At 42.5% G+C, this 72,089-nt stretch overlaps 2 protein-coding genes across 2 annotated transcripts; one reads left to right on the top strand and one right to left on the bottom strand.

Annotated features, from left to right (window-relative positions):
- Window positions 1–24,547: 24,547 nt before the first annotated feature.
- On the bottom strand, window positions 24,548–33,354 carry LOC121577241. The gene is made up of 5 exons (XM_041891002.1): window positions 32,810–33,354; window positions 31,821–31,917; window positions 25,205–25,358; window positions 24,933–25,048; window positions 24,548–24,704 (listed from the first exon to the last, which is right to left on the bottom strand). Coding segments are annotated over exons 1-5 (684 nt in total). The 5' UTR covers window positions 33,125–33,354; the 3' UTR covers window positions 24,548–24,702.
- Window positions 33,355–37,714: 4,360 nt separating this feature from the next.
- Window positions 37,715–66,003, top strand: LOC121576493 (interferon-induced protein 44-like). The gene is made up of 8 exons (XM_041889667.2): window positions 37,715–37,960; window positions 62,510–63,020; window positions 63,108–63,156; window positions 63,348–63,543; window positions 63,785–63,937; window positions 64,013–64,184; window positions 64,286–64,386; window positions 64,485–66,003. Exons 2-8 carry the CDS (start codon window positions 62,543–62,545, stop codon window positions 64,674–64,676), a joined length of 1,341 nt encoding a protein of 446 aa, XP_041745601.2. The 5' UTR covers window positions 37,715–37,960; window positions 62,510–62,542; the 3' UTR covers window positions 64,677–66,003.
- The last annotated feature ends 6,086 nt before the right edge of the window (window positions 66,004–72,089 follow it).

The following is a 72,089-nucleotide window of genomic DNA, read 5'->3' as shown; positions in this document are numbered from 1 at the left end:
TGTTGTGTCGTCGGCAAACTTAATGATGGTGTTGGAGTCGTGCCTGGCCATGCAGTCATGGGTGAACAGGGAGTACAGGAGGGGACTAAGCACGCACCCCTGAGGGGCCCCCATGTTGAGGATCAGCGTGGCAGATGTGTTGTTGCCTACCCTTACCACCTGGGGGCGGCCTGTCAGGAAGTCCAGGATCCAGTTGCAGAGGGAGGTGTTTAGTCCCAGGGTCCTTAGCTTAGTGATGAGCTTTGAGGGCACTATGCTGTTGAACGCTGAGCTGCATTAAAAGAATAGCATTCTCATGTAGGTGTTCCTTTTGTCCAGGAGGGAAATGGCAGTGTGGAGATTGCATCATCTGTGGATCTGTTGGGGTGGTATGCAAATTGGAGTGGGTCTAGGGTTTCTGGGATAATGGTGTTGATGTGAGCCATGACCAGCCTTTCAAAGCACTTCATGGCTACTGACGTGAGTGCAACGGTCTGTAGACATTTAGGCAGGTTATCTTAGTGTTATTGGGCACAGGGACTATGGTGGTCTGCTTGAAACATGTTGATATTACAGACTCAGTCAGGGACAGGTTGAAAATGTCAGTGAAGACACTTGCCAGTTGGTCAGCGCATGATCGGAGTACATGTCCTGGTAATCCGTCTGGCCCTGCGGCCTTGTGAATGTTGACCTGTTTAAAGGTCTTACTCACATCGGCTACGGAGAGCGTGATCACACAGTCGTCCGGAACAGCTGATGCTCTCATGGATGCTTCAGTGTTGCTTGCCTCGAAGCGAGCATAGAAGTGATTTAGCTCGTCTGGTAGGCTCTTGTCACTGGGCAGCTCGCAGCAGTGCTTCCCTTTGTAGTCTGTAATAGTTTGCAAGCCCTGCCACATCCGATGAGCGTCGGAGCCGGTGTAGTACGATTCAATCTTAGTCCTGTATTGACGCTTTGACTGTTTGATGGTTCGTCGGAGGGCATAGCGGGATTTCTTATAAGCGTCCGGGTTAGAGACCCGCTCCTTAAAAGCGGCAGCTCTACCCTTTAACTCAGTGCGGATGTTGCCTGTAATCCATGGCTTCTGGTTGGGGTATGTACGTACAGTCACTGTGGGGACGGTGTCATCAATGCACTTATTGATGAAGCCAGTGACTGTGTACTCCTCAATGCCATCGGAAGAATCCCGGAACATATTCCAGTCTGTGCTAGCAAAACAGTCCTGTAGCTTAGCATCTGCGTCATCTGACCACTTCTTTATTGACCGAGTCACTGGTGCTTCCTGCTTTAGTTTTTGCTTGCAAGCAGGAATCAGGAGGATAGAATTACGGTCAGATTTGCCAAATGGAGGGCGTGGGAGAGCATGTGTGGAGTAAAGGTGGTCTAGAGTTTTTTTTCCCTCTGGTTGCACATTTAACATGCTGGTAGAAATTAAGTAAAATGGATTTAAGTTTCCCGGCCTCTAGGAGCGCCGCCTCTGGATGAGCGTTTTCCTGTTTGCTTACGGCCTTATACAGCTCATTGAGTGCGGTCTTAGTGCCAGCATTGGTTTGTGGTGGTAAAGACAGCTACCAAAAATATAGATGAAAACTCTCTTCGTAACTAGTGTGGTCTACAGCTTATCATGAGATACTCTACCTCAAAATATCACGTTGTTAAAAAGATGCCTATATTTTTTGATGCATGCCAGCAAAGCCACTACACCACAATTAAGAGTTACCAGCAGGTGTCTTGATAATAGAAAAATGCAGTGAGTCAGTGGATCCTGCACCACATACAATTGCTTTGGAGTTGTTAAAATATTTATTTTGATATTTCTATATGATCAATCCATAAATAATCTAGACCTACAGTACGAGACAAAAGTTTGGACACACCTACTCATTCAAGGGTTTTTCTTTATTTTTACTATTTTCTACGTTGTAGAATAATAGTGAAGACATCAAAACTATGAAATAACACCTATGGAACCAAAAAGTGTTAAATGATGAAACTGGCTCTCATGAGGACCGCCACAGGAAAGGAAGACCCAGAGTTACCTCTGCTGCAGAGGATAAGTTCATTAGAGTTTCCGGCCTCAGAAAATGCAGCCCAAATAAATGCTTCACAGAGTTCAAGTAACAGACACATCTCAATATCAACTGTTCAGAGGAGACAGTGTGAATCAGGCCTTCATGGTCGATTTTGCTGCAAAGAAACCACTACTAAAGGACACCAAAAATAAGAAGAGATTTGCTTGGGCCAAGAGACACAAGCAATGGACATTAGACCGGTGGAAATTTGTGCTTTGGTCTGGGGTCCAAATGTGAGATTTATGGTTCCAACCGCCGTGTCTTTGTGAGACGTGGTGTGGGTGAACGGATAATCTCCGCATGCGTCTCCTGAGTGGCGCAGTGGTCTAAGGCACTGCATCGCAGTGCTAACTGTGCCACTAGAGATCCTGGTTCGAATCCAGGCTCTGTCGCAGCCGGCCGCAACCGGGAGACTCATGGGCGGCGCACAATTGGCCCAGCGTCGTCCAGGGTAGGGGAGGGAATGGCCGGCAGGGATGTAGCTCAGTTGATAGTGCATGGCGTTTGCAACGCCAGGGTTGTGGGTTCGATTCCCACGGGGGGCCAGTATAAAAAATAAATAATGTATTCACTAACTGTAAGTCGCTCTGGATAAGAGCGTCTGCTAAATGACTAAAATGTAAATGTAAATTTATTTCCCACCGTAAAGCATGGAGGAGGATGTGTTATGGTGTGGGGGTGCTTTGCTGGTGACACTGTCTGTGATTTATTTAAAATTCAAGGCACACTTAACCAGCATGGCTACCACAGCATTCTGCAGCGATACGCCATCCCATCTGTTTTGGGCTTAGTGGGACTATCATTTGTTTTTCAGCAGGACAATGACCCAACACACCTCCAGGATGTATAAGGGCTATTTTACCAAGAAGGAGAGTGATGGAGGGCTGCATCAGATGACCTGGCCTCCACAATCCCCCGACCTCAACCAAATTGAGATGGTTTGGGATGAGTCGGGCGGCAGAGTGAAGGAAAAGCAGCCAACAAGTGCTCAGCATATATGGGAACTCCTTCAAGACTGTTGGAAAAGCATTCCAGGTGAAGCTGGTTGAAAGAATGCCAAGAGTGTGCAAAGCTGTCATCAAGGCAAAGGGTGGCTATTTGAAGAATCTCAAATATAAAATATATTTTGATTTGTTTAACACTTTTTTGGTTACTACATGATTCCACATGTGCTATTTCATAGTTTTGATGTCTTCACTATTATTATACAATGTTGAAAATAGTAAAAATAAAGAACAACCCTTGAATGAGTAGGTGTTCTAAAACTTTTGACCGGTAGTGTAGCTGATGTGGCTGACTTCCTTAAACAAATGTGGTTTGTACTGACAATTGAGATGTACAAACTACGGCATAAGGGGACGACGAGCGGATAAGAGGCAATCCGTAATTTCCATTAAGACATTATTGAGCGAGTTAGGACGGATGTAGTCAATATAATTATTTGTTCGGCACTTTTCAAATGTACAGCGACAGATTTCAGAACTTTGGCTGTTCTTACAATATTTTCCCTGTCAGAACCGTAGGATAAATAAAGGGGGCATATATAGTGCATTCTGAAAGTATTCAGACCCCTTGACTTTTTCCACATTTTGTTACTTTACAGCCTTATTCTAAAATGGATGTAAAAAATAATATTTTCCTCATCAATCTACACATAATACCCCAGAATGACAAAGCAAAAACAGGTTTTTAGAAATTGCTGCTAATTTATAAAAAATAAAAATATATAATATAATATTTACATAAGTATTCAGATCCTTTACTCAGTACTTTGTTGAAGCACCTTTGGCAGAATTACAGCCTCGAGTCTTCTTGGGTATGATGCTACAAGCTTGGCACACATGTATTAGGGGAGTTTCTCCCATTCTTCTCTGCAGATCCTCTCAAGCTCTGTCAGGTTGAATGGGGAGCGTCGCTGCACAGCTATTTTCAGGTCTCTCCAGAGATGTTCGATCGGGTTCAAGTCCGAGCTCTGGCTGGGCCACTCAAGGACATTCAGAGACTTGTCACGAAGTCACTCCTGCATTGTCTTGGCTGTGTGCTTAGGGTCGTTGTCCAGTTGGAAGGTGAACCTTCGCCCCAGTCTGAGGTCCTGAGCGCTCTGGAGTAGGTTTTCATCAAGGACCTCTCTGTACTTTGCTCCATTCACCTTTCCCTCAACCCTGACTAGTCTCCCAGTCCCTGCCACTGAAAAACATCCCCACAGCATGATGCTGCCACCACCATGCTTCACCGTAGGGATGGTGCCAGGTTTCCTCCAGACGTGACACTTGGCATTCAGTCCGAAGAGTTCAATCTTGGTTTCATCAGATCAGAGAATCTTGTTTCTCATGGTCTGAGAGTCCTTTTGGTGCCTTTTGGTAAACTCCAAGTGGGCTGTCATGTGCCTTTTACTGAGGAGTGGCTTCCGTCTGGCCACTCTACCATAAAGGCCTGATTGGTGGAGTGCTGCAGAGAAGTTTGTCCTTCTGGAAAGTTCTCCCATCTCCACAGAGGAACCCTGGAGCTATTTTAGAGGGACCATCGGGTTCTTGGTCACCTCCCTGACCAAGCCCCTTCTCCCCAGATTGCTCTGTTTGGCCCGGGCGGCCAGCTCTAGGAAGAGTCTTGGTGGTTCCAAACTTCTTCCATTTAAGAATGATGGAAGCCAATGTGTTCTTGGGGACCTTCAATGCTGCAGAAATGTTTTGGTACCCTTTCCCAGATCTGTGCCTCGACACAATCCTGTCGAGCGCTTGCAGTTAGCCACTGATTCCTTCCAAACCACTCATTGTTGAATTTGCGATTTCCAATTTGTTGTGTAATGTTTATGTCCAATGGCCGATGAGCACCAATACATTTTATATATCATTTCTCTTCATTTAACAAGTACTGAAAAGGATTTGCCTGTAGATTGTCGACTTGATTGATGATGATGACTGCTTGTCTAGCTTGCTAGCTAAGATTTTGAAAGTATGATGTTGATACGATCAGTCCAATCAAAGCTACGATAGATATAACGTGATTTGACGTTTTTATCTGTGGCCAATGACCTTGAGCCTTCTTGGATAGGCACTTCTAATGTAACTCTATGGCAACACCCAAGGGGCTTGAATTTTCTAGCTCTCCCCATAGACTTTGCGGTGGCATAATGCCTCCATGAGTGACAGAACACTGAGCCAATCACGGCATAACTAGTGAACATGAACAACCCCTATGCTCCCTCCACAGCTTCATAGAGGATCTAGATAAATTTTACAACGAAATTATGATAAATATACTATTTTACGTATTGGATCACAAAAAAATAAAAATGTACATTACCATGTAGTTTACCAATAAAATGGTCTGATGGTGATGTGGATATACTCGGTATACATATCCCAAAAGAAATAAATGATCTCACTCCAATACATTTTCATAGAATGTTGTCAAAAATAGATAAGATCTTGCTACCATGGAAAGGTAAATACCTTACCTATTTGTTTATGGTCTTGCCTCCACCTAGCGAACAGTATTTAAATTCTATGAGAAAAAAATATTCCATTTTATTTGGAATGTTAAGCAAGACAAAATTAAATGGGCCTATTTATATAATTAATATGAATTCGTAGGACAGAAATGATTAAATATTAAAGCATTAGATCTATCACTAAAAGCTTCAGTCATACAAAAGTTATACTTAAATCCGAACTGGTTCTCTAGCAAATTAGTAAGATTGTCTCACCCCATGTTCAAGAATGGCCTTTTTCCATTTATTCAGATTACAACCTCTCACTTTCAGTTATTTGAAAAGGAAATCATCTCCCAAATATCACTATTTCTAAAACAAACATAGAAAGTTGGCTGTAATTTCAATTTAATCCTCCAGAAACTACAGAACAAATAATGCAACAAATATTGTGGTTAAACTCAAATATACTAATTTATAAAAATCCATTATTTTTGGAGAGAGTTTTTAAAAAGGTATAATCTTCGTAAATTATATCATAGGTAGGACTGGTGGAGTAATGTTGCACATACAGCTAACAAAAACATATGGAAATGTCTGCTCTACCCAAAATTACAACCAAATAATTGCAGCATTACTGCAAAAATGGAAGAGGAATGTGGAAGGGGGAAAAAGTAAGGAACTTGTCTGTCGGCCCTGCATTAAAGACCATAATTGGTTAAAGAAAATTGTGATAAATAAAAAAGTATGCCAGTTTCATTTAAGGACCAAAGGATTGACAGCCGTCCCAAATAGATTGCAAAATAGTTGGGAAGAGATTTTTGATGTACCGATTCCATGGCAAATGGTTTATGAACTGATACGCAAAATGACGCCGGATTCAAAACTTTGAATTATTCAAATTAAATTATTATACTAAATTCTTGCTACCAATAGAATGTTATTTATATGGGGAATACAATCTTCCCAGCTCTGCAGATTTTGCTGCGAAGAGACAGAATCATTAGATCATTTGTTTTGGTTCTGTCCATTTGTAGCTTGTTTTTGGTCACAGGTCCAAGAATGGCTGAAGGATTGAAATATTTACCTGGAGCTAACCCTGCACATAGCACTACTGGGTTATCTGAAAAGTCATTGTCAATCGATCAATAATATAATAATACTTTTAGTAAATATTTTTATTTTCAATTTACAATCTGTAGAAACAATGAGAATAGAAGGGTTCAGAACTTTTGTGAAACATCACAGTACAGTTGAAAAATATATGGCAAATAGAAATCCAATATGGATGGTGTTAAGAGATACAGTGGGGGAAAAAAGTATTTAGTCAGCCACCAATTGTGCAAGTTCTCCCACTTAAAAAGATGAGAGAGGCCTGTAATTTTCATCATAGGTACACATCAACTATGACAGACAAAATGAGAAAAAAAAATCCAGAAAATCACATTGTAGGATTTTTTATACATTTATTTGCAAATTATGGTGGAAAATAAGTATTTGGTCACCTACAAACAAGCAAGATTTCTGGCTCTCACAGACCTGTAACTTCTTCTTTAAGAGTCTCCTCTGTCCTCCACTCGTTTCCTGTATTAATGGCACCTGTTTGAACTTGTTATCAGTATAAAAGACACCTGTCCACAACCTCAAACAGTCACACTCCAAACTCCACCATGGCCAAGACCAAAGAGCTGTCAAAGGACACCAGAAACAAAATTGTAGACCTGCACCAGGCTGGTAAGACTGAATCTGCAATAGGTAAGCAGCTTGGTTTGAAGAAATCAACGGTGGGAGCAATTATTAGGAAATCTAAGACATACAAGACCACTGATAATCTCCCTCGATCTGGGGCTCCACGCAAGATCTCACCCCGTGGGGTCAAAATGATCACAAGAACGGTGAACAAAAATCCAAGAACCACACGGGGGGACCTAGTGAATGACCTGCAGAGAGCTGGGACCAAAGTAACAAAGCCTACCATCAGTAACACACTACGCCGCCAGGGACTCAAATCCTGCAGTGCCAGACGTGTCCCCCCTGCTTAAGCCAGTACATGTCCAGGCCCGTCTGAAGTTTGCTAGAGTGCATTTGGATGATCCAGAAGAGGATTGGGAGAATGTCATATGGTCAGATGAAACCAAAATAGAACTTTTTGGTAAAAACTCAACTCGTCGTGTTTGGAGGACAAAGAATGCTGAGTTGCATTCAAAGAACACCATACCTACTGTGAAGCATGGGGTGGAAACATCATGCTTTGGGGCTGTTTTTCTGCAAAGGGACCAGGACGACTGATCCGTGTAAAGGAAAGAATGAATGGGGCCATGTATCGTGAGATTTTTAGTGAAAACCTCCTTCCATCAGCAAGGGCATTGAAGATGAAACGTGGCTGGGTCTTTCAGCATGACAATGATCCCAAACACACTGCCCGGGCAACGAAGGAGTGGCTTCGTAAGAAGCATTTCAAGGTCCTGGAGTGGCCTAGCCAGTCTCCAGATCTCAACCCCATAGAAAATCTTTGGAGGGAGTTGAAAGTCTGTGTTGCCCAGCGACAGCCCCAAAACATCACTGCTCTAGAGGAGATCTGCATGGAGGAATGGGCCAAAATACCAGCAACAGTGTGTGAAAACCTTGTGAAGACTTACAGAAAACGTTTGACCTGTGTCATTGCCAACAAAGGGTATATAACAAAGTATTGAGAAACTTTTGTTATTGACTAAATACTTATTTTCCACCATAATTTGCAAATAAATTCATTAAAAATCCTACAATGTGATTTTCCTCATTTTGTCTGTCATAGTTGACGTGTACCTATGATGAAAATTACAGGCCTCTCTCATCTTTTTAAGTGGGAGAACTTGCACAATTGGTGGCTGACTAAATACTTTTTTTCCCCACTGTATGTATATACTTTTTTGAGTCACGCCACTAATAAGAGACAGAAGTTCCACTTAGAGAAATGCACGTAGCCTCGTGAGTAGCCAACATGTGATACTGAAATATGTTATTCATTCACATAGAGAGGAGTAACTATGTATGTTGTATAAGCATGACTATGCATTTGTGTCTGTATAAAAGGAGAGCTCCGGGTCAGGGCAAGCAGTTGCTCCATGGAGCAAGCTCGGCTTTATTACGTAATAATAAAGTATAATTTTTGGATTCACAAGCTCCAGTTTCTTACTTATTTTCCACCATAATTTGCAAATAAATTCAAAAAAAATCCTACAATGTGATTTTCTGGAGAAAAAAATTCTCATTTTGTCTGTCATAGTTGACGTGTACCTATGATGAAAATTACAGGCCTCTCTCATCTTTTTAAGTGGGAGAACTTGCACAATTGGTGGCTGACTAAATACTTTTTTTCCCCACTGTAGATGGGAGGGGTTGAATGGAGCTGAAGGTTGGGACTAATAACAACAAGATAACTAATGTAAAACATACTGTGTCCATAATAAGTATATAGGTTATAGGTTGAGAGCTTTTGTGAAAGAGCACAGTTTGAAAGATATGGCAGATAGAAGCAAACAGGATGGACATCATGAAAATGATCGGAGAGGTTGAGGGCAGAGGAAGTTCAGGAGTAAAAACAAACAAAATAGAACTATTGTAAATATTGACTGTGTCCATAAAATGTACAGTGAGGGAAAAAAGTATTTGATCCCCTGCTGATTTTGTACATTTGCCCACTGACAAAGAAATTATCAGTCTATAATTTTAATGGTAGGTTTATTTGAACAGTGAGAGACAGAATAACAACAAAATAATCCAGAAAAACGCATGTAAAAAATGTTATAAATTGATTTGCATTTTAATGAGGGAAATAAGTATTTGACCCCCTCTCAATCAGAAAGATTTCTGGCTCCCAGGTGTCTTTTATACAGGTAACGAGCTGAGATTAGGAGCACACTCTTAAAGGGAGTGCTCCTAATCTCAGCTTGTTACCTGTATAAAAGACACCTGTCCACAGAAGCAATCAATCAATCAGATTCCAAACTCTCCACCATGGCCAAGACCAAAGAGCTCTCCAAGGATGTCAGGGACAAGATTGTAGACCTACTCAAGGCTGGAATGGGCTACAAGACCATCGCCAAGCAGCTTGGTGAGAAGGTGACAACAGTTGGTGCGATTATTCGCAAATGGAAGAAACACAAAATAACTGTCAATCTCCCTCGGCCTGGGGCTCCATGAAAGATCTCACCTAGTGGAGTTGCAATGATCATGAGAACGGTGAGGAATCAGCCCAGAACTACACGGGAGGACCTTGTCAATGATCTCAAGGCAGCTGGGACCATAATCACCAAGAAAACAATTGGTAACACACTACGCCATGAAGGACTGAAATCCTGCAGCGCCCGCAAGGTCCCCCTGCTCAAGAAAGTACATATACAGGGCTGTCTGAAGTTTGCCAATGAACATCTGAATGATTCAGAGGAGAACTGGGTGAGTGTTGTGGTCAGATGAGACCAAAATGGAGCTCTTTGGCATCAACTCAACTCGCGGTGTTTGGAGGAGGAGGAATGCTGCCTATGACCCCAAGAACACCATCCCCACAGTCAAACATGGAGGTGGAAACATTATGCTTTGGGGGTGTTTGTTAAGGGGACAGGACAACTTCACCACATCAAAGGGATGATGGACGGGGCCATGTACCGTCAAATCTTGGTTGAGAACCTCCTTCCCTCAGCCAGGGCATTGAAAATGGGTCGTGGATGGGTATTCCAGCATGACAATGACCCAAAACACACGGCCAAGGCAACAAAGGAGTGGCTCAAGAAGAAGCACATTAAGGTCCTGGAGTGGCCCAGCCAGTCTCCAGACCTTAATCCCATAGAAAATCTGTAGAGGGAGCTGAATGTTCGAGTTGCCAAATGTCAGCCTCGAAACCTTAATGATTTGGAGAAGATCTGCAAAGAGGAGTGGGACAAAATCCCTCCTGAGATGTGTGCAAACCTGGTGGCCAACTACAAGAAACGTCTGACCTCTGTGATTGCCAACAAGGGTTTTGCCACCAAGTACTAAGTCATGTTTTGCAGAGGGGTCAAATACTTATTTCCCTCATTAAAATGCAAGTCAATTTATAACATTTTTGACATGCGTTTTTCTGGATCTTTTTGTTGTTATTCTGTCTCTCACTGTTCAAATAAACCTACCATTAAAATTATAAACTGATAATTTCTTTGTCAGTGGGCAAACGTACAAAATCAGCAGGGGATCAAATACTTTCTGCTGGTCTCTCCTGAGGGGAACAAATCCAGTACCAAGCGCAGTGAACTCCGGTATTTCAATTCTCTCATTGGGTCCCTCCTTTTGGAAGCATGATCACCTGCGAGAGGGTGAAAGACACTATTGTTGTTATCGGTCTTTACGGGTTGGAATAAGAGTGATGTGGGAGATTTAATACTGACATTCTATGCAAACACACATGATCATGTTATAGCCAACGACAAGTGGAGGCTGCTGAGGGGAGAACAGCTCATAATAATGGCTGGAACGGAGCAAATGGAATGGCATCAAACCATGTTTTGATGTATTTGATACCATTCCACCTATTCTGCTCCAGCCATTACCACAAGCCCGTCCTCCCCAATTAAGATGCCACCAACCTCCTTTGCAACGATCACATAGTAGCAAACAAGGCAACATTGTAGTAAACATGTGTAATCTCATTTGAACATGTGGGCTTACTGTCTGTGTTAGCATCTGTACTCCTATATCATCACATGATGTCCAAACGATCTGCCCTTTACACTGGTCTTTTTTATTTTGCAAAATCAAGAGCTCTGGCTTTGCACCAGTATTACCAAGTATGGCAGTTAGTTGACTAACATATTGAGTATGCAATTGTGGATTCCTGAAAATAACGTAAACGGCAGAACGTGAGCCAGGTTTACAATGACAACACCTGTATCTCAACGGGACAAATTGAAGTTGAACAGAATGTTGACTAGAGAAAAGCCAACACACAAAGACCTAGGCAGCTACAAAGAAAGAATCATCCCTGCTGCAGATGGCTTGTAGGTGATATGGGAGGTGGAGTTGGTCGGAAAGTATCAAAGTGTCAAACCATCCATATCTGAAAAGGAAATTAACCTCATTGTACACGAACAGAGCCACTACAAACACCTCTACCCATGTGACATGAGATAAGCACGGTAAGGAGGAAGAATTGACTGGCATTGGTTAATAAAGATGTGTTGATGGAGAACTGCTGTGGGACTTACTCAGATGTCCAGAAAGGCTCTCGATGTATTCTTGGATCAGTGTTTGTTTCCTTCTGCTACACCAACCCTCTGCAAAACAAAATACACAGCCCAGCTAGCTTATATAACGTTCTGAGAACCATATGTTTATTTTTATTTTTTGGGGGGGGGGAATGGATCAGCTTAAATTTGCAGATAGATTGTATCTTCTATCAATGTAATTGTCTGCATCACTTCCAATCCCCCATGTTTATTTTTATTTTTTATATATATACTCCCCTTTATTACTTTTCAACCCCACCATCCTTTCCCTACTTGGAGTAAATTAGTGAACAACAATGCCCAGGCCTCTACTTCCGGTCTATACTTACTATCTACACCTTATGGACAGAGTTAATTTTACAATAATTCTATTATATATATATTTATTTATTTTTTTGCTCCTGAACTTCTTCTACTCTCAACCTCTCCGATCATTTTCATGGTGTCCATCCGGTTTGCTTCTATATGGCATATCTTTCTAACTGTGCTCCTTCCCAAAAGCTCCCAACATACAACCTATATACTTATTATGGACACAGTATGCTTACATTATTAGCTATCTTTGTTATTATTTGTTGTTATTTGTTATTAGTCCCATCCTTCAACTCTATTCAATACCTCCCATCTATCTCTTAACACCATCCATATGGGATTTCTATTTGCCATATATATTTCAACCGTACTGTGATGTTTTACAAAAATTCTGAACCTTTCTATTCTCATTGCTTCTACAGATTGTGAATTAAAAATAAACATTTTTGCTAAAAGTATTATTATATTATTGATTGATTGACTATGACTTTTCAGATCACCCAGTAATGCTATCTGCAAGGTTAGTTCCAGGTAAATATTGCAATCCTTTAGCCATTCCTGGACCTGTGTCCAAAAACAAGCTACAAATGGACAGAACCAAAACAAATGATCTAATGATTCTGTCTCTTCACTGCAAAACCTGCAGAGCTGGGAAGATTGTATCCCCCCATATAAATAACATTCTATTGGTAGCAAGAATTTTATATAATAATTTAAATTGAAAGATTCAAATTTTTGAATCCGGTGTCGCTTTTGCGTGTCAGTTCATAAACACTATGCCATGGGATCGGTACGTCAAAGATCTCTTCCCAACTATTTTGCAATCTATATGGGACGGCTGTCAATCCTTTGGTCCTTAAGTGAAACTGATATACTTTTTTATTTATCACAGTTTTCCTTAACCAATTATGTTCTTTAATGCAAGGCCGACAGACAAGTTCCTTACTTTCTCCCCCTTCCACTTTCCTCTTCCACTTTTGCGGTAATGCTGCAATTATTTGGTTGTAATTTTGGGTAGAGCAGACATTTCCATATGTTTTTGTTAGCTGCATGTGTGACATAACTCCACCAGTCCTACCGATGATATCATTTACGAAGATTATACCTTTTTTAAACATTCTGTCAAAAAATAAAGTTTTTTTGTCAATTAGTATATTTGAATTTAACCACAATATTTGTTGCATTATTTGTTCTGTCGTTTCTGGAGGATTAAATTGAAATTGCAACCAACTTTCTATGGCTTGTTTTAGAAATAGTGACATTTAGGAGATTATTTACTTTTCAAATAACTGAAAGTGAGAGGTTGTAATCAGAATAAAGGGAAAAAGGCCTTTCTTGAACATTGGGTGAGACAATCTTACTAATTTGCTTGAGAACCAGTTCGGATTTAAGTATAACTTTTGTATGACTGAAGCTTTTAGTGATAGGTCTAATGCTTTAATATTTAATAATTTCTGTCCTCCGAATTCATATTCATTATATAAATATGCTCTTTTAATTTTGTCTGGCTTGCCGTTCCAAATAAAATTGAATATTTTTTTCTCATATAATTTAAAAAACTGTTCGCTAGGCGTAGGCAAGACCATAAGCAAATAGGTAAACTGGGATAATACTAAAGAGTTAATCAGGGTGATTTTTCCACAAATTGACAGGTATTTTTCTTTCCATGATAGTAAGATCTTATCTATTTTTGCTAACTTTCTATTAAAATGTATTGAAGTGAGATCATTTATTTCCTTTGGGATATGTATTCCGAGTATATCCACATCACCATCAGACCATTTTATTGGTAAACTACATGGTAATGTAAAAATTTAATTTTTTAGTGATCCAATATGTAATATAGTACATTTGTCATAATTTGGTTGTAATCTAGAGAGGTTAGAAAATGTATCTAGATCCTCTATGAGGCTGTGGAGGGATTCAGAACCATATGTTTCTTAGAGCTTGGTGAGAGTGTGGTTGTCATATGGTTATTTTGCAAACAACCTTCCCACAACATTCTGAGAATCTTAGGTGGGAATTTCAGTACTTCAGCATAACGTCTCCTTCCGGTTTCCTCATGGTTCTATTTAAAGTTATGTTGTCAAATTGTTCAGAGAATTTCAAGAATCAACGTTCTTCTGTGGGAATTTCAGTACTTCATTATGATATTTTCTGCAGGTTTCCTCATGGTTCTATTTAAAGTCGTGTTCTCAGAGCATTAAGAAAACTTTCCATAAGAACCACAAGTAAACATTAGTAACGTTCAAAGCAACATAAACAACAACAATAAAATATTCTAAGTGTTTGCATGATAAATGCCTAAGCCAGTGTTTCCCAACTCCAGTCCTCAAGTACCCCCACATTTTTGTTGTAGCTTTTTTCAACTTGTCAACTAATCATCAAGCCCTCAATGAGTTGAATCAGGTGAGTTTGTCCAGGGCAACAACCAAAATGTGCACTGTTGGGGGTACTCGAGGAGTTGGGAAACACTGGCTTAAGCAAATTAATTTCCACGTGTCCTATCTGTGCTTTGAGTTCAAAGCAGTTAAAACAAACTAAGTGCTATTAAAAGTCTTATTGAAACCTGTTCTCAGAACGTTATTTAATTACCTTAAAATAAAGTATAATTTCTGTTCTCAGAATGTTAGTAAAACCTACCAGGAACACTTTCAGGGAACCATACAAAGTAAAACGTTCTCAGAACCTCCCTGCAACCTAGAAATGTACGGTCCCAGAACAGGCGAAACGTTCACTTTCGTTCTCAGGACGTTTAAAAAACGTTCAGTTTTACCGGTCAGGAAACGTATGGCTTTGTTCCCAGAACCAATGGGAAACCAAAAACGTATGTTCCCACAACTTCCAAGGAACCAAATGTGCTAGCTGGGAGTCCTCCTCCAATGGCTATTGATGAATGTATCCCGGTCAGAGCAAGAGAAGAGTACAGTTTGGCAATAAAAAGAGGACCTACCTGTGACCTTCTCCCAACATTTACACTTCCATATCCTTCCTCCTTTTGGAATTGCTAGTGCTGAGCGATTAGTGCTTTTTGAGGTCAGTTCGGTTTCGGTTCGATTATAAAAAATTATCACGATATTCAGTTTCAATGTTTTTTTAAACATGAAATGCACTATGCATTATGGGGGTTGAATGCTGTATAAAACAATACATAAAAGTCCCATGATGGTAGTGACTGCCCATGACTCCTTATCACTAATTAACCATCAGTTTATTCACATTACTTTACTAAAATATTTTAGTTGTTTTGTATGTTACATTTGTTTTATTTGATGACTTTATTATTTTATTCCAACCATGTCATCATCTCATTTCTATAGAGCTGCAGCCTATGCTGTTTGACAAAATCACAATTTTAGTAGTTCTTCAAAGTATATAAGGTATACTTTTATGACAGCTGAATACCAATACCTTGCAAAGCAACTGCTCTCTATGTATCCCCTCTTGATCACGCATTCTTCTGTCTCTTATATAGCAGGCATAAAATAAACACAGACCGGACAAGTAGCCGCACAATGGATTACGGTTATTGTAGTTCATTATCATGTTTTCTGTGCTAAACTATGTAGAACATTGGCTTGTTGGAAACTACAATTCCCTACTACATCGCACAGTTTGGGCATGATCTGATTAATCTCTAAAGAAACTGCAGCTCATTGAGCTCACAGAAAAAACCTGATGAAATGGAATTCAAATAATTGAACTGTTGTTGGTCAATTAGTTGTTTAAAAAATAAAAATAACCGACATTTCGGTTAATAGCTTAGCACTAGGAATTGCACACCTGTCTCATAAACCTTGCACAAGTGAAACAAAGTGCAGTATGTGAGAAGGATGCAAAATACTGCACCACTTCCCTCCAAAACACTGTAGCAAGAGATGGTTAGCTTTTCTAAAAACATGTGCACAGATTCCACGTGTTTACAAATCCGTCCGATACTGAAAGGGATGTGTGTACATTAGTGTATATGTGCCCTTAATAAAAGGATGTTAGCAGAGTGCGAATTGTTCCGTGACATTCGGGAAAGCCCCTATTGGGTGCACCAATATTTTTTATGGGCCTAATAGTAAAGACATGTCATTTAACGGTAGCAATGTATTACATTTTAATGTGGCATGAACACAACCAGTCATGATATTTTCATCTGATTGTCAAACAAATCACTTCAAAAAGTAGGCTACCTGTGGCACTTTCATCCACTCCAAAATAATTCCAGCATCCAAACTATTTGATTAATTGAATGAAACATCTGTTACCAACATTCGGCGATTGTCATTAGGTGTACTACAGTGGGTGTATTCATGGGTGCCAAGGGAAAACATGCTTCCCCCAAAATGTGAAAAATAAACTATGAAAAAATGTTTAATAATTTTCCACCAATTCGCAAGTGGCTGAATCTATCTCACCGGAAAAAGCATCCGAGCGAGCGAAACAGCGCCCCTCTGTCTCAGATCTGCAGCCAATGTGTCAGATGCTGCCTTGCCAAAAAGAGTATGTCATGTTAAATTAACTTTAACATTACTTTATTGGTTTACTGTTACTTCGTATCAAAATATAACCACTTTCGCATTTGCAGAGCGGGACAGCTAACATTAGTCTTCATTGGCTCTAGCTAGCAGTCAAAACTTTGGCCATGTTCAGTTTCCAAATGTTCTTGAATGTTGCAGATAGAAATAGCATGAATAGAGCAGACGTGATTCCTTATTCTACATGCCAGAGAGGGATGTTTGTTCTACATGGCTAGCACATTTCTATCTGAACGTTCCAAAATGTTACTTCCTTCTGAACGTGCCATTGGTTTGAAAAATCTGTTCACACAGGCAGCCCAATTCTGATATTTTTTCCACTAATTGGTCTTTAGATAAATCACATCAAAAAAAGATCAGAACTGGGCTGCCTGTCTAAACGCAGCCTAAGTTAGTTAGCCCATCTTACCAACAATGAATGTCACCCGACGTACCACGAAAACTAAATTTCGCAGTATACTCACTCAGTTGATTGAAGGTGTAACATTGATTTGTTTATCCAGTCACCACAGCAGCTAGGCTACAATTTGGTTGAAATTAGAAGAGTAGCTAGCTAGTTGCTACAGGACTTTTTGGGGTATCTGTACTTTACTTTACTATTTATATTTTTGCCAACTTTTACTTCACTACATTCCTAAAGAAAATAATGTACTTTTTACTCCATACATTTTCCCTGACACTCAAAAGTACTCGTTACATTTTGACAGGAAATTGTCCAATTCACACTCTTATCAAGAGAACGTCTCTGGTCAACCCTACTGCCTCTGACCTGGCGGACTAACTTAACACAAATGATTTGTTTGTAAATTGTGTGTGAGTGTTGGAGTGTGCTCCTGGATATCCGTAAATAAAAAATGAAAAAATTTGCCGTCTGGTTTGCTTAATATAAGGAATTTGAAATTGTTTATTATTTTACTTTTAATACTTAAGTATATTTTAGCAATTCCATTTACTTTTTATACTTAAGTATATTTAAAACCAAATACTTTTTGACTTTTACTCAAGTCGTATTTTACTGGGTGACTTTTACTTTTACATGAGTCATTTTCTATTAAGGTATCTTTACTTTTATGAATATGACAATTGAGTACTTTTTCCACCACTGGATATTTTACAAAGCTGGATCAATGAGTTAGCCAGTTAACTTTGATAAACAAACAGAATTAAGTATCAATTTTCTGAACGCTAAACTTAGATACAGTATGTGTTTTTTTGTTGTTGAGTCAATTAGACCATACCCATTTTAAGCGTATCTTTCTAAAAAATCAAAAGTGATTTCAGAATATTTAGGCAAGTTAGCTGGCTGACTCATTTATCCTGCTTTGTCATATACCCCTCTGGGATAGCTTGGAAAGATTAATTTATTATAGGCTGCGCATGACCACAGATTTGCATTGGGGAAGAAGCAGGCTACTGGTGGGTGGCTATGTTGATTCAAAGTTTTACTAAGCCACCACAATCACAGTCTGTGAGACTAATATAATATTTCCAGAATACACCTGTAGCGAGAGGGGTTTCGCTTTTCTAAAACTTCAACAAATTGTGCTCTGCAAGTCGACCTTGTATTAGCATACACCTGTCAATGCATCTGTCCAGAGTCCAGGGGCAGACTGGGACCAGAAATTAGCCCTGGCATTTCTACCACACTGGTCCATTTTCTTTCATGAGGCCCCATTATTAGCCAAATGGGCTAAAAATGGACCGGCCCATCCAGCATTTGCCCAAAATGCCAGATGGCCAGTCCGCCCGTGCCAGAGTCCAGGCAGTACAGTAGGCTTCTGGCTGCTTCCAGACCCCTTTGTGTGAAGGCCAGTAGGGGGCACTCGTTGGTCTGATGAAGGAGATTCCAAACCCTAGACCAGTAATCTCTTTGGCCCAAGGCCAGGGCAATGATGGGAACAGTGTCCTGCAAAGGCTGCTGTTGTTCAGAGGAGGTGATTATCCAAGGTCTTCTCTGTGGTCAGTCACTAGATCCTAGACTAGAGCACTTGTGGCAAGTGTAGGTTCATCCGGTGTCCTGGCCAAATTCCCACCCTTGGCTCTTCACATGATCATGGCCCTATAATCCCCAGTTCACTACAAACCCCTCTCCCATCCACTACATTCCCCAGGCCGTTGTTGCAAATATGAATGTTCTCAGCAACAAATACCGGTATGTTCTTAAAACCGACAAACGAATGGCCAGCGCCAAAGGAATTGGACACACTTTATTACATAAATTCCAACTAATGTTGCATTGTGAAGCTTATAAAAGTATATGGTGCTGTTTGCATAGATTTGCCGTAAAGGATAGTGAGCAACACTTACACAAAAATAAATACAGAGAATTTTAACCAAACCGAAAGTGTGCCTTGTTGAAATATCCCAAAACATGGACATTAAAAACCTAAGTATTCAATTCAATTCAATTATAGCCTAGCTAATGGTACTGTTAAATAATAAAATTAGGCCATATACAGTGGGGAGAACAAGTATTTGATACACTGCCGATTTTGCAGGTTTTCCTACTTACAAAGCATGTAGAGGTCTGTAATTTTTATCATAGGTACACTTCAACTGTGAGAGACGGAATCTAAAACAAAAATCCAGAAAATCACATTGTATGATTCTTAAGTAATTAATTTGCATTTTATTGCATGACATAAGTATTTGATCACCTACCAACCAGTAAGAATTCCGGCTCTCACAGACCTGTTCGTTTTTCTTTAAGAAGCCCTCCTGTTCTCCACTCATTACCTGTATTAACTGCACCTGTTTGAACTCGTTACCTGTATAAAAGACACCTGTCCACACACTCAATCAAACAGACTCCAACCTCTCCACAATGGCCAAGACCAGAGAGCTGTGTAAGGACATCAGGGATTGTCACGATCGTCTGAGGAAACGGACCAATACGCAGCGCGTGGAGTGAACATGATGACTTTATTAAATAAAAGCAACCACGAAAACAACAAACAAAAGACGATAGTGAAGTCCTACAGTGACTATGACTGAACCTGGAACAAAAACCCACAAAACCAAGGAGAAACCACACAGTATAAATATGGCTCCCAATCAGAGATAACGAGCCGACAGCTGACACTCGTTACCTCCGATTGGGAGTCATATGACTAATCAAGCACAATCACCAAACATAGAAATCAACAACCTAGACACCCCAACATAGAAATACACCCAAACAAATGAAAATGAACAACCCTGGCTCAAATATCAAAGTCCATGGAGCCAGAGTGTCACAGTACCCCCTAAAGGTGCGAACTCCGGGCGCACCAACATAAGGAATAGGGGAGGGTCTGGGTGGGCGTCTGTCCACGGTGGCGGCTCTGGCCCCCGGTCGTGATCCCCACCCCACCACAGTCACAACCTGCTTCAGTAGCCTCCTCCCAATGACCACCCTCCAACTAACCCCACCTGGACTAAGGGGCAACACCGGACTAAGGGGCAGCACCGGACTAAGGGGCAGCACCGGGATAAGGGGGCAGCACCGGATAAGGGGCAGCACCGGGATAAGGGGCAGCACCGGACTAAGGGGGCAGCACCGGGCTAAGGGACAGTACCTGACTAAGGGGCAGCACCGGACTGAGGGGCAGCTCCGGACTGAATGGCGGATCCTGGCTGGCTGGCTCTGGCGGATCCTGGCTGGCTGGCGGATCCGGGCTGGACGGCTCTGGCGGATCCTGGCTGGACGGCTCTGGCGGATCCTGGCTGGACGGCTCTGGCGGATCCTGGCTGGACGGCTCATGGCTGGCTGACGGATCTGGCTGCTCATGGCTGGCTGACGGATCTGGCTGCTCATGGCTGGCTGACGGATCTGGCTGTTCATGGCTGGCTGACGGATCTGGCTGCTCATGGCTGGCGGAAGGCTCTGGCTGATCCTGTCTGGCGGACGGCTCTGGCTGATCCTGTCTGGCGGAAGGCTCTGGCTGATCCTGTCTGGCGGAAGGCTCTGGCTGATCCTGTCTGGCGGAAGGCTCTGGCTGATCCTGTCTGGCGGAAGGCTCTGGCTGATCCTGTCTGGCGGAAGGCTCTGGCTGATCCTGTCTGGCGGAGAGCTCTAGCGGCTCCGGTCTGGCGGACGGCTCTGAAGGCTCATGGCAGACAGGGCGGCTTTGCAGGCTCAGTACAGACGGGCAGTTCAGACGGCGTTGGGCAGACGGACAGTTCAGACGGCGTTGGGCAGACGGGCAGTTCAGGCGCCGTTGGGCAGACGGGCAGTTCAGACGGCGTTGGGCAGACGGACAGTTCAGGCGCCGTTGGGCAGACGGGCAGTTCAGGCGCCGTTGGGCAGACGGGGCAGTTCAGACGGCGTTGGGCAGACGGACAGTTCAGGCCCCGTTGGGCAGACGGCAGACTCTGGCCGTCTGAGGCGCACCGTAGGCCTGGTGCGTGGTGCCGGAACTGGAGGTACCGGGCTGAGGACACGCATCTCAGGGCTAGTGCGGGAGAAGCAACAGGGCATGCTTGGCCCTGGGGACGCACCGTAGGCCTGATGCGTGGTGCCGGAACTGGAGGTACCGGGCTGAGGACACGCATCTCAGGGCTAGTGCGGGAAGCAGGAACAGGACGCACAGGACTCGGGGAACACACAGGAGGCTTAGTGCGTGGTGTAGGCACTGGTGGTACTGGACTGGAGACAGGAGGTGGTGCCGGAAATATCGGACCGTGCAGGCGTACTGGCTCCCTTGAGCACTGAGCCTGACCAACCTTACCTGGTTGTATGCTCCCCGTCGCCTGACCAGTACAGGGAGGTGGAATAACCCGCACCGGGCTATGTAGGCGAACCGGGGACACCATGCGTAAGGCTGGTGCCATGTAAGCCGGCCCGAGGAGACGCACTGGTGACCGGATGCGTGGGGCCGGCCTCATGACATCTGGCTCAATGCTCAGTCTAGCCCGGCCGATACGTGGAGCCGGAATGTACCGAACCGGGCTATGCCTGCGTACAGGAGACACCATGCGCTCTACTGCGTAACACGGTGTCTGCCCGTACTCTCGCTCTCCACGGTCAGTCCAGGGAGTAGGCGCAGGTCTCCTACCTGACTTCGCCACACTCCCTTCTAGCCCCCCCCCAAGAAATTTTTGGGTAGTACTCTCGGGCTTCCAGCCTTGCCTCCGTGCTGCCTCCTCATATCGCCGCCTCTCGGCTTTAGCTGCCTCCCGCTCTTCACGAGGACGGCGATATTCTCCCGGTTGATCACAAGGCCCCTCACCATCCAGAATCTCCTCCCATGTCCATGAATCCTTTATGGGAGTCCATAAATCCTGTGTAGGTAGGTCCTGTTGCCGCTTGACACGCTGCTTGGTCTTTTTGTGGTGGGTTTTTCTGTCACGATCGTCTGAGGAAACGGACCAATACGCAGCGCGTGGAGTGAACATGATGACTTTATTAAATAAAAGCAACCACGAAAACAACAAACAAAAGACGATAGTGAAGTCCTACAGTGACTATGACTGAACCTGGAACAAAAACCCACAAAACCAAGGAGAAACCACACAGTATAAATATGGCTCCCAATCAGAGATAACGAGCCGACAGCTGACACTCGTTACCTCCGATTGGGAGTCATATGACTAATCAAGCACAATCACCAAACATAGAAATCAACAACCTAGACACCCCAACATAGAAATACACCCAAACAAATGAAAATGAACAACCCTGGCTCAAATATCAAAGTCCATGGAGCCAGAGTGTCACAGGGATAAAATTGTAGACCTGCACAAGGCTGGGATGGGCTACAGGACAATAGGCAAGCAGCTTGGTGAGAAGGCAACAACTGTTGGCGCAATTATTAGAAAATGGAAGAAGTTCAAGATGACGGTCAATCACCCTCGGTCTGGGGCTCCATGCAAGATCTCACCTCGTGGAGCATCAATGATCATGAGGAAGGTGAGGGATCAGCCCAGAACTACACGTCAGGACCTGGTCATTGACCTGAAGAGAGCTGGGACCACAGCCTCAAAGAAAACCATTAGTAACACACTACGGCGTCATGGATTAAAATCCTGCAGCGCACCCCCCTGCTCAAGCCAGCGCATGTCCAGGCCCGTCTGAAGTTTGCCAATGACCATCTGGATGATCCAGAGGAGGAATGGGAGAAGGTCATGTGGTCTGATGAGACAAAAATATAGCTTTTTGGTCTAAACTCCACTTGCCGTGTTTGGAGGAAGAAGAAGGATGAGTACAACCCCAAGAACACCATCTCAACCGTGAAGCATGGAGGTGGAAACATCATTCTTTTGGGATGCTTTTCTGCAAAGGGGACAGGACGACTGCACCGTATTGAGGGGAGGATGGATGGGGCCATGTATCGCGAGATCTTGGCCAACAACCTCCTTCCCTCAGTAAGAGCATTGAAGATGGGTCGTGGCTGGGTCTTCCAGCATGACAACGACCCGAAACACACAGCCAGGGCAACTAAGGAGTGGCTCCGTAAGAAGCATCTCAAGGTCCTGGAGTGGCCTAGCCAGTCTCCAGACCTGAACCCAATAGAACATCTTTGGAGGGAGCTGAAAGTCCGTATTGCCCAGCGACAGCCCCGAAACCTGAAGGATCTGGAGAAGGTCAGTGGGCCAAAATCCCTGCTGCAGTGTGTGCAAACCTGGTCAAGACCTACATGAAACGTATGATCTCTGTAATTGCAAACAAAGGTTTCTGTACCAAATATTAAGTTCTGCTTTTCTGATGTATCAAATACTTATGTCATGCAATAAAATGCAAATTAATTACTTAAAAATCATACAATGTGATTTTCTGGATTTTTATTTTAGATTCCGTCTCTCACAGTTGAAGTGTACCTATGATAGAAATTACAGACCTCTACATGCTTTGTAAGTAGGAAAACCTGCAAAATTGGCAGTGTATCAAATACTTGTTCTCCCCACTGTATATTAATGCAATGTGAAAGAACTGGTAGCAAATGCTGCTAAAAAACATTCAAAAGCACACAAAAAAACTGATAACACTTCTTTGTCCATGTCTATGCATTCCCATTTTTGTTTAACATTTCTTAAAATATCCATTTTTAAATACTAAAGAAACTATCATCCTTGACTGTTTCCCTAATTTGTTTCCAAACAGTGAATTTTTTTACAGCAGTGACATCCATTAGTGCTGAGCGAACAGTGCTTTTCTAGGTCGGTTCAGTTTCGGTTCGATTATTCAAAAATTATCACGGTTTTCGATTTTGGTTTCAATATATATATATGTATATATATATATATATATATATATTTTTTTTTTACGTTAAATGCATTAGGAAATAATGACATAAAAATTATTTTTGAGCTTCTTAATAGAAATGCCGAAGCCAAAAATAATGAACATTCAATTGCCAAAACATTCCATTGTCTCTGTCAGGTCCACATTGGGTAGACGTCAATAGAAAAATAGAAAATTACTATGAAATAATACAATGTTTCAGCTGTGTATATTACTTAGTTTTTATTTGATGTCTTTATTCTTTTTCATTCCTTAAAGTCATCATCTCGTCTCTGCTCAGGCAGTAGCAGCCAAACAGCCAGACAACGTTATCTCTGTACTCCCCATACTGTTCTGTCTTTAGTCATCCTATTTAGCTAGGCTAGCTGCAGAGCTGTCTGATGTTATCTTTTTATTAGTTATTCAAAGAAGATAAGGCATAGTTTCACCAACTGCCTCTATCCCTCTCTCTGGTCTTTGTGTTGTGTACATTCCTCTCTCATGTGTTCTATGCAGTCTGTATATATCAAACCTAACATAGCAGGAGTAAAAGTGTTTCCATCTCTGCCTGAGACGGAAAAACAGCAGCAATGGATTATGGCCATTGTAGTTAATTACCATGTTTCTGCACTGAACTAGGTTGAATATTTGCTAAGTGAAAACTCCTTTCAGCCCAGCATAGTTCTTGCGTTGATTTATCTTGTGAATCATTTGATTTCTCTCTAGAAAAATGGCGTGTTGGGCTCACAAAAAACAAAAAACAAAATAGAATTCAAGTAATTGAACCGAGGTCAGTCAATTATTTGTTTAATAACTAGTTTTTTATGACGGTTAATCGCTCAGCACTAATATCCATATAATATCAAGTCCAGGTCCATCTTATTGTCCTGGAGAACAGTGTTCCACTTTAATCGTCTTCAATGACCTCACTGGCTCAGCATCATGTTCCTGGAAACCATGTGGAAGGAAAATATTTTATCACATTGATATATAGATTATAGACAGTTACAGACAGTGTCTATGAGTATCAAATCAAACAAACTAAGATTTATGATATGTTTGTTATGATCTTTGGTTCATTTTCCACACTGCTGTCACAGCCACTGCTTATATACAGTAAGCGTCCATGGCATTGAATAATGATGTTTAGTTAGTGCCCTGTGCTATTACACTCACATGTTATCAAATGCAGACCTACGAAGAGGACAATGGCCAGGGCAAGAATGCTACTCTGGGGTGCGGCAACTCCGCCATTCAAAGGCTCGTCGTGATGGTTCTCTTTGCACCTCTGCCTGCAAATATAACCATGGTGCAAAATCGATATCAACACTCATAAAAGTTAAACCAGCCAGGTTTGTTTAGCTGATTCTTAACAGTAGTCAATCTGAAGGTGTATACCAGCTCGGTGTAACTCTGTACCAGGTCAGTGTGACTGTATTGATACTTACAGCTGCTTCTGTAAATACAGCTTGCTGGACTCGCAGGCCTTGGCCTGGCTCTCAGCTGCTATCCGCTGTCTCTCAGCAGCTGAGTGCAAAACCTCGCAGGCCTCCCACTTATGAGATGCCTGTGTCAAGTTCTCCTGAAGGAATTTGATGTGCTCTGATATCATAATAAGAAAACAAAACATTGAGTGACATAAATAAAATGTTGAATCCATGTTCACCATAATCAGTTTTTAAGTGCAATGACAGTGACATTTGATGCTAAGGCATACTATTGGTAGTTAGGGTTGTTTGGGATGTTTTCGACGTCGTCTATGACAGACCAAAATAGTACATCCCTAGTTCACATTATGCCTTATTAACTTATAAGATAGTGTCTGGCCCTGGGATCTCTCAGAATGAGTAATGTACTGTAAAGGACTCCATGGGTGCGTTTACACGGGCAGCCCAATTCTGATATTTTTTCCACTTACGTATTTTGTCTTTTCACCAATCACATCAGATCTTTTCACATCAGATCTTTTTCAGAGCTGATCTGATTGGTCAAAAGACCAATTAGTGAAAAAAAAGATCAGCATTGGGCTGCCTGTGTAAACGTAGCCAAAGACGTCACTCAACTATTTTGGGAATTGGCTGACAGCAAAGGGGTTTCGCTCACATTAGCTCTGTTTTTCCAATTGTTGGTCATGTTAAGGCAAGGCAGTTTTTTGGACAGGGCTCTCCCAGGCCACTCAAATCTTCCAGCTCATTAAGTGTTGATGGCGGGATGCCTGATATTTATCGGAACAGACATCTCCTCTTTTACACAATATGTCATATTCATATAGCCTCCACTCAGGAACTTATCATTTCCTTCACTTGTTCCAAGTCAGGAAATCTCCTGTGAAAAAAATATTTTCATTGTAATCTGTCCCCCTTCTGCTGCATATTAATCCAACCTGGTCTCAGAGCCCCACCTGTTTTGAGCCCCACATTTTTAGCTAAAAATAATAATAATAATAATAATAATAATAATAATACTTTTGAAAGTTATTTTGGCATTAATTCGTGTCACATATCAGTTTGCAAACAATGTAATTGAAAATCAATAAAAAATAATTGAGTTAATAAAGCTGCCTTTCTTGAGTAAGGCAGCTCCAAAATGCAGGTGTTTCAGCCTAGCTCAGTGCTTTCTGTGGTGGTGGCGTAGCCAGCGGAAAATACGGAGCGTAGGGGTTGGTAATGTTCTCAAGTTGCGGCGTGATTGGCTCAGTGTTCTGTCACTCATGTGGACACTGTCACTGCCAAATCTAAGGGTAGAGCTGGCAAATTCAAGCCCCTTGGGTGCTGCCATAGAGTTCCATTAGTAGTGCCCATCCAAGAAGGCTCAAGGTCATTGGTCACAGATAAAATGACATCAAATCATGTTCTATCTACAGTAGCTTTGATTGGACTGATCATGTCAAAGTCATACTTCCAAAATCTTAGCTAGCAGTCATCATCATGAATCAAGTCGACAATCTACTGGCAAATCCTTTTTAATCCTTGTCTTATGAAGAGAAATAATGAAGAGAAATTATAGATAAAACGTATCGGTGCTCATCGGCCATTGGACATAAACATTACACAACAAGTTGGAAATCGCAAATTCAATAATGAGTGGTTGGGAAGGAATCAGTGGCTAACTGCAAGCATTGCAAAGCAATCACTAGCCTGCTATTCAGTGGAGTTGGGTCCCAATTCTCTTTTCCAAGCTTAAAATGATAAACGTTCAACATCGGCCATGCTGTCAATCCAGCATGATTTCTGCCGCGCTCAAAACAACTGTTAACTCGGAACTGAGAAATCTGACTTCAATTTTAATTTTAATTTTAATTTAACCTTTATTTAACCAGGTAAGCCAGTTGAGAACAAGTTCTCATTTACAACTGCGACCTGGCCAAGATGAAGCAAAGCAGTGCGATAAAAACAACAACACAGAGTTACATATGGGGTAAAACAAAACATAAAGTCAAAAATACAACAGAAAATATATATACAGTGTGTTCAAATGTAGCAAGTTATGGCGGTAAGGCAATAAATAGGCCAATGAGTTCAAGACAACTGGGAACTCGGGAAAAAATGAGCTCCGACTGGGAAAATACATTTTGAACAGTCATCCAACTCGGAATTGCAATTCGGGAACTCGGGCCTCTTTCTAGAGCTACGACCTGAAGATCACTGATGTCATCATGATTTGATCTTGTTTTTATCCGAGTTCCCAGTTGTCTTGAAAGCACCATAAGTCCAGAGAATGCCAGACTTTGATGACAAAATTTGATGACAAGATTTGCCCATTAAGGACTGCCGCGCCACCTTCCTATTCAAGTGAGCACAGCACAACAAGGTGAGTCCAAAAATGTATTGTACGCTGCTGCATGAATGATGTAATATGCCAGGGGGATATGTAGACTGTAGCTAAGAAAGTAATACTAAGTGTATGTTGTGTAGTAAGCTGTTAGTAGCCCATGTGCCTCACCATATTAATTTTCACCTCTTAATTTCGCCTACTGTTCGGACTTGGTGGTGCACATGTAGCCTATAACCTGTTTTAGAGAAATGTAATCATTGAATATTGTAAGAGCTTTCGTTGTCTGCTTATATGCCCCCTTTATTTATCCTATGGTTCTGACTTGGTGTACAGGGAGAACACTGTAAGAACGACCCATGTTCTGAATTCTGTTACTGTACATTTCAAAAGTGCTGAACAAATAGTTATATTGACTATGTCCGTCCTAGCTCGCTCATTAATATCTTAATCGAAATTACGGATTGCCTCTTATCCGCTTGTCGCCCCCTTATGCCATAGTTTGTACATCTCAATTGTCAGTAGAAACCACATTTGTTTCAGCAAGTCAGCCATATCAGCTATGTTTTTTTTTAAGGCAGTAAATGAGGCTGAATGAACTGTTTCGCTGCCGGACAAGGCTCCGCTGATAGCCAGGTGTAGCAGTGGTAAGGTGTTAGGACTGCTGTTGGGACTCTGCTTTTGGGACAGCTTTATGTAGGGCACAGTTTGTCACCATTATAGTGCAATTAATGTATTGTTTAGTGTGTTGTGTTGGTAGTGGCTTTGCTGGCATGCATCCCCCATTTTTTTTGTTTTGTTTGCCCCACCAAGATTTACATGCTAAAATCGCCAATGCGTATGGTATGTATTCATTTGTGGATGTCCATCACCCATTTCGTATGATATGTTACACATTTCAATTCATATTCCATGTTACGAATTTTTAAAACGTACAAATGTTAGCTAGCTGGCTAACGTTAGCTAGGCTAGGGTTAAGTTTATGAGTTAGGTTAAAGGGTTAAGGTTAGGGTTAGGGGAAAGGTTAGCTAAAAGGGTTAAGGTTGGGGTTAGGGGAAGGGTTAGCTAAAATGGTTAAGGTTAGGGTTAGGGGAAGGGTTAGGGTAGGTGCAAAGTAGCAAAAAAGTAGTAAGTGGTAAAAAAAGTTGCTAAGTTTGCCTTAAGTAACCATCTGTCTTATGTAACCATACCAAACGTAACATATCATACTAATTTTAGTGTCCCAGATTTGCATTTACTATGTTACGTCTAGTCTATGAGACCAGGCTGATTAATCTATTCACTCTGAATTAAGTGACAGAGGTCGCTGACTGGCTTGTCAAGTTATACCCTACATATATCTGAGTTTTAATGCCAGACTTAACAACAGTTTCTTACATTTGTGTTGTGATTAATTATTAGAGAACAGATCATTTGGGAGGCCTAAAGTAAAGTCACTAAGTAACTGAATTAACTTGGTAACTTGTTAAGCTAAGTACAAAGCTTGTGAGTAGCGATTCATTATTAGAGACAAGGTCATTTGGGAGTCCACTATTTCATTTGGAAGTAGCCTGTGTGACAGCTTTTAAGGAATGGTAAACAGATGGGATGGCTATTGAAGAAATTCACTCTACTAGAACTTTCACTTAAATCATAATTAGTAATCCTTTTCAACAGTTGTAAGCACATCCTTTTAAGGAGCAATAACCAACTGTGACACTCTGGCTCTAGGACTTGTGTATGTGAGCTAGAGTGTATGTTGTTTTGTTGGGACTTGGGTGTATTTCTATGTTGGTTAGTCTAGGTTGTTTGTTTCTAGGTTTGGTCATTGACTCCCAATCGGAGGTAACGAGTGTCAGCTGTCGGCTCGTTATCTCTGATTGGGAGCCATATTTATACTGTTGTGTTTCACTGTTTGTTTGTGGGTTTTTGTTCCAGGTTCAGTATTTTGTCTGTTGGACTTCACTATCGTCTTTTGTTGTTTTTCCGTGGTTGCTTTAATTAATAAAGTCATCATGTTAACTCAACGCGCTGCGTATTGGTCCGCTTCCTCAGACGATCGTGACAGAAAAACCCACCATCAAAGGACCAAGCAGCGTGTCCAGGAGCAAAGAGACTGGACATGGGTGGAGGCGCCGGGTAAGGAGATCGAGAGGCTGGCGATGGCCCAGGTGGGCAAATCGTGGTCCTGGGAGGACATGCTCGGGGGCAAGGGACCTTGGGGGAAGATCAAGGCCCTGGCGAGAGAGGAGCATCGGCGGCAGCAGGTTTTTCGTCGGAAGGACGAGAGGCAACCCCAAGAAATTTTTTGGGGGGGGCACATGGCTTGGGCGGCTGGGCAGCAGGAGGCTGCCACAGGGAGAAAAGGAGAAAAGGCTAACGGAGTACGGGAGCCATTGGCGAGTAGAGGGAGGGAAGTGTTTGTGGCACGGCGTGAAGGACTGATGTGTGTTGCCAGTCCGGTCCGGCCCGTTCCTGATCCTCGGTTGAGGCCAGTGGTGTGTGTTCCCGGTACGGACCGGCCTGTTCCTACTCCAAGCACCAGGTCCACGGTGTGCTACGCCAGACCGGAGCCGCTAGAGCCTTCCGCCAGACAGGAGCCGCTAGAGCCTTCCGCCAGACAGAATCATACACCAGCGATGGAATCAGCAGGAGCCGACGCAGCCCGTACAAGACTGGAAGCCCAGGTTCGGGTCCAGCAAGAGCAGCTCCTGCAGATGGGAACCGTCCTGCGGGAGGTGATGACCACTCTCCGAGGCTGGGGTCCGCCTCCACCGCCAGCTGCTCAGCCTGCACCGTCAGCCAGCCATGAGCAGCCAGATCCGTCAGCCAGCCATGAGCAGCCAGATCCGTCAGCCAGCCACGAGCAGCCAGATCCGTCAGCCAGCCATGAGCAGCCAGATCCGTCAGCCAGCCATGAGCAGCCGGGATCCGCCAGAGCCGCCCAGCCAGGATCCGCCAGAGCCGTTCAGCCAGGATCCGCCAGAGCCGTTCAGCCAGGATCTGCCAGAGCCGTCCAGCCAGGATCCGCCAGAGCCGTCCAGCCAGGATCCGCCAGAGCCGTCCAGCCAGGATCCGCCAGAGCCGTCCAGCCAGGATCCGCCAGAGCCGTTCAGCCAGGATCCGTCAGAGCCGTCCAGCCAGGATCCGCCAGAGCCGTCCAGCCAGGATCCGCCAGAGCCGTTCAGCCAGGATCCGCCAGAGCCGTCCAGGCCGGATCCGCCAGAGCCGTCCAGCCCGGATCCGCCAGCCAGCCAGGATCCGCCAGAGCCAGCCAGCCCGGATCCGCCAGAGCCGTCCAGCCCGGATCCGCCAGCCAGCCAGGATCCGCCAGAGCCAGCCAGCCAGGATCCGCCATTCAGTCCGGAGCTGCCCCTTAGTCCGGTACTGCCCCTTAGCCCGGTGCTGCTCCTTAGCCCGGTGCTGCCCCTTAGCCCGGTGCTGCCCCTTAGTCCGGTGCTGCCCCTTAGTCCGGTGCTGCCCCTTAGTCCGGTGCTGCCCCTTAGTCCGGTGCTGCCCCTTAGCCCGGTGCTGCCCCTTAGCCCGGTGCTGCCCCTTAGTCCGGTGCTGCCCCTGAGTCCGGTGATGCCTCTTAGTCCAGGGCTGCCCCTTAATCCTGTGGGGGTTTAGTTGGGGGGTGGTCATGTGGAGGAGGTTACACAAGCGGGTAGTGACTATGGTGGGGTGGGGACCACGACCAGTGCCTGAGCCGCCACCATAGACAGACGCCCACCCAGACCCTCCCCTAGACTGTGGGCTGGTGCGCCCGGAGTTCGCACCTTTAGGGGGGGGTACTGTGACACTCTGGCTCTAGGACTTGTGTATGTGAGCTAGAGTGTATGTTGTTTTGTTGGGACTTGGGTGTATTTCTATGTTGGTTAGTCTAGGTTGTTTGTTTCTAGGTTTGGTCATTGACTCCCAATCGGAGGTAACGAGTGTCAGCTGTCGGCTCGTTATCTCTGATTGGGAGCCATATTTATACTGTTGTGTTTCACTGTTTGTTTGTGGGTTTTTGTTCCAGGTTCAGTATTTTGTCTGTTGGACTTCACTATCGTCTTTTGTTGTTTTTCCGTGGTTGCTTTAATTAATAAAGTCATCATGTTAACTCAACGCGCTGCGTATTGGTCCGCTTCCTCAGACGATCGTGACACCAACCAATCATGTGTTATTATTTACCCTAACTTGGGGGTGGTTTCTAAGGTTACAGGGGAAAATGCTGCTAAGAATATTGTGGGTGAGAAAGTGCTCCTTTCATGGTAGCCAATACCAGAGGCAAAAATCCCATACCTCCCACTGTGACAGCAATTTTCCTACCTTGGTGTAGCGTGATTTCTGAAGTGAGATTTTCCTCGATTTCTTTATGCATCTCAATCTCTTTCTCCAGGACTGTAATGTTTCCACGCAAAATAACCTGCAAAAAGACAATGTTGGTCATTGAGTAACTCCTCAGGACTTTAAGTTACCAGAAGTGGTTGATACAACCTCTGTGAACATTGGCACAGTCATCTCAAGGAGTCCCTCCTATCGCATATTTGAAGCAGGCTTGTGCCAGCACCAGATTTGGCTATAATAACAGCCTCTGAAAACATTCCTTTCATCCAGCGTTTTATGTAAAACAATACATGTACTCTAATATCTACTAAGAAAAGTCTAAATCAATGGTGGAAGATTGAGACCTTTGTGCTTAAAGGACATGGACTGCAGTCAACATGGCACCCTATTGCCTACATATTTCTGGTCAAAAGTAGAGCATAAGGTGCAATGTCAGACACAGGCATGGTGTGCCCTATCACTGCTTTCCCTCATCTTCCAGGAAGGGTTTAACTTGACCTCCCACCCACTCATTGGGAAGGACTAGCAGCGTTTCATAATTTGATTGCTGCATTTGCAGAGCATTTGCATAACTGTCCACATTAAATGGATACTGTGTGTCCATTGTGCCTTTGGTAGTTATGTAAAGCCATAATGTGGCTTTTCACAAGCAATCATTTGTCATGATAATACCGTAACATGTTTTCACTGAAACTATTATAAACAGTCCAACTGATATGATATCAAAAAAATTATAAACATGAAATCACGGCCATGACTGTTAGATTAGGTTTGGATATCATATAAATAACAAAATCATCAGATCAATCTAAAATGACAAAATGTAGTAATGGCATCAGGTACAACAGAAAGGTTGGAGGAAGGGGAGAGGCAGAGGATAGCTGTTACAATCTGAGGGAGAGAGTCAGTTAACCTCAGGGCTGAGGGAACCAGGGAGGGGAGTGAGGGAGGGGAACCAAGCAAACACTCACGCTTTCCTGCTGACAGTCAACCAGGGACATGTTGGTCTTGCCCAGGTGCTTCAGGAACCTCTCCATCTCCATGAGCTGCTGGGTCTGGTTGGCGCGGCCCTCCTCCACCATCTCCTCCAGGGCCTGCTTGTTCTTGGCGTACACCACCCTGGCCCCCTCGTGCTTCTCCGTCAGTTTCTGCAGATCAGCCCGACACTGACTGGCGCTCTTCATGTTCGGAGAGGTGGCCCACACCACGATGATGATGAGGGAGATGATCGACCACAGGGCCAGGCAGGCGATCACAATTTTGCAGATGATTTGGGACCTGGTCATGGTGGACACAAAGGTGGTGGTGGTGGTGGTGGTGGTGATTGTAAAATGAAAAAGAAGAACAAAATCCTTTTTTAGGGCAGGTGAGTAGGTGATCCGGAGTGTGTCCTGTCCTGCAGGCAGTGTCTGTGTAATAGGCAGGAGGTTCCTCGCAGAGTGAATTGAATTCCCCTAAAACTGCCTCAGCTGGGCTGGGCAGGAAATTGGTGTGGCCCTGCCAGTGGTGAGGAAGAGTAAACCTGTTTCACTCTCCAGCCTCTCCCCCTCTGCCGCCCACACCTCCCTCCCACCCGTCACCATCAGAGAGAGAAGATATGAGGTGTTCCCATACACACACACACACACTGCGTTCCTCCACAAGGAACACTGAGGGGAAAATGAAAGTCAAGACTCCAGTGCCTGTGTGTGATGCTGTGTTTTTCCCTGAAAGGGTGTGTGTTTCTGTTTCCATTTCTCAGTCGCGGGGAGCAACCTGGCAGCACTCCCAACTCCACATAGCGCTGGCCTTGAACGTAGCTTCGCGGGGATTGTTCAGTCACACAGCCTGCTTGGTTCTTCAGCTATGTCTTATTTGAAATCCTTTCACAAGAGCCAGAGTGCAGCGGCTGAGGCTGAGGCAGCGACTCAGTGTTTCCTGAGCTCATGCCATCAGGGCCCTAAGAGAAACCATGGCACACAGACAGAAACACCCCAAACCACCCAGGAAACCCTGTTGATAGGTAGTCTCTCTGTCCCCTTCATTAACAGATAATGACACAGAACTGAAATATGCTCCTGTTTGAGAATGTAATCAGCATACCCGAACTAGAGGATGACGTAGTTGGATGCCTTTTCCTCTGATAAAACATCCATCCAAGTTCCAGATGAAACATTCAACAGTAGTCTGAGAAGGAGCAACTCTCTTAATTCAGGCTGCCTGGAAAGGACAACTTCCTCACTCTTTGTCCTCAATAGCATCTTTGCCAAAACATACAAAAGATTGTGAGGAAAAATAAGAGGATGTGGAAAAGAGGCTCTATTTTAACAAACCTAACGCAATGGTACATCTAAGCACTGGAGGTGGCGCTATAGGTTTGGGGATGTGTCAGAAATATTTTTGCTATTTTCACAACCACAATTATCGGCACAGTTGCTGCCGTTGGCGCGAAAGGGCAGGGTTTTCATGAATAAACAAGTTGTGGATGTGTCGAGGCTTGGCCCCTCACTGGCCAATCAGAACATGCTCCATGGCTAAATATGTGGTTGCTTCAAGTTGTTTATTTACGGTCTTTTATGTATTGCCTTGGAATCAACTCCAATTCCAATGTTAGTGTGTTATAGTTTGTTAAACAGCTAACAGAAACAAAATAACTCAATGTAGACCTATCCCATTTTTGCTAAATATGTTAACTTGAACCTGTTTGCAGTCCACATTGTGCTAAGTAATTGCATAGCTTCAATGTGGAAATATATACATAGCATTCACACTGATATAGGAGTTAGGCCTATTGTAAATTGCATTTTGGCTGAGCATGGACATGCCAAACATTGTCAATTAGCAAGATATCAATAATTTATTTTAAGGCCTAAAAGGAGAGCGAATAATTAGGATCAAATTCTAAACAAAACGAAACAAGAACTTGTTTAAATACACTTACAGGCACCATAATTGCTCCCTGTGGGCATATATTATTAAAAGAACACAGAATATGGAAAATATTATGCACATCCAAGCTTTTCACAGTAACTGGGAAAAGATCCAATATAAAGAGAAAGGGAGAATGTCCACTCCCCATTATAGTCCTCCCAAATAAAATATTTTATAAACAGTGCATTTGGAAAGTATTCAGACCCCTTCATCTTATCCACATAGCTACTGTCACGTTCGTTCATAGACCGGTCGGACCAAGGCGCAGCGTGATATGCGTACATGTTTATTTCAACTGAATAAACACATGACAAAACAATAAACAAACAAAACGTGAAGTCCTAAGGTTTAACACACAACAAACCTTTCACGGAACAAGATCCCACAACCCACTAGTGCCAATAGGCTGCCTAAGTATGGTCCCCAATCAGAGACAACGAGCGACAGCTGCCTCTGATTGGGAACCACACTGGCCAACATAGATCTAGACATACTAGATCTAAACATAGAAAATGCAACATAGAAAATCACAACAAGGAATATACACACCCTGACTCAACATATAAGCGTCCTCTGAGTCAGGGCGTGACAGCTACGTTACAGCCTTATTCTAAAATATGTTAAATAGTTTTTCCCCCCTAATCGATCTACACAATTTTTGCAAATGTATAACAAATAAAAAACTAAAAAATCACATTTACATAAGTATTCAGACCCTTTACTCAGTACTTTGTTGAAGCACCTTTGGCAGCGATTACAGCCTTGAGTCTTCTTGGGTATGACGCTACAAGCTTGGCACACCTGTATTCCCAAAGGGGGGCCAGTATGAAAAAAATAAAAAATAAAGAATGCACTCACTAACTGTAAGTTGCTCTGGATAAGAGCGTCTGCTAAATGACTAAAATGTAAAATGTAAATATATTTGGGGATTTTCTCCCATTCTTCTCTGCAGATCATCTCAAGCTCTGTCAGGTTGGATGGGGAGCGTCGCTGCACAGCTATCTTCAGATCTCTCCAGAGATGTTGATCGGGTTCAAGTCCGGGCTCTGGCTGGGCCACTCAAGGACATTCAGAGACTTGTCCCAAAGCCACTACTGTGTTGTCTTGGCTGTGTGCTTAGGGTCGTTGTCCTGTTGGAAGGTGAACCTTCTCCCCAGTCTGAGGTCCTGAACGCTCTGGAGCAGGTTTCCATCAAGGATCTCTCTGTACTTTACTCCGTTTATCTTTCCCTCGATCCTGACTAGTCTCCCAGTCCCTGCCGCTGAAAAACATCCCCACAGCATGGTGCTGCCACCACCATGCTTCACCGTAGGGATGGTATTGGCCAGATGATGAGCGGTGCCTGGTTTCCTCCAGACGTGACGGTTGTCATTCAGGCCAAAGTGTTCAATCTTGGTTTCATCAGACCAGAGAATCTTGTTTCTCATGGTCTGAGAGTCCTTTAGGTGCCTTTTGGCAAACTCCAAGCGGGCTGTCATGTGCCTTTTACTGAGGAGTGACTTCCGTCTGGCCACTCTACCATAAAAGCCTGATTGGTGGAGTGCTGCAGAGATGGTTGTACTTCTGGAAGGTTCTCCCATCGCCACAGAGGAACTCTGGAGCTCTGTCAGAGTGACCATCGGGTTCTGGTCACCTCCCTGACCAAGGCCCTTCTCCCCCGATTGCTCAGTTTGGCCAGGCGGCCAGCTCTAGGAAGAGTCTTGGTGGTTCCAAACTTCTTCCATTTAAGAATGATGGAGGCCACTGTGTTCTTGGGGACCTTCAATGCTGCAGAAATGTTTTGGTACCTTCCCCAGATCTGTGCCTCGACACAATCCTGTCTCGGAGCTCTATGGACAATTCCGTAGAGCTACGAGACCTCATGGCTTGGTTTTTGCTCTGACATGCACTATCAACTGTGGGACCTTATATATACAGTTGTGTGCCTTTCCAAATCATGTCCAATCAATTGAATTTACCATAGGAGGAAACATCTCAAGGATGATCCATGGAAACAGGATGCACCTGAGCTCAATTTCGAGTCTCATAGAAAAGGGTCTGATTACTTATGTAAATTAGGTATTTCTTTTTTATTTTCTTTATATACATTTGCAAAAAAATCTAAAAACCTGTTTTCACTTCGTCATTATGGGGTATTGTGTGTAGATTGATTAAGATTTTTAAATATTTTTTATCCATGTTAGAATAAGGATGTAAAGTAACAAAATGTGGAAAAAGTCAAGGGGTCTGAATACTTTCCAATGCACTGTATACCTACACACATACATACATATACTCCGACATCGCTCATCCTAATATTTCTATATTTCTTAATTCCATTCTTTTACTTTTAGATGTGTGTATTGTTAAATATTACTGCACTGTTGGAGCTAGGAACACAAGCATTTCGCTACACCCGCAATAACATCTGCTAAATATGTGTATAATTTTATTACCCAAACTCGCGCTGTTTTTCAACTGGTTGTTCAGTAAAGCCGAAGATTGTCTATTATATTGACAAGATAGTCAAGTGACCGCTCTAACAATGGAATAACATGTCCTCAAAGATGAGAGGCAGGCGGGAAGAGGCAAGATCAGTTGGGACCATTCTAGCCAATGAGAGGGCAGATATGCGTGTGAACAACAGGCCATAGATATAGATAAAGGACTCATCTTTATATCTGTGCCATTATAGCGTCTGTGCAAGGGCAGCGCCATTGAGATTATCTCAATTTTAAAGTAGTACATTTTCTTATTCTTCATTGGCTGATTGCTCCCAACTCATTGGAATCCCCACCCAGTTGACTACCATAAAATGGTGGAAGCCCGCAATAGCAATGTCCATGCTAAAAAAGGTTATATCCATGATGAGTCCTCTACTTATCTCTATGACAACAGGCACAACTGATATAAAGTCGTTTTTTTCTAAGTTGGCGAAATGCCACGTGCGTCCCCTTATATCAGTGCATTCGTAACAACCTAACCACGAAACTTCTATTAGATCAAATAAACTTCACTTAGCAATTACATTTTTTGGTTGGCCAAATTCGACACTCACTCATTGACCTCCAAACAAAAATTCCTCACTACGTGGGTTTATTTTCGCGGACAGATTTTGGGCGGAGTAAAACCTCTCCATTCGCCTCTTCCTCTCTGGTACAGCACAGTTTCCATTTAATTGAACGTTCCACTACGTTTTTGTGTACTCGAGAACGGTGAACGAGCATTGTCAAGTGAGTGTTGCATCTTTTTAACACGTTTTTAGCTAGTTCGAATATTAAGAATTGTATATTTTGTCCCGTTTATGTGGATAATCGTTATTTGTGCCAAGCATACTGTCTATAGCTAAAAGGTTGACAATTATTTAGAAAATTCGCAGCATTCCAATGCAAACACAATTTTGCTGTGATTTTGTTATTCGTCTCTTTGAAACGTTTGGATTTTTCGCAGTAGCAAAAACAACTTGACAGTTGCACAATGCGGTCTTTTTTTGTGTGTGCCAAATTCAGTTTCGTTTCGTTGCTTTATCCTGGCCACTGTGAAAGAAAGGGCGTGGTGAAAGTGAAAGTTACTCTTCACATATCATCTGATAATGCATCAGTCTATTGCTCATATCAGACAGTCAAAATGCGCACAGACTGTTTGCTTTGGTGAAACAATGTAACATATAAAGAATTCCGACATCTGCAGGTTTCATAAAACTCAAAATAGCAATTTTACAGAATCCCTCAGGTGTTTAAGGTGGCTCAGGGATAAACACCACCCAGGGTTAAATGCTCCCAGGGTTGCCAGGTTTTAGCTAACATTTCCAATTCAAAGACCACTTAAAACCTGCCCACAAGGCCAGAAAACTAGCCATTTTTTAAGCAGCAAGAGAGGCGTTGCCTTAGTTATCCATTAAACCCTTTTCCCATAAAGTTAGAGCGAATTAAGACGGAATATCGACATAACGTGTAACGACATAAGCCAAATTAGGTTTTCCATCAAAATACGTAAAAGGAATGTCAATATGTCGCAAGAGAAAAGATAATCTGCTTTTATTAAACTCGCTAGATCTTTTTCCATCAATGGATGTCGATTTAACTAGTTTGACTGCTATGATTAAGCAATAAGGCCAGGAGGAGGTGTGGTATATGGCCAATATACTAACTTTAAGCATCAGTTGTCAGAGCACCTTACCGATCACTGCACCTGTACACAGCCCATCTGAAATTAGCCCACCCAACTACCTCATCCCTATATTGTTATTTATTTTGCTCTTTTGCACCCCAGTATCTCTATTTGCACATAATCTCTTGCACATCTAGCATTCCAGTGTTAATACTAATTGTAATTATTTTGCACTATAGCCTATTTATTGCCTTACCTCCATAACTTGCTACATTTGCACACACTGTATATATATTTTCTGTTGTATTTTTTTGACTTTATGTTTTTTTACCCCATATGTAACTCTGTGTTGTTGTTTTTATCGCACTGCTTTGCTTTATCTTGGCCAGGTCGCAGTTGTAAATGAGAACTTGTTCTCAACTGGCTTACCTGGTTAAATAAAGATAAATAAATAAATAAATAAATAAAAATATATAAAAATATACCACGGCTAAGGGCTGTTCTTATGCACGACGCAACACAGAGTACCTGGACACAGCCCTTAGCCGTGGTATATTGGCCATATATTACAAACCCCAAAGGTGCCTTATTGCTATTATAAACTGGTTTCCAACGTAATTAGAGCAGTAAAAATAAATGTTTTATCAAACACATGGTATACGGTCTGATATACCATGGCTGTCAGCCAATCAGCATTCAGGGCTCAAACCACCCAGTTTATAATTGTAAATAAATCCCTTTTGCTCATGTGCATAACTATAGATAAATCTGACAGGAGAGTTTGAGTGATGAGAGTTGGACAAAGGATCTCGCAATCTCTGCGAAGAAACACTTGGACGAACTTTAAAAAACTAATGTTAGGCTATTTTCTGGCAATTGTGCTGTTATTATGTGCCAGATATTAAGACTACAACCCGTTATAAACTGTCTATTTGCAAGATTTACTTGTCATTTCAATAGGCATAGGGCCTATGTTACTGACTAAAATCTGGGTTTATGATTGTAATTCAACTTTGCCATGTTTTGCTTAGCTAGATGCAGGTAACCTATAGCCCCTGATAGGCCTACATCTAATTTCAGATAGCCTACAGTAGCCTAGGCAAGATGTCAGCAAGATATAAACTGAACGATTTAGCAGCTTGCTTAGTTCAAATTGACAGACTAATTTATTCAACATGAACAGAGGCGCAATTTCGAGGTAAGAAGTTCTTGTGTTGCCCAATAGCCTGCTGGAATAGGCTACTGAAAATGGGGTCGTAATTTCAATCACTGATCAAATATTCATAATCTGGATATGAACTGAATATATGCTTGTCAACAACAGCCAGTGTTTGTTTTATTACCTGTAGCTAAATCTGATGACTAAATCTAATGCATTCTAACAGCTGATCGGCAATTGCAATAGAGCTGTGACCATGATCACAATTGATAACTTCCAATTTAACTAACTAAACATGGCCATTAATAATTGCATAATAACACAAGGCTACAACAACAATAAACTGAAGTTATAGGCTATTTATTAAATATGTTTGCCATCGTCAGGAAGGCTACACAAGAGGCACAAATTGATTTGCAATGACTCCAGTGATATCGTCATTTCAACATATTTATTATATCAAATGCTAGGCTACACTAGCCTACTATGGCATATAAATTATTAGGCTACTTGATGGCCTACAGATGCAAATGTATCATTCCACATTTAATGTCAGTTTCATTGTGGACTTTTTCCCATAACAGAAGCACGCAAGGGAGTTCCATAACTTCCATTTCAAATTTCTACTCGCGCTGCGCTCGAAGACCCAAGAACTGAGCATGCGTAAAACCCTTCGCTTGATACAGTTTTTCATAAGCAAAGTTGACACTAGAATGCAGTTTAAACCACTTCTGAGCGAATGTATCTAATTCACTCTAGAGTGCCTAAAGTAGTTTTCCAGTGCTTTGTTGCCGTCATTTCTGGATGCGCATCAGTTCTAGAGCATTAATATGTTTTATGGAAAAAGCGTTGGAAATACACTACATATACAAAAGTATATGGACCCCCCCTTCCAAATTAGTGGATTCGGCTATTTCAGCCACACCCGTTGCTGACAGGTGTATACAATCGAGCACAAAGCCATGCAATCTCCATACACAAACATTGGCAGTAGAATGGCCTTACTGATGTGTCACAAGCTCACATAACGGGACCCCTGAAGCGGGTAAAAACAGTCTGTCCTCGGTTGCAACACTCACTACTGAGTTCCAAACTGCCTCTGCAAGCAACGTCAGCACAAGAACTGATCGTCAGGAGCTTCATGAAATGGGTTTCAATGGCTGAGCAGCCGCACACAAGCCTAAGATCACCATGTGCAATGCCAAGCGTCAGCTGGAGTGGTGTAAAGCTCGCCCCCATTGGACTCTGGAGCAGTGGAAATGCGTTCTCTGGAGTGATGAATCATGCTTCACCATCTGGCAGTCTGACGGATGAATCTGGGTTTGGCGGATGCCAGGAGAACGCTAATAGTGGCAACTGTAAAGGTTGGTGGAAGAGGAGTAATGGTCTGGGGCTGTTTTTCATGGTTCGGGCTAGGCCCCTTAGTTCCAGTGTAGGGAAATCTTAACGCTACAGCATACAATGACATTCTAGACGATTCTGTGCTTCCAACTTTGTGGCAACAGTTTTGGGAAGGCCCTTTCCTGTTTCAGCATGACAATACCCCCGTGCACAAAGCAAGGTCCATAAAGAAAAGGTTTGTCGAGATTGTTGTGGAAGAACTTGACTCTCCTGCACAGAGCCCTGACCTCTACCCCATCGAACACCTTTGGGATGAATTGTAACGCCAACTGCAAGCCAGGCCTAATCACCCAACATCAGTGCCCGACCTCACTAATGCTCAAGGCTGAATGGAAACAAGTCCCCGCAGCAATGTTCCAACATCTATTGGAAAGCCTTCCCAGAAGAGTGGAGGCTGTTATAGCAGCAAAGGGGGGACCAACTCCATATTAATGCCCATGATTTTGGAATGAGATGTTTGACGAGCAGGTGTCCACATACTTTTGTTCATGTAGTGTATATATAGAGTGCAATCGGAAACTATTCAGACCCCTTGACTTTTTCCACGTTTTGTTACGTTACAGCCTCATTCTAAAATGAATTAAATAATCTACACACAATACCCAATAATGACAAAGTGAAAACTGATAAAAAACAGAAACCTTATTTACATAAGTATTCAGACGCTTTGCTATGAGACTTGAAATTGTGCTCAGGTTCATCCTGTTTCCATTGATCATCCTTGAGATGTTTCTACAACTTGATTGGAGTCCACCTGTGGTAAATTCAATTGATTGGACATGATTTGGAAAGGCACACACCTGTCTATATAAGGTCCCACAGTTGACAGTGCATGTCAGAGAAAAACCAAGCCATGAGGTCGAAGGAATTGTCCTGTAGAGCTCTGAGACAGGATTGTGTCGAGGCACAGATCTGGGGAAGGGTACCAAAAAATGTCTGCAGCATTGTAGGTCCAAGAACACAGTGGCCTCCATCATTCTTAAATGGAAGAAGTTTGGAACCACCAAGACTCTTCCTAGAGCTGCCCCCCGACCAAACTGAGCAATCGGGGGAGAAGGGCCTTTGTCAGGGAGGTGACCAAGAGCTGACCGAGCTCCAGAGTTCCTCTGTGGAGATGGGAGAACCTTCCAGAAGGACAACCATCTCTGCAGCACTCCACCAATCAGGTTTTTATGGTAGAGTGGCCCGAACGGAAGCCCCTCCTCAGTAAAAGGTACATGACAACCCGCTTGGAGTTTGCCAAAAGGCACCTAAAGGACTCTCAGACCATGAGAAACAAGATTCTCTGGTCTGATGAAACCAAGATTGAACTCTTTGGCCTGAATACCAAGCGTCACATCTGGAGGAAACCAGGCACCGCTCATCACCTGGCCAATACCATCCCTACGGTGAAGCATGGTGGTGGCAGCATCATGCAGTGGGGATGTTTTTCAGTGGCAGGGACTGGGAGATTAGTCAGGATTGAAGGAAAGATGAACAGAGCAAAGTAGAGATATCCTTGATGAAACCTGCTCCAGAGCGCTCAGGACCTCAGACTGGGGAGAAGGTTCACCTTCCAACAGGACAACGACCCTAAGCACACAGCCAAAACACAGGAGTGACATCGGGACAAGTCTCTGAATGTCCTTGAGTGGCCCAGCCAGAGCCCGGACTTGATCCCGATCGAATATCTCTGGAGAGACCTGAAAATAGCTATGCAACGACGTGCCCCATCCAACCTGACATAGCTTGAAAGGATCTGCAGAGAAGAATGGGAGAAACTCCCCAAATACAAGTGTGCCAAGCTTGTAGCGTCATACCCAAGAAGACTCGAGGCATAATCGCTGCCAAAGGTGCTTCAACAAAGTACTGAGTAAAGGGTCTGAATAATTATGTAAATGTAATATTTCCGTTTATTTATTTATACAGTACAAGTCAAAAGTTTGGACACCTACTCATTCAAGGGTTTTTGTTTATTTTTACTATTTTCTACATTGTAGAATAATAGTGAAGACATCAAAACTATCAAATAACACATATGGAATCATGTAGTAACCAAAAAAGTGTTAAACAAATCAAAATATATTTAGATTTTAGATTCTTCAAAGTAGACACCCTTTGCCTTGATGACAGTTTTGCACACTCTTGGCAATCTCTCAACCAGCTTCACCTGGAATGCTTTTCCAATAGTCTTGACGGAGTTCCCACATATGCTAAGCACTTGTTGGCTGCTTTTCCTTCACTCTGCGGTCCAACTCATCCCAAACCATCTCAATTGGGTTGAGGTCGGGTGATTGTGGAGGCCAGGTCATCTGATGCAGGACTCCATCCCTCTCCTTCTTAATCAAATAGCCCTTACACAGCCTGGAGGTGTGTTCGGTCAAATGATAGTCCCACTAAGCGCAAACCAGATGGGATGGCCTATCACAGCAGAATGCTGTGGTAGCCATGCTGGTTAAGTGTGCCTTGAATTCTAAATAAATCAAAGACAGTGTCACCAGCAAAGCACCCCCACACCATCACACCTCCTCCTCCTTCACGGTGGGAACCACACATGCGGAGATCATTCGTTCACCTACTCTGCGTCTCACAAGGACACAGCGGTTGGAACCAAAAATCTCAAATTTGGACTCATCAGACCAAAGGACAGATTTCCACCGGTCTAATGTCCAGTGCTCGTGTTTCTTGGCCCAAACAAGTCTCTTCTTATTATTTGTGCCCTTTAGTTCTTTGCCCACTTTGAGGATAACACAGTGCCACTGACGCGGCCAGCTACCAAGAACTGTGGGCTCTCCTTCTCTGTGGCCGACGTGAGTAAGACGTTTAAACCCTCGCAAGGCTGCCGGACCAGATGGCATTCATAGCCGCGTCCTCAGAGCATGCGCAGACCAGCTGGCTGGTGTGTTTACGGACATATTCAATCTCTCCCTATTCCAGTCTGTGTCCCCACATGCTTCAAGATGGCCACCATTGTTCCTGTACCCAAGAATGCAAAGGTAACTGAACTAAATGACTATCGCCCTGTAGCACTCACTTTTGTCATCATGAAGTGCTTTGAGAGACTAGTCAAGGATCATATCACCTCCACCTTACCGGTCACCCTAGACCCACTTTAATTTGCTTACCACCCCAATAGGTCCACAGACGATGCAATCTCCATCACAATTCACACTGCCCTATCCCATCTGGACAAGAGGACTATCTATGTAAGAATGCTGTTCATTGACTACAGCTCAGCATTCAACACCATAGTACCCTCCAAGCTCATCATTAAGCTTGAGGCCCTGGGTCTGTCGTGGAAAATGATCACTATACTAAAATCAAAGTTCTTCCAGAGTTTTTGTAGAATTAAGATAGACTTTATTACATACGCAATAGAGCCGAGGTGGTTTGCAAAACATCTGAACTCCCAATACTCGGCCCTCAGTTTATATACAATTTCCAATCCTGCTCGTTTTACATACTTTTTAGCTTAAACCCTCCCAGTTGAGTTTCTCCACTATTGTTTCCAAGCCTTCATCTTTTAACCGCTCCGCCCACTCTCTTAATTTATGATAGTGGCGAAATCTGACCCTATTCAGTCTCCTCCTTCTATTTATCTAGTTTGGAAACAAGTGTGGCAGAACCAGGCTTTCTCATGTAAAAAATAACAGAGCCATCCAAACATATCAATCAAGACTTAAATATGGTTTAAACATGGCAGATCCATAACCCATTCTCAACCATATACGTTTAAGACATTCCTAATGCATTGCCTCATAAATAACAGTATAATCAATCAAAAGCCATGTCCTGACTCTGGCTCAGACTCCCTCCTTGTGTACCACTCGGTACCACACTCCACATCACTTAGTCTTATTGCCTCATCCTCTGTACCACACCCTGTATCACTGCTTGTCTTTATAATTAGCTATATTTTAATCTTTATAGTCTAGAAAGATGTACTATTTGTAACCTATGGTCTGACCTTGGGTACCACTCGGTACCATGGCTCTGTATGGTCTACTGAAAAAAAAAATCCCCACACATCCCCCCTTTGGGACTAACTAGGTCCCACACTTCAAATATATTTATACTAACACTTGAAATGTATATAGTGACTAAGATATGAATACTTAGATATATAGAGACTAACATAAAAATTGTCATTTATGAACATGTATTTTTAAAACATTACTTATTTAAACAATAACAATATAAATGTTTCTACACTAAAATAAACAATGTAAGTGTTAGTATCCTAACACCTAAAATAATGCATATTTGTTTTAACCATAATATCTATTTAAGGCAGTTATCTTTCGGTTTGTATAAGCAATACATGAAATACTAAATCCTTTATAATATTATTCTTCATAATATCATTCCTTATGTTTTACAAGGCGTAGTAATGCTTGCTCTCCCTTTCGGACACCTCCCTAACAACCATTTTCTGAATCTAAGCAGACATTTGTAACCGGATACCCTATGTTATATGCATATACTACATTTTACATTTACATTTTACGTCATTTAGCAGACGCTCTTATCCAGAGCGACTTACAGTTAGTGAGTGCATACATTAGTTTATTTTTTAATACTGGCCCCCCGTGGGAATCGAACCCACAACCCTGGCGTTGCAAACGCCATGCTCTACCAACTGAGCTACATCCCTGCATACTACATAGAGAAAACATGAGAGAGGCCTATTATATCTTTTTAGGATTTCAGGTTTTCCCCAGGTGTCCTATATGGGACCCCTAGGTCCAATACCAAAATCAACTTAAATGTTACCTCACCTACTTTCCTTAACTAATGCTTAGACTCTTTATCACCACTAAAGTAATATGGAACAGGATATAAGTCTGGGAGATTAATATCTCTAAGTCCAGTTTTCTTCAGCTGTTGCCTGTCCTTGTAGTCATGACAAGCCCATCCTCCTCCTGCCACTACCCCAAACAGACATTCTAGGTTGCCATAAGGGCAGTCAAGTGGTCCTCATTGTTGTGAGGGCCTAGCAGGGCTCTCTTCCGATAATTACCATCTACTTCTGGGCCACTACTCTGGGCCGGCGTTGGGTCCCTTTGGGACCTTCTTCCGTCACTAGGGTCTCGGCATCCTCAGCTTCCTCATCTCTCGGTCGTCGGTTTCCATGCTGTACTCTGGTGCAGTGGTTTAGATGATACCAGGTCGAGCTCCCCTCGACCCTTACGGCAGTTGGTGTAGCCTGGATGAAGGTGTAGGGCCCTCACGTCTCTGTTCATTCCACTTCCTTCTGAAGACCCTGACGTAGACCTTCTTCCCCGGGACCACTGGTCGTGGTGGAGTCGCCTCTGGTTTTAGAACTCTGCTTCTCTCCTGTTGGTATATAACTTAATGTATGACAGTTAGTTGCCTGATATACTCTTCTAATTCCCTTTCCATTTGCTCTAGAGGCGGACCCTCATATGGTCCCCTAAGCACCGGCACTGACATGGGTCAACCCGTAAGCATTTCATGCGGTGTTAGATGCGTTATTCTGTTAGCTTGCATGAGAACTCATTAGTGCCAGAGTTGAGGCCCCAAAAAACAACACAACACTGTCTGTTAAATCAAAATAACAAATCAAACTAGAATGATAACCCTTGATAACACCTTAACTTAAATTGTATCCCATAAGGTAATTCAAGGAATAGTAAAATTTACTAGCGACAGGTGTCCCTCATTCAGGGCTAGTTCTCTCTCTCTGTCCTTGTCATGGTATGAATCACACATAGGCCTATTGCTAAATTATAAACTTCTTCCTAATTATTAGTGTTTACATACTACATATAAATCTCACACAATGTCTCTAGCTTTCTAGTGAGGGTGATCAGTCCTCACCAGAAAGTCAGAACAGAGTTCAGAGGTCATTCAACCCCATTTAAGTGAGTCTCTCTTTCCCTTTTCTTCCCTTTTACCTCAGATATCATTTAACAATATTTCAAACATTTTGTGTACCAGGTTTACATTGGGGTTTTTCAGTACATTTCTTATCAGGAGAATGTACATGTGTGTAATTAAAACTCTGGCAATAGAAACTTCCAAAAATGTAATTTATGTGCCCTTCAAGGTGTATTATTTCTAACCTGTGAAAAATCCACTAAACCAAAAATAAAAACCCTACACAACTACCAAATATTAATAATAGGTGGGTTGTGTGTGCTGGTGTGTGTGGTGAAACATAGGGCAAAAACAAACAAATGGCTAGGCCTTATTTAATTAGGTAGCTCCCTCTTACGGCCTAATTATAAGATTGCTGAGTTTTACTAATTGTTCTTCTCAGCTCACAGACTCGGGAATCATTCCAAAGAGAGATAATGAAACTCCCATTCTCCTGGAAAAGAAAGTGTACATTTCGTTAACATTCACTATAGTACATCTTAATCAGCCCCCCAAACATTTTAACTACAACCAAAACATGAAGATAATTCCACTGTACTCCATCAAATTATTAATTGTTTGTTTCAATCTAATTCCTTGTTTATATAAATTGCTGTCCTTTGTAAGTAAACGCAAACAAGTGTCTACTCTCTTCAGCTGAGGGTACACTGAAGAATGCACCACATAAGTCTATTACTGAGAACCATTTTGTATCTGGTGGAATGTTTAACATTGTGTGTGGATTGGGTACCTCTGCTTGGTAGTCTTGAACTACTTCATTCACTGCTCTCAGGTCATGAACCAGTCTCCACTTCTGTTTGTCTGCCTTTAGTACTGGTAACAGTGGCGTGTTACAGTCACTCTGGGTTTTAACCAGTACTCCTGCTTTAATCAGTCCCTTTACTTTAATGCAAATTGGATTAGCTGAATTTACTAAACCCACATCTTTATCATGTTTTGCCCATAAGTCTTCTGTGATCATACTTTCCATTTGTTTCCTTAGCTTTTCTTGTTTTGTTTCTTCTTTAACTACTGGCATCTGTCTTTCCTCAGTTATTTCCACTTCCTGTGGTTCCCCCATCAGTTCTACAAAGCATAGGACTTTAATTAGGTTTTTGTCAACAGACTGGAAAATTAATTAATTCTCTGTTTCTACCCACTGTGTATTTTTAGCCTTTTTCATCATTGGTCCTAGATCTTTTGCCTGATATCCCTCAGCCACTAAAAGTGTTATGTGAGGTTCTGTTCCTGGTATATCAAACCAGGTCTGTATGATATCAGATCCTGGAGCAGCTTCCATTGCTGACCCTCGATTCCATATTACAAAATATTGTGATTTCATGGAAGCCGGTTTACCCCATGCCTTCCTTAACCATAGTTGTTCTAGCAAATGATTTTGATATGGATCATATTGCAGTGTACAATGAGCCTAATTTTGGTACTCTCATTTGTGTAATTTCAGCCCTGATTTTCCCCACTTCTTTAATACCTCTTGTATTGGTGATTCTATATTCCCTATCCAGTATACATTTGTTGTTTTGTCTGTAGCCATCATCATCTGTGGACGTACACCTTCCTGATCTATTATTAGTCCCTCTGATTTAATTTGGATGCCCATTCTACACAGTGCATCTCTCCTTAATAGATTAACTGGAGTTTGTTATGATACTAATATAGATATGCAGGTAACTTTCCCTCCTGCTTCTAGTTTTACTGGAACTGTCATAGGTATTAGCTGCGTTTGTCCCGAAAATCCTACGGTCTTTGCATATTTGCCTGACATGGGGAGGTGAGAGGCATAATTTGGATTTACACATGAGTACGTTGCTCCAGTATCTATCATAATTGGTTTGCCTCTATTATTCCCCTGAACCTGCAGTATAGGTTCTTCATCAGCCTGCATAGTTACTGCCACTAGCTGACCCTCCCCTCTAGGATTCCCTGGGCATCCCTAGTATCCATGATTTGGTCCTCTCCACGGGTTCACTGGGCCCTGTGGAGCCTGTGTCTGAGACTGCCGCCATGCATCTGAGCTGGTGTCATTTCTTTGCCAATTACCCTGTTGTGGTTGCTTAGGCAACCATGGGTTGGTAGGACAATTCCTTCTTAGATGTCCTGATTGAAGACACCCCCAGCAGACACCTGGTGGTCCTCCTGGTCCACCATTTTGGAATGTCTGCTGTTGTGATCGGTGCCCTGGATTCTTCTGTCTGTTTCTATTTCCTTTGTTTTGCCACTGTCCAGGGGATTGTTGTGTTGTTGTACACATTCACTACTGGTAAGGCAGCAGGTCTTTGGCCTTGTGGTTGAGGCTGTAGTTGTGGACCTCCTTGGAGAACAGGTGCCATTGCGGCCTCTTTTGGCGGTGTCGGAGTAATCACTGGAGCTTGTGTTTTCTTTTTGTCCATTTTTGTCAGCTCTTCCAGCTGCATCTGTGTCAGTTTTCTTTGAATGTCTCTCCCTTGCTCTGTCAGTTTCTGTTCGTCCTTCCTGTATTTTTCCACTGCGTGGATAACATGGTCGCAGAATTCCTTGTGTGATTTTGACGTTAATCCCACCACATCTTCCAGTCTGCTTCTGACAGGCGTTGGCATTGCCTCCATCAGTGATGTCCTGAACAGTGTTGTCATCAGTGGATCCCCCTCTGGGTCTTTTTCTGTTTCTTGTCGCCACCTTTTGAGCTGATCCTCTAGGTAGCTTGCAGGGTTTTCTTTATCCCCCAATGGTTCCCCTCTCAGTGCTTTAGGGTCTATTTTGGCTTGATACTCCATTCTCAGAGTGTGCCATAGTCCTGGCCTATAACTGTCAAAGGCCATTCCATCCAGTACCGTCCTCCGCACTGCCTGTATGAGGCCACCCACCTGCAACAGGTCCTCCATTTTGGCCACTCCCACCACCCTGGCCAGCAATGCTTTCAAATCTCCCACCGCCAGTAGCTTCCCCATTGTTTGTTCTTCAAATGTTCTAATCCATTTTCCTGCTCCTTCATGCATGTTTGGCAGTCTAGTCACCAGGCCTTCCAGGTCCTGTGATCCCCAAGGCACATAGTGAACCTGTGTCCCCTTTACCAAAATGGGATACTGGGCTCCATACTTGTCTGGCTTTTTTATTGTGCTTCTGTTTCATAATTCTCTCTTTGATTTTTCCAGGTGGGCTTGCAGTGCTTCACCTAGTTCTGTTACTATAGATTTGCCTCCTGTGGCTCTTTGCTGTGATAATTGTCCCTCTGTCTCACTCTGTTCTTGCTCAGAGTCAGCACACTGTTTTAGTTCCTCATCTTCCACATTACTTGCATCATCCCACTCTCTCTGTCCATCAACATCTTCTTCATCTGTCCCATAATTTTCCAATTTGTTTAACATACTCCTCAGTCCTTCATAACAGTCTATATCTAAGTGTGATCCTCGTTCCCCTGTTTTATAGTTCTTTTTTTGGGTATCCATGTCCTCACACACTGTCACATCAAACGTTCCTTCCTTTGGCCATTTTGTTGCTATTTTTCTGGTAATGTTATCATTGTAACCTATTGCATTACTTTAGTCAAAAATATAAATGTGTTGTTTAATAAATCTAGAACCTACAACAAGTTGGTGCTATCCCATCAGCGTAATAGTCAAAACTACCTGCAATCCACTGTTCCATGTAACGGAAACAGATGATCATTTTAGAATTCATTAACTATTTACATACGTCCCTGGTGTTACGCAAACTATAGAATTAAGTAATAACAATTAGAATTTGTCAAAGAACGTTTCCCATTCAGCTATTCAGACCTCTGCTTCAAATGTCCCTTACAACCCGATACAGTCCAGCGAGCACGACTCTCTCACCCGCAGACTAAAACATGGCATTAACATGGCAAGTCTATTCACAAACCACCAATAACTAATAGCATATTTGCATTCATATTATTAAAAATACATTACTTTCATTCCAGTCTACCCAAACCATTCAAATTTGAAATTCTCACTTCCCTATTAACTTACTTTCCTTTGTTATCAATTAAAATCATGGCCACGGCTCTATTGTAATTGCCAGTCCGCTGTTACATTTAAGTAACTGTCCTTTTTGATTAGGCTATAGTTAATAAAACAAACACTTTCTATCGTTGACAAACATATATTCAATTAATATCCATATTCAATTCAATATTCCAAATTACAACCCTATTCACAGTAGTTTAAACTATCAAATCATTAGGCAACGCAAAAAATGACTACCTCGAAATCGTCCCACTATTCATGTTGAATAAGAGAGTCTTTCAATTTGAACCAAGCAAGCCGCTAAATCGTTCAGTCTTACTTCACAAAATAAACACTGACTGTTCTATCAATCTAAGCAACCTATAGCCATAGTCAAATTATAATCAGAAAACCTAGATTGTAGTCAGTAATGCAGAACCTATGCCTTATTAAAATGACAAGTAAATCCCCCTTTATTCCAATTATAATGGTCTGTAGTGCTAACATCTGTCACATAACACAATCACCAGAAAATAGCTTTACAGGTCAAAGATCTCACAAATTGAAGGAATGAATTAGCAGTCAATGAGTCAAATCTACATTCATTGATTTGGAAACAGATCTAACGAGTTTAATCAAATGGATTATGTTTTCCCCCTACAATACAATGGGGGAAAAAAGTATTTAGTCAGCCACCAATTGTGCAAGTTCTCCCACTTAAAAAGATTAGAGAGGCCTGTAATTTTCATCATAGGTACACGTCAACTATGACAGACAAAATGAGAAAAAAAAATCCAGAAAATCACATTGTAGGATTTTTTATGAATTTATTTGCAAATTATGGTGGAAAATAAGTATTTGGTCAATAACAAAAGTTTCTCAATACTTTGTTATATACCCTTTGTTGGCAATGACACAGGTCAAATGTTTTCTGTAAGTCTTCACAAGGTTTTCACACACTGTTGCTGGTATTTTGGCTCATTCCTCCATGCAGATCTCCTCTAGAGCAGTGATGTTTTGAGGCTGTCGCTGGGCAACACAGACTTTCAACTCCCTCCAAAGATTTTCTATGGGGTTGAGATCTGGAGACTGGCTAGGCCACTCCAGGACCTTGAAATGCTTCTTACGAAGCCACTCCTTCGTTGCCCGGGCGGTGTGTTTGGGATCATTGTCATGCTGAAAGACCCAGCCACGTTTCATCTTCAATGCCCTTGCTGATGGAAGGAGGTTTTCACTCAAAATCTCACGATACATGGCCCCATTCATTCTTTCCTTTACACGGATCAGTCGTCCTGGTCCCTTTGCAGAAAAACAGCCCCAAAGCATGATGTTTCCACCCCCCATGCTTCACAGTAGGTATGGTGTTCTTTGGATGCAACTCAGCATTCTTTGTCCTCCAAACACGACGAGTTGAGTTTTTACCAAAAAGTTCTATTTTGGTTTCATCTGGCCATATGACATTCTCCCAATCCTCTTCTGGATCATCCAAATGCACTCTAGCAAACTTCAGACGGGCCTGGACATGTACTGGCTTAAGCAGGGGGACACGTCTTGCACTGCAGGATTTGAGTCCCTGGCGGCGTAGTGTGTTACTGATGGTAGGCTTTGTTACTTTGGTCCCAGCTCTCTGCAGGTCATTCACTAGGTCCCCCTGTGTGGTTCTGGGATTTTTGCTCACCGTTCTTGTGATCATTTTGACCCCACGGGGTGAGAACTTGCGTGGAGCCCCAGATCGAGGGAGATTATCAGTGGTCTTGTATGTCTTCCATTTCCTAATAATTGCTCCCACAGTTGATTCCTTCAAACCAAGCTGCTTACCTATTGCAGATTCAGTCTTCCCAGCCTGGTGCAGGTCTACAATTTTGTTTCTGGTGTCCTTTGACAGCTCTTTGGTCTTGGTCATAGTGGAGTTTGGAGTGTGACTGTTTGAGGTTGTGGACAGGTGTCTTTTATACTGATAACAAGTTCAAACAGGTGCCATTAATACAGGTAACGAGTGGAGGACAGAGGAGCCTCTTAAAGAAGAAGTTACAGGTCTGTGAGAGCCAGAAATCTTGCTTGTTTGTAGGTGAACAAATACTTATTTTCCACCATAATTTGCAAATAAATTCATAAAAAATCCTACAATGTGATTTTCTGGAGAAAAAAAATCTCAATTTGTCTGTCATAGTTGACGTGTACCTATGATGAAAATTACAGGCCTCTCTCATCTTTTTAAGTGGGAGAACTTGCACAATTGGTGGCTGACTAAATACTTTTTTCCCCCACTGTATACTAAAATTCCATTACTATATCACCTCTGCTCCGAAATGATAGATATATGATTAAGCATTATAATAACTTTCTATCAAATGATCTATGCACTGTCTCCCACCCATCACGTAGGTCTACGTTTTGGGTGTGCAAGTCAGTACCTATACATTATTCCATTTATTACTTTATCCAATCTCTAGTCATCGATTACACGCACATAAAATTCATATTTTCATATATTCATATCAACCAAACCATTCGCATTTCTAATGATTCTTTATTCCAACAAATCAGTTTATCATAATCTAGTCCCAGCGGAACAACAACTAACTACCCAGACCCTGCCCCTCAGTCATAAAATCCTCCCAGAATCTTATAGACTGGTCACTATTCACTGAACTAACATCTTACAATATTCTATGACAGGCAGTGTTGTACGGAACCCCAAGATATCATTATATCAAAAGCTTATTATCCAAACTTATATCAAATTATCATACATACTAATATATCTTATCATTCAAACTTCAGAGTGTGACTCATTTTCCACATTTATACCACTCTCATATCACATTCACACAATGTTGTTCTCAAACACGCTTAAATCACTATTTGTATAACCTACAGGAATATTTTATTCTATAAAAAGGGCCCAAATTTGGAATGTTAACCCTATCACATTTATCATTTACTGTGGTCAATTTTACCATAATCCTACATCACCTCTAAATATTCCAAATATAATGTCCGAAACACACCCTAACAGATTGTATTTCGGCCAATGTGTAGACGTTATACAACCACACCAGTACACATGACCTGTTCCTCCAACAGGATTTATTCTACCCCCTCCTAGTAACGTGAATTTTCCACACTGTTGGGCAATGAATATCCACATACTATTTATTATTCTCTTCCTAATGCGAGATTGGGCACGCCCTTTCTCCACCAGACATTCCAGCAACCTCAAATATAGTCCCTTTCCTGACACTTCCTCAACACAGAAAAGGCTATTATTTGTAGGGTTTCTTATTATTGTCCGATCACTCACACAGATAAGCAGCCACTCGTGCTTAAATGAACCAGACAGAATGACCAGCAGGACGAACAAATGAATCAGACGAATTGAACAAATACATCAGCTGAACAACTGAGTGAAGAACAGTGTGGTGAAGAAGGCGCAACAGCGTGTCTTCAACCTCAGGAGGCTGAAGAAATTGGGCCGGTCACCTAAAACCCTCACAAATCTTTACAGATTCACAATTGAGAGCATCGTGTTGATTTGATTTGATTTAGTAGTGGTTTCTTTGCAGCAATTCGACCATGAAGGCCAGATTCACGCCGTCTCCTCTGAACAGTTGAAGTTGAGATGTGTCTGTTACTTTAACTCTGTGAAGCATTTATTTGGGCTGCAATCTGAGGTGCAGAAAGGTCTTCCTTTCCTGTGGCGGTCCTCATGAGATCCAGTTTCATCATAGCGCTTGATGGTTTTTGCGACTGCACTTGAAGAAACTTTCAAAGTTCTTGAAATGTTCTGGATAGACTGACCTTCAGGTCTTAAAGTAATGATGGACTGTCGTTTTTCTTTTCTTATTTGAGCTGTTTTTGCCATAATATGGAATTAGTGTTTTACCAAATAGGGCTATCTTCTGTATACCAACCCTACCTTGTCACAACGCAACTGATTGGCTCAAACGCATTAAGTAAAAAAAATCCACAAATTAACTTAACAAGGCACACCTTTTAATTGAAATGCAATCCAGGTGACTACCTCATGAAGCTGGTTGAGAAAATGCCAAGAGTGTGCAAAGCTGTCAAGGCAATGAGTGGCTACTTTGAAGAATCTCAAATATGAAATAAACGTTTTTTGGTTACTACATTTTACATTTAACAGACGCTCTTATCCAGAGCAACTTACAGTTAGTGAATACATATTATTATTCATACAGCCCCCCCCGTGGGAATCGAACCCACAACCCTGGCGTTGCAAACGCCATGCTCTATCAACTGAGCTACATCCCTGCCGGCCATTCCCTCCCCTACCCTGGACGACGCTGGGCCAATTGTGCGCCGCCCATGAGTCTTCCGGTCACGGCCGGCTGCAACAGAGCCTGGATTCGAACCAGGATCTCTAGTGGCACAGCTAGCACTGCGATGCAGTGCCTTAGACCACTGCACCACTCAGGAGACTACATGATTCCATATGTGTTATTTCCAGTGGCGTAAAGTACTTAAGTAAAGATACTTTAAAGTACTACTTAAGTCGTTTTTGGGGGGTATCTGTACTTTACTATTTCTATTTTTGACTACTTTTACTTTTACTTCACAACATTCCTAAAGAAAATGATGTACTACTTTTTACTCAATACATTTTCCCTGATACCCAAAAGTACTCGTTACATTTTGAATGCTTAGCAAGACAGAAATGGTCCAATTCATGCACTTATCAAGAGAACATCCCTGGTCATCTCTACTGCCTCTGATCTGGCAACTCACTAAGCACAAATGCTTTGTTTCTGAATGATGCCTGAGTGTTGGAGTGTGCCCCTGGATATCCGTAAATAAATAAAATAATAAATTTTTTTGCCATCTGGTTTGCTAAATATAAGGATTTTGAAATGATATATACTTTTACTTTTGATACTTAAGTACATTTTTGCAATTACATTTACTTTTGATACTTAAGTATATTTCAAACAAAATACTTTTTGACTTTTACTGCAGTAGTGTTTCACTGGGAAACTTTCACTTTTACTTTGTCGTAGAAATATTTGACTCAAAAGTAGTCAACTCAAAAATATCTCTCAAGAAACTGGAGCTTGTGAATCCAAAAATTATACTTTATTATTGCGTAATAAAGCCGAGCTTGCTCCATGGAGCAACTGCTTGCCCTGACCCGGAGCTCTCCTTTTATACAGACACAAATGCATAGTCATGCTTATACAACATACATAGTTACTCCTCTCTATGTGAATGAATAACATCTTTCAGTATCACAGGTTGGCTACTCACGAGGCTACGTGCATTTCTCTAAGTGGAACTTCTGTCTCTTATTAGTGGCGTGACTCAAAAAAGTATATACATACGTACGTTAAAGAAAAATCACACTCTGTATTGACTATATTCACTATCCAGACATACATCTGGAGTACAAAGTATCAATCATGTTCATTCTGTTTTACCTTTATCATTTCATAACACATTATAAAACATATCAATTCATACTTAAACATGGTTTAAACATGTCATCCGTAACCCATTCTCAACCACATACATTTAAGCATTTATCATTTACCATCCTCCCTGGCCCTTGAGATTATGTGCATGTGGCTATGTGTCAGGTCATAAGCACAAACAAATGATAACACTAGGTCCATTGTTACTCCAATCTCCACACAGCCACCATGAGGAGTTGTATCTCCATCACATGTCATTGACATACCCAGACCAGCTGCAGGGAATTAGATAGATCATTTCATTTATCAGAATTTATGTCTCTGCTCTGTTTTAACCCTTCAACTGGTTCTCAATCCATAAGCATTTAAGGCATATAGGTGTTTAATTCTACAACATATGTACTAGAAAATCATCCATATATAGAAAATCATCCATAACTTTAGTAAAAGTAAAGATACCTTAATAGAAAATGACTCAAGTATGACAGTTGGGTACTTTTTCCACCACTGGTTATTTCATAGTTTTGATGTCTTCACTATTATTCTACAATGTAGAAAATAGTAAAAAAATAAATTTAAAAAAAACTCTGGAATGAGTAGGTGTCCAAACTTTTGACTGATACTCTATATCAATTTGCAAAGATTTCTAAAAACCTGTTTTTGCTTTGTCATTATGGGGTATTGTATGTAGATTGATTAATATAAACTCTGCAAAAAAAGAAACGTCCTCTCACTGTCAACTGTGTTTATTTTCAGCAAACTTAACATGTGTAAATATTTGTATAAACATAACAAGATTAAACAACTGAGCCATAAACTGAACGAGTTCCACAGACATGTGAAATTGAAAAATGTGTCCCTGAACAAAGGGGGGGTCAAAATCAAAAGTAACAGTCAGCATCTGGTGTGGCCACCAGCTGCATTAAGTAATGCAGTGCATCTCCTCCTCATGGACTGCACCAGATTTGCCAGTTCTTCCTGTGAGATGTTACCCCACTCTTCCACCAAGGCACCTGCATTTCTGGGGGGATTGGCCCTAGCACTCACCCTCCGATCCAACAGGTCCCAGACGTGCTCAATGGAATTGAGATCCAGGCTCTTCCCTGGCCATGGCAGAACACTGACATTCCTGTCTTGCAGGAAATCACGCACAGAACGAGCAGTATGGATGGTGGCATTGTCATGCTGGAGTGTCATGTCAGGATGAGCCTGCAGGAAGGGTACCACATGAGGGAGGAGGATGTCTTCCCAGTAACGCACAGCGTTGAGATTGCCTGCAATGACAACAAGCTCAGTCCGATGATGCTGTGACACACCGCCCCAGACCATGACGGACCCTCCACCTCCAAATCGATCTCCCGCTCCAGAGTACAGGCTCGGTGTAATGCTCATTCCTTTGACGATAAACGCGAATCTGACCATCACCCCTGGTGAGACAAAACCGTGACTCGTCAGTGAAGAGCACTTTTTGCCAGTCCTGTCTGGTCCAGCGACGGTGGGTTTGTACCCATAGGCGACGTTGTTGCCGGTGATGTCTGGTGAGGACCTGCCTTACCACAGGCCTACAAGCCCTCAGTCCAGCCTCTCTCAGCCTATTGCGGACAGTCTGAGCACTGTTCGAGGGATTGTGCGTTCCTGGTGTAACTCGGGCAGTTGTTGTTGCCATCCTGTACCTGTCCCGCAGGTGTGATGTTCGGATGTACCGATCCTGTGCAGGTGTTGTTACACGTGGTCTGCCACTGCGAGGACGATCAGCTGTCCGTCCTGTCTCCCTGTAGGGCTGTCTTAGGCGTCTCACAGTACAGACATTGCAATTTATTTCCCTGGCCACATCTGCAGTCCTCATGCCTCCTTGCAGCATGCCTAAGGCACGTTCACGCAAATGAGCAGGGACCCTGGGCATCTTTCTTTTGGTGTTTTTCAGTGTGACCTTAATTGCTTACCGTCTGTAAGCTGTTAGCGTCTTAACGACCGTTCCACAGGTGCATGTTCATTAATTGTTTATGGTTCATTGAACAAGCATGGGAAACAGTGTTTAAACCCTTTACAATGAAGATCTGTGAAGTTATTTGGATTTTTACGAATTATCTTTGAAAGACAGGGTCCTGAAAAAGGGACCTTTCTTTTTTTGCTGAGTTTATATATATTTTTAATCAATTTTAGAATAAGGCTGTAAAGTAACAAAATGTGGAAAAAGTCAAGGGGTCTGAATACTTTCCGAATGCACTGTATATACACTACCGTACAAAAGTTTGGGGTCACTTAGAAATGTCCTTGCAATTTTTTTGTCCATTAAAATAACATCAAATTGATCAGAAATACAGTGTAGACATTGTTAATGTTGTAAATGGCTATTGTAGCTGGAAACGGCTGATTTTTAATGGCATATAAACACATAGACGTACAGTGGCCCATTATCAGAAACCATCAGTCATGTGTTCCAATGGCACGTTGTGTTTGCTAATCCAAGTTTATCATTTTAAAAGGCTAATTGATCATTAGAAAACCCTTTTGCAATTGTTAGCGCAGCTGAAAACGGTTGTGCTGATTAAATAAGCAATAACTGGCCTTCTTGAGACTAGTTGAGTATCTGGAGCATCAGCAATAGTGGGTTCGATTACAGGCTCAAAATGGCCAGAAACAAATAACTTTCTTCTGAAACTCGTCAGTCTATTCTTGTTCTGAGAAATGAAGGCTATTCCATGCGAGAAATTGCCAAGAAACTGAAGATCTCGTACAACGCTGTGTACCACTCCCTTCACAGAACAGCAAAGAAAAAGCCATATCTCAGATCTTAATATTTTATTTTTATTGGCCAGTCTGAGATATGGCTTTTTCTTTGCAACTCTGCCTAGAAGGTCAGCATCCTGGAGTCACCTCTTCACTGTTAACGTTGAGACTGGTGTTTTGCGGGTACCATTTAATGATGCTGCCAGTTGAGGACCTGTGAGGCATCTGTTTCTCAAACTAGACACTAATGTATTTGTCCTCTTGCTCAGTTGTGCACCGGGGCCTCCCACTCCTCTTTCTATTCTGGTTAGAGCCAGTTTGCGCTGTTCTGTGAAGGGAGGAGTACACAGCGTTGTACGAGATCTTCAGTTTCTTGGCAATTTATCGCATGGAATAGCCTTCATTTCTCAGAACAAGAATAGACTGACGAGTTTCAGAAGAAAGTTATTTGTTTCTGGACATTTAGATTCTGTAATCAAACCCACAACTGCTGATGCTCCAGATACTCAACTAGTCTCAAGAAGGCCAGTTTTATTGCTTCTTTAAATCAGCACAACCGTTTTCAGCTGTGCTAACGTAATTGCAAAACGTTTTTCAAATGATCAATTAGCCTTTTAAAATGATAAACTTCGATTAGCAAACATAACGTGCCATTAGAACACATGACTGATGGTTGCTGATAATGGGCCTCTGTACGCCTATGTAGATATACCATTTTTGTTTTTGTTTTTAAATCAGCCGTTTCCAGCTACAATAGCTATTTACAACATTAACAATGTCTACACTGTATTTCTGATCAATTTGATGTTATTTTAATGAATAAAAAAATTGCTTTTCTTTCAAAAACTAGGACATTTCTAAGTGACCCCAAACTTTTGAACGGTAGTGTATACAGTTAAAGTCGGAAGTTTACATACTCCTTAGCCAAATACATTTAAACTCAGTTTTTCACACATTTAATCCTAGTAAAAATTCCCTGTCTTAGGTCAGTTAGCATCACCACTATATTTTAAGAATGTGAAATGTCAGAATAATACTAGAGAGAATTATTTCTTTCAGCTTTTATTTCTTTCATCACATTCCCAGTGGGTCAGAAGTTTACATACACTCAATTAGTATTTGGTAGCATTGCCTTTAAATTGTTTAACTTGGGTCAAACGTTTTGGGTAGTCTTCCACAAGCTTCCCACAATAAGTTGGGTGAATTTTGGCCCATTCCTCCTGACAGAGCTGTTGTAACGGAGTCAGGTTTGTAGGCCTCCTTGCTCGCACATGCTTTTTCAGTTCTGCCCACACATTTTCTATAGAATTGAGGTCAGGGCTTTGTGATGGCCACTCCAATACCTTGACTTTGTTGTCCTTAAGCCATTTTGCCACAACTTTGGAAGTATGCTTGGGGTCATTGTCCGTTTGGAAGACCCATTTACGACCAAGCTTTAACTTCCTGACTAATGTCTTGAGATGTTGCTTCAATATATCCACATAATTTTCCTTCCTCATGATGCCATCTATTTTGTGAAGTGCACCAGTCCCTCCTGCAGCAAAGCACCCCCATAGCATGATGCTGCCACCCCCGTGCTTCACGGTTGGAATGGTGTTCTTCGGCTTGCAAGCCACCTCCTTTTTCCTCCAAAGATAACGATGGTCATTATGGCCAAACAGTTCTATTTTTGTTTCATCAGACCAGAGGACATTTCTCCAAAAAGTACGATCTTTGTCCCCATGTGCAGTTGCAAACCGTAGTCTGGCTTTTGTATGGCGGTTTTGGAGCAGTGGCTTCTTCCTTGCTGAGCAGCCTTTCAGGTTATGTCGATATAGGACTCGTTTTACTGTGAATATAGATACTTTTGTACCTGTTTCCTCCAGCATCTTCACAAGGGTCCTTTGCTGTTGTTCTGTGATTGATTAGCACTTTTTGCACCAAAGTACGTTCATCTCTAGGATACAGAACGCGTCTCCTTCCTGAGCAGTATGACGGCTGCGTGGTCCCATGGTGTTTATACTTGCGTACTATTGTTTGTACAGATGAACGTGGTAACCTCAGGCGTTTGGAAATTGCTCCCAAGGATGAACCCGACTTGTGGAGGTCTACAATTTGTTTTCTGAGGTCTTGGCCGATTTCTTTTGATTTTCCCATGATGTCAAGCAAAGAGGCACTTAGTTTAATAATAATAATATGCCATTTAGCAGACGCTTTTATCCAAAGTGACTTACAGTCATGTGTGCATACATTTTTTACGTATGGGTGGTCCCGGCGATCGAACCCACTACCCTGGCGTTACAAGCGCCATGCTCTACCAATTGAGCTACAGAGGACCACAGTTTGAAGGTAGGCCTTGAAATACATCCACAGGTACACCTCCAATTGACTCAAATTATGTCAATTAGCCTATCAGAAGCTTCTAAAGCCATGACATCATTTTCTGGAATTTTCCAAGCTGTTTAAAGGCACCGTCAACTTAGTGTATGTAAACTGCTGACCCACTGGAATTGTGATACAGTGAATTATAAGTGAAATAATCTGTCTGTAAACAATTGTTGGAAAAATTACTTGTGTCATGCAAAAAGTAGATGTCCTAACCAACTTGCTAAAACTATAGTTTGTTAACAAGAAATTTGTGGAGTGGTTGAAAAACGAGTTTTAATGACTCCAACCTAAGTGTATGTAAACTTCCGACTTCAACTGTATATATAATTTTCTTCGGACTCCTTGCGGTACTGCTGCGTCCCCCAGTTGAATACCCCTGTTCTAGAATATTAATATCTTATATTCTGAGAACATGGCAACCATGTTCTATGTAAGTTTGGTGGGACGTTGATGGAAGGTTCTCCTAACCCTCAGAAAACTGGACGCAAAGTTCCCATGAAACGTGTCTTGAACATGAATATTAAATATTCTGAGAACATGTTAACCACGTTCTGGGTTAGTTCTGTTTGACATTAAGGGAATGGTCTCTTGAAAACCATCCTTGCACGTCACTGGAACATTACTATGAAAACATTAGGTAATAACCTAATGAGACTCTTGAGAGCATTCTCTAAAGTTATGTGAACGTTTGTTGTGAGCTGAGTAGATTTGCTAAAACTCCAGATTAAGCATTTGGGTTGTCATCTCATTTGTGTTTTTCCTCAGACTACCCCTACTGAGACCAAGGTGATCCCCATCATGAACCCCAAACTGACCCAGGAATGGCAGAAACAGCTTTGCTCCTTACTGGGAAACGTCAGACTCAGCCTGCTGTTCAAGGCCAGTATACATGGCTACACAGGAGCAGCCTTTCACCAGAAATGTGACCACCAAGGTCCCACAGTCTCTGTAGGATATAACTCCACAGGGTTTGTTTTTGGAGGCTACACTAGTAAAGATCATGATGTAGTCAAGCTCAACCAGTACATACAGGATGACAAAGCCTTTTTGTTCAGTTTAACTGGTAGAAATCCTGTCACGTATCCTGTCACATATGCCCAATATGCGGTCAAAATGCTTAAAACAACTGGCCCTTACTTTGGGGAGGATTTAATGTTTATGAACGCTAACACAGCTACAGTGATCAGCAGCCCAGGAAATTACTACAACTTCAATGCTGCAGAAATGCATGGCAACGACCTCAACCTAACTGAGTGTGAGGTGTACAAAGTGGAAGGTGAGTGTAGAATAAATTATCTGTTCTCTCTTTAAATGTGTATTATTGTTATTGTTCATGTTATTGTGCATTTGTTTTTTTTTACAGAGGGTGGTATCATCGAAAAGCCATGGAGGACAATTCTTTGGAAAGCTGAGTAAGCTCTACCTAGAAATTAACCTAATGTTATTCTTTTGTGATGCAGTAATGCCTTTGTTGATGTTTTGACTACAAGAATTGCATCATGTGATTCTCACATGGGCCACATATACTGAATGTTATAATATTGATGAGTACAGTACATTAAAGTATTTGCGTATTAAATGAAGAGGTTCTTTTTTTCCACAGGAACAGAAATGCGCTGATGGAGTCTGTTAAGCTCTACAAGCCCATGATCAGTACTGTGGGTCAGGTCAGAGTTCTACTCATCGGCCCCGTCGGTGCTGGAAAGTCCAGCTTTTTCAACTCTGTCAACTCTATCTTCCGAGGCCATGTGACCAGCCAGGCCATATCGGGCAGCTCTGGCACCAGTCTGACCACCCAGGTATGTGGTCTACCATGTTAACCAACTGGTCTTCTTTTTGTGTCTCTGCTTAAAAAATTTGAATGCATGTCATCATATTTATGTGGACAAAACACAGTTTACCTACCTTTTTTGGCTCAACGGTCTACCCACCTTTTGAATGTATAGGGAGCGTTACTTTTTCTGTTCATAGTTTACCTACCAATTTTTTTAACCACTACATCACTGGATTAAAGGATGACTTATGAATTGCATTTCACAGTTTCGCACCTACTCAGTGAAGGCAGGACGCGATGGCAAACCTCTGCCAATCATTTTGTGTGACACGATGGGAATGGAGGAGGCCACGGGAGCGGGGCTAGATGTCGATGACATCAGCAGCATTCTGAAAGGCCATGTGCCAGACAGATACCAGGTGAGGGGCACCACACACAAACACACTTTGCTTCTCCTCGGTGTGAACGAAACTCACTCTATTTCCCTTTCCCAGTTCAACCCCTCAGTCCCTCTGCAAGCAGATGCCCACGGATTGCGGCAGTCTGTGAACCTGCAGGACAGGATCCACTGTGTGGTGTATGTCATGGACACCTGCAAAGTCTCCATTATGTCCACTAAACTGGAGGAGAAACTGGCAGCCATTCGCAGGAGGGTCAACCTGCTAGGTCAGTCAGTCAGAGAGAATACTGGGTTAAAGGTTATGGATTATACAGATACTAGCTCAATCCCTGGTTAGTGACACTAAAGGAGGGTTGTTGTTCCACAGGTATTCCACAGCTGGTTCTTCTGACCAAGGTGGATGAGGCCTGTCCGTGTGTTACAGACAACTTGAGGAACGTGTACAACAGCCAGTACATAAAGACCAAGGTGAGCTCTGCACTCCCCCTGCATTAGATGACTATGAACAGTCACATGAACGTTTGGGTAACATTGGGGTAACGTTTGGTGTGTCCCGACTCCCATAGGCCCAGGAGGTGAGTGGCCGTCTGGGGGTGCCCATGTCCTGTATTGTCCCAGTGAAGAACTACAGTGAAGAGCTGGAGCTGGACATGAGCTGTGACATCCTGCTCCTCAGCGCCCTCATCCAGATGCTCCGCTTTGCAGACAACTACTTTGATGAAGTCAGCGACCAAGAGAAGCACAACCAGACCAAGTGAGGACCAAGTGGAGGAGACCACCCTGCATGGTGGTGGTATTGCCTGTCTAGGCCACCTTGTTTAGTCCTCTCTGCCTCATTCTGTATATCTTGTTCTATGATGTTCATGTAATCATTATGATGACTAGTTACCATTACACTAAACTACAGAATGGTGAAGCTCAATGATAAGAATAACATGCCTGATTGAGCCTACATCTTGAATATTTAATTCATTTGCTAGAAATCATTTGTGTTTAGGCCTTGATTGAAAGTTAGTTCACTAGCGTTGCTAATTATGTTGTTTACCTCATTGTGATTATTTTGATTATATGGGATAGATGAAAGGCCTGGGTTTCCTTCACATGTTCAGTGGTTGCTTTGCATCAAACTAAAGGCATCACCACTCTATACTAGTTGATCCTATATAGTCAGTTCTTGGCCAGTCTCATATAGCAATCTGCTCCTCAGAATATACCCAAGCTGATGAGAAAATAGAGGTAAAACTTCACTTCACATTTAGCTTGCAAATGCTTGAAGTTTAATCACTAGATGGCAGTATATCACCATTAAACTGAAAATAAGTTGCTGATAGTATGTACTGCTGTTGGAAAAGCTGCCCATTGTGTCCTCATTTTTCATTGTGTTAGTTGACACTGTATGGTACATTTAAATCACCATTGATCACATGTGAAACAGTAACAGTCAATGGAATGAACATGTTTGAACATGTTTTTTTGAGCAGTGTTTCCCTGTTCCCCTTTATATTTGTCCTGACCTGTTCCTGGACTACTCTGCTTTCTTTCAAATATAAACTGTCAACTACTTTCTGCTGCCACGTCTTGCCGGTGTTCAGCGGCGTATAGCAATAATGGTAACATTTTGCATTACAACTAAGGAGCTTTAACTTCATTTAGACACCATGTCCCTTCTAGGACAGGTTACACACAGGTCTTACTGTGTAATGCAGTGTGATTCACTGTCCTCGCCCGAGAAAAGGAACACAAGCACTCTGCTGAGTCTGCTCCAAAACAGTGGGAGAATATTTTATTTTGGGGCCTCGCCAACTCTTTCAAATGACGTCGCTGGAAGACCAGAGCTCCCACCATTGCTGAAATGCAAACACCCCCTCCCAACGCCTAACTCATATCTCCTATATGAAAGCAGAAATGAAATACAATAAAAGTCAAACATGTATGACAAAGCCATAATGTGTCAGAAGTCCAGTTTAGATTGTGACCGAGGGATCCAAAAGAGTAGTTTTGGTCCAAGGTGACTTCATTTAATTGGATCTTTATCAGTAGACTTGCTAAATGTCACTGTGACATTAAAATATTTCAAAATGACAAGCGGAAGGTTCTTGAACATTATTTTTTATACTTTATTAATCAATAGACTGCTCACAGGTTTATGTTAGGCTCATGTGTGTTTACATGTTACCTTGTACAACACCAAAACACAAGACAATAACCAATTAGATAAAAATTCATAATTACAACGTGTGTGCCAGCTTTTGTTCCAGTTTAGCTCCTACACACCTGATTCAACTCATTTAGACCCTTAAAGACAAGGTCCAATGTGTTGTCTTTGTGGTGGATGCTTCTAAAGTGTCCAGCTACACCCTTGAGCCGCAGGAAGTAGGTGTGCTGAGGGTGCTGCAGCACCCCCTGAAAAATTATGAATAATACAAAAATTGACAGAAGTAGTGTGTGCACTGGGCCTTTACTAGTCCTGTATTAGCGGACCGATATACAGTTGAAGTCGGAAGTTTACATACACCTAGGTTGGAGTCATTAAAACTTGTTCATCAACCACTACACACATTTCTTGTTAACAAACTATAGTTTTGGCAAGTCGGTTAGGACATCTACTTTGTGCATGACACAAGTAATTTTTCCAACAATTGTTCACAGATAGATTATTTCACTTATAATTCACTGTATCACAATTCCAGTGGGTCAGAAGTTTACATACACTAAGTTGACTGTGCCTTTAAACAGCTTGGAAATTTCCAGAAAATGATGTTATGGCTTTAGAAGCTTCTGATAGGCTAATTGACATCATTTGAGTCAATTGGAGGTGTACCTGTGGATGTATTTCAAGCCTTACCTTCAAACTCAGTGCCTCTTTGCTTGACATCATGGGAAAATCAAAAGAAATCAGCCAAGACCTCAGAAAAAAATTGTAGACAACAAGTCTGGTTCATCCTTGGGAGCAATTTCCAAACGCCTGAAGGTACCACATTCATCTGTATAAACAATAGTACGCAAGTATAAACACCATGGGACAACGCAGCCGTCATACCGCTCAGGAAGGAGACGCGTTCTGTCTCCTAGAGATGAACATACTTTGGTGCGAAAAGTGCAAATCAATCCCAGAACAACAGCAAAGGACCTTGTGAAGATGCTGGAGGAAACAGGTACAAAAGTATCTATATCCACAGTAAAACGAGTCCTATATCGACATAACCTGAAAGGCCGCTCAGCAAGGAAGAAGCCAATGCTCCAAAACCGCCATAAAAAAGCCAGACTACAGTTTGCAGTTGCACATGGGGACAAAGATCGTACTTTTTGGAGAAATGTCCTCTGGTCTGATGAAACAAAAATAGAACTGTTTGGCCATAATGACCATCGTTATGTTTTGCAGGAAAAAGTGGGTGCTTGCAAGCCGAAGAACACCATCCCAACCGTGTATAAGGCCATAAGTAAACAGGAAAATGCTCATCCAGGGGCAGCGCTCCTTTAATGCAGGGAAACTTAAATCCGTTCTACCTAATTTCTACCAGCATGTTAAATGTGCAACCAGAGGAATAAAAAAAAAAACTCTAGACCACCTTTACTCCACACACTGAAACGCATACAAAGCTCTCCCTCGCCCTTCATTTGGCAAATCTGACCATAACTATCCTCCTGATTCCTGCTTATAAGCAAAAACTAAAGCAGGAAGCACCAGTGACTCGGTTAATAAAAAAGTGGTCAGATGACGCAGATGCTAAGCTACAGGACTGTTTTGCTAGCACAGACTGGAACATGTTCCGGGATTCTTCAAATAGCATTGAGGAGTACCCCACATCAGTCACTGGCTTCATCAATAAGTGCATCGATGACGTCGTCCCCACAGTGACCGTACGTACATACCCCCAACCAGAAGCCATGGATTACAGGCAACATCCACACTGAGCTAAAGGGTAGAGCTGCCGCTTTCAAGGAGCGGGACTCTAACCCGGACGCTTATAAGAAATCCCGCTATGCCCTCTGACGAACCATCAAACAGGCAAAGAGTCAATACAGGACTAAGATTGAATCGTACTACACCGGCTCTGACGCTCGTCGGATGTGGCAGGGCTTGAAAACTATTACAGACTACAAAAGGGAAACACAGCCGCGAGCTGCCCAGTGACACAAGCCTACCAGACGAGCTAAACCACTTCTATGCTGGCTTCGAGGCAAGCAACACTGAAGCATGCATGAGAGCACCAGCTGTTCCGGATGACTATGTGATCACGCTCTCCATAGCCGATGTGAGTAAGACTTTTAAGCAGGTCAACATTCACAAGGCCGCAGGGCCAGACGGATTACCAGGACGTGTACTCCGAGCATGTGCTGACCAACTGGCAAGTGTCTACACTGACATTTTCAACATGTCCCTGACTGAGTCTATAATACCAACATGTTTCAAGCAGACCACCATAGTCCCTGTGCCCAAGGACACTAACATAACCTGCCTAAATGACTACCGACCCGTAGCACTGACGTCTGTAGCCATGAAGTGCTTTGAAAGGCTAGTCATGGCTCACATCAACACCATTATCCCAGAAATCCTAGACCCACTCCAATTTGCATACTGCCCCAACAGATCCACAGATGATGCAATCTTTATTACACCCCACACTGCCCTTTCCCACCTGGACAAGAGGAACACCTATGTGAGAATGCTATTCATTGACTACAACTCAGCGTTCATCACCATAGTGCCCTCAAAGCTCATCACTAAGCTAAGGATCCTGGGACTAAACACCTCCCTCTGCAACTGGATCCTGGACTTCCTGACAGGCGCCCCCAGGTGGTAAGGGTAGGTAACAACACATATGCCATGCTGATCCTCAACACGGGGGCCCCTCAGGGGTGTGTGCTCAGTCCCCTCCTGTACTCCCTGTTCACCCATGACTGCATGGCCAGGCACGACTCCAACACCGTCATTAAGTTTGCCGACGACACAACAGTGGTAGGCCTGATCACTGACAACGATGAGACAGCCTATAGGGAGGAGGTCAGAGACCTGGCTGTGTGGTGCCAGGATAACAACCTCTCCCTCAACGTGACCAAGACAAAGGAGATGATTGTGGACTGCAGGAGAAAAAAAAGAGGACTGAGCACGCCCCCATTCTCATCGACGGGGCTGTAGTGGAACAGGTTGAGAACTTCAAGTTCCTTGGTGTCCACATCACCAACGAACTATCATGGTCCAAACACACCAAGACAGTCGTGAAGAGTGCACGACAAAGCCCATTCCCCCTCAGGAGACTGAAAAGATTTGGCATGGGTCCTCAGATCCTCAAAAAGTTCTACAGCTGCACCAGTGAGAGCATCCTGACTGGTTGCATCACCGCCTGCTATGGCAACTGCTTGGCCTCCGACCGCAAGGCACTACAGAGGGTAGTGCGTACGGCCCAGTACATCACTGGGGCCAAGCTTCCTGCCATCCAGGACCTCTATACCCTAGTCATAGACTGTTCTCTATGCTACCGCACGGCAAGCGGTACCGGAGCGCCAAGTCTAGGTCCAAAAGGCTTCTTAACAGCTTCTACTCCCAAGCCATAAGACTTCTGAACAGCTAATCATGGCTACCCGGACTATTTGCACTGCCCCCCCACCCCATCTTCTACGCTGCTGCTACTCTGTTTATTATTTATGCATAGTCACTTTAACTCTACCCACATGTACAGTGGGGGAAAAAAGTATTTAGTCAGCCACCAATTGTGCAAGTTCTCCCACTTAAAAAGATGAGAGGCCTGTAATTTTCATAATAGGTACACGTCAACTATGACAGACAAATTGAGATTTTTTTTCTCCAGAAAATCACATTGTAGGATTTTTTATGAATTTATTTGCAAATTATGGTGGAAAATAAGTATTTGGTCACCTACAAACAAGCAAGATTTCTATCTCTCACAGACCTGTAACTTCTTCTTTAAGAGGCTCCTCTGTCCTCCACTCGTTACCTGTATTAATGGCACCTGTTTGAACTTGTTATCAGTATAAAAGACACCTGTCCACAACCTCAAACAGTCACACTCCAAACTCCACTATGGCCAAGACCAAAGAGCTGTCAAAGGACACCAGAAACAAAATTGTAGACCTGCACCAGGCTGGGAAGACTGAATCTGCAATAGGTAAGCAGCTTGGTTTGAAGAAATCAACTGTGGGAGCAATTATTAGGAAATGGAAGACATACAAGACCACTGATAATCTCCCTCGATCTGGGGCTCCATGCAAGATCTCACCCCGTGGGGTCAAAATGATCACAAGAACAGTGAGAAAAAATCCCAGAACCACACGGAGGGACCTAGTGAATGACCTGCAGAGAGCTGGGACCAAAGTAACAAAGCCTACCATCAGTAACACACTACGCCGCCAGGGACTCAAATCCTGCAGTGCCAGACGTGTCCCCCTGCTTAAGCCAGTACATGTCCAGGCCCGTCTGAAGTTTGCTAGAGTGCATTTGGATGATCCAGAAGAGGATTGGGAGAATGTCATATGGTCAGATGAAACCAAAATATAAATTTTTGGTAAAAACTCAACTCGTCGTGTTTGGAGGACAAAGAATGCTGAGTTGCATCCAAAGAACACCATACCTACTGTGAAGCATGGGGGTGGAAACATCATGCTTTGGGGCTGTTTTTTGCAAAGGGACCAGGACGACTGATCTGTGTAAAGGAAAGAATGAATGGGGCCATGTATCGTGAGATTGAGTGAAAACCTCCTTCCATCAGCAAGGGCATTGAAGATGAAACGTGGCTAGGTCTTTCAGCATGACAATGATCCCAAACACACCGCCCGGGCAACGAAGGAGTGGCTTCATAAGAATCATTTCAAGGTCCTGGAGTGGCCTAGCCAGTCTCCAGATCTCAACCCCATAGAAAATCTTTGGAGGGAGTTGAAAGTCCGTGTTGCCCAGCGACAGCCCCAAAACATCATTGCTCTAGAGGAGATCTGCATGGAGGAATGGGCCAAAATACCAGCAACAGTGTGTGAAAACCTTGTGAAGACTTACAGAAAACGTTTGACCTGTGTTATTGCCAACAAAGGGTATATAACAAAGTATTGAGAAACTTTTGTTATTGACCAAATACTTATTTTCCACCATAATTTGCAAATAAATTCATTAAAAATCCTACAATGTGATTTTCTGGAATTTCTTTCCTCATTTTGTCTGTCATAGTTGACGTGTACCTATGATGAAAATTACAGGCCTCTCTCATCTTTTTAAGTGGGAGAACTTGCACAATTGGTGGCTGACTAAATACTTTTTTCCCCCACTGTACATATTACCTCAACAAGCCGGTGCCCCCGCACTTTGACTCTGCACCGGTACCCTCGTGTATATAGCCTCCCTACTGTTATTTTATTTTACTTCTGCTCTTTTTTTCCTCAACACTTTTTTGTTGTTGTTGTTTTATTTTACTTTTTATTAATAATAAATGCATTGTTGGTTAAGGGCTGTAAGTAAGCATTTCACGGTAATGTCTATACCTGTCGTATTCGGCGCATGTGGCAAATAAAATTTGATTTGATTTGAAATTATGTGGATAGATTGAAGCAACATCTCAAGACATCAGTCAGGAAGTTAAAGCTTGGTCGCAAATGGGTCTTCCAAATGGACAATGACCCCAAGCATTCTTCCAAAGTTATGGCAAAATGGCTTAAGGACAACAAAGTCAAGGTATTGAAGAGGCCATCACAAAGCCCTGACCTCAATCCTATAGATAATTTGTGGGCAGAACTGAAAAAGCGTGTGCGAGCAAGGAGGCCTACAAACCTGACTCAGTTACACCAGCTCTGTCAGGAGGAATGGGCCAAAATTCACCCAACTTATTGTGGGAAGCTTGTGGAAGGCTACCCGAAACGTTTGACCCAAGTTAAACAATTTAAAGGCAATGCTACCAAATACTATGAGTTTATGTAAACTTCTGACCCACTGGGAATGTGATGAAAGAAATAAAAGCTGAAATAAATCACTCTACTATTATTCTGACATTTCACATTCTTAAAATAAAGTGGTGATCCTAACTGACCTAAGACAGGGAATCTTAACTAGGATTAAATGTCAGGAATTGTGAAAAACTGAGTTTAAAATGTATTTGGCTAAGGTGTATGTAAACTTCCGACTTCAACTGTAGCTGTCTGTTGTGTGGGAAAATGTCCCCCCAGTCAGT

The sequence above is a fragment of the Coregonus clupeaformis genome, chromosome 11 (assembly GCF_020615455.1).
Source record: "Coregonus clupeaformis isolate EN_2021a chromosome 11, ASM2061545v1, whole genome shotgun sequence".
NCBI lineage: Eukaryota > Metazoa > Chordata > Actinopteri > Salmoniformes > Salmonidae > Coregonus > Coregonus clupeaformis.
Note: the sequence above shows the minus strand (reverse complement) of the source record. Positions and strands in the feature narration are given on the sequence as shown.

Bases quoted from the DNA above. Each gene is read 5' to 3' on its own strand.
- LOC121577241 (XM_041891002.1), bottom strand. From the start codon at position 33,124: ATGACCAGGTCCCAAATCATCTGCAAAATTGTGATCGCCTGCCTGGCC. The intron at 25,359-31,820 runs GTAGGAAAATTG...TTATGATATCAG, and splicing joins AGAAATCACGCTACACCAAG to AGCACATCAAATTCCTTCAG. The intron at 25,049-25,204 runs GTAAGTATCAAT...TTATATTTGCAG, and splicing joins CTGTATTTACAGAAGCAGCT to GCAGAGGTGCAAAGAGAACC.
- LOC121576493 (XM_041889667.2), top strand. From the start codon at position 62,543: ATGAACCCCAAACTGACCCAGGAATGGCAGAAACAGCTTTGCTCCTTA. The intron at 63,544-63,784 runs GTATGTGGTCTA...TGCATTTCACAG, and splicing joins GCACCAGTCTGACCACCCAG to TTTCGCACCTACTCAGTGAA. The intron at 64,185-64,285 runs GTCAGTCAGTCA...GTTGTTCCACAG, and splicing joins CAGGAGGGTCAACCTGCTAG to GTATTCCACAGCTGGTTCTT.